Consider the following 72,089-nt stretch of genomic DNA (forward strand, 5'->3'; position numbering starts at 1 on the left):
TGAATTAATACAATTACAAAAAAACCTTGCACAAGCTCACATATTATATTTTTAATAAATGAAAGTTGTGACAGAATTCATAGTAAATTTTATAAACCTAGAAATCAGTCCATTATAATTAATAATAAATAATAATATTTATAGAGCCTATAAAGGATATTATGTTTTCTTTGGAAAACACACAAACTAATCTATAAAATATTTTGGTAAAAAATTAAAAACCAATGATTAATTTGTGTGTCTTTTGCGACATCAATTTTTTTTCTGACATTTTTTATGAAATCGCCAAATCAACAAATTCAACAAACTTATTAGGTTGTTAATTATTTTGTCCGATAAGTATTGAGTAGTTTTCGTTAGTATTTGAGTACGAATTGACCATAAAATATTCAAAAAATATTTAATTATGTAACTCATTAATTATAATATTTTGTATTTAATATTTCTATTTTAACTATGTGTACAATATAACTTAAACAATAAATGATTGGATATTTTAGATTCATATTATCACATTTTTCAATATCTTATAATATTAAATTTTATTATTAATATATAATATATATACATTACAAGCATAATGATGTTATCATATATTTGACGGACTCTAAGATGCTAATATTAGGTTTGATAATATAGGTTCTTATAATTAACATTTTCAAACGCAATACAGACATGATTAATTTATTTTTTTATATGAGTGACCTTTATTTATTAAAATAATTAATTATGGGTAGTCTAAAACATCACAGCTTGGAGTATTTTTGGTTGAAAGTTAAAATTTTACCTTTCATACAAGTTCACATATTCATGTAAAAGTTATTAAAATTAAAATTACTATATTTAGTTTAATGTTACTCAACTGATTAGTGATGCAGAGTTAATACCTAATTCAAAACTATAAATGTAATTTTTAGTATGTTAAAATTATAAAACTGGTAGGTTATTTAAGTTATACAATATTGTATCATCTCAATAACTGTTGAACTATATACTTATCATTCTACCGAACCTCGTAGTATTAGTAATACATTCACGCCGATTTGAATTTTATAGGTAGTAAATACTAAAAAATTATATTATTATTTCCCCCTTGAGAGTTGTATATTTCTAAACATCACGAAATAACAAATGCACTACCTTACTACCTACTCAAAGGTTAGCTGATTGATGAGTAGGCCAAAAGTGAAAATAACTGTCACATGGACATAATTGTGCAACAACCGTTGGGTCTGCTGCAGGAGACAGTGCGTACAAACGGTGTAAGTATGTGTCACGGTTTCGATAAAGCAGTTGAGAATAAATATTTTAATTTATCGAAAAAACCATGAACTTTAAACACAAGCACCAGCCCGTGTTGTCATTTAGTAGCTTAGCTATTCACGAGCAATATTTATTACCGGAAAATCATTTTTATAGCGTGTCAGAATAAAACAAACACGGGGATTATTATCCCGCAAGTATAATATATAATCGGGTGCAATAAATTATTCATTTTGGCAGTTAAAAAATACTCAACTTGCCGTTTAAAGCAAACAATTTACATTAATTGAGTGATCAGATTTTCCTTTTCATACAATAAAGCGTTAAAGTACCTACCTACCTATATTATGTTTTATTGCTGAATATTTAACGGTTTTATACAAATATAATGCAACTTTATCGCTGCTATAAAATTGATATGACACATTTCAACATTTTTGCTCCTTTAGCTTCTGAGGAAAGCAATTATAATGCCATCGATTTTTTACTATTTATTTTTCAAAGAGATAAACGCGTTTATAGAATATAGATTATAACATTGTCTTAAATAAGATTAATTTTTTATTGAAGATAACGAAAATTATTTATACTGTTTGTTCTTGATAAGCATTATCACATAATTGGAGAAGGAACAAGAGTGATACTTTATAGAGTTAGTCTAATCTAAAATGTTCAAGATTTATTATTTATAGATAGAGGCGATTCAAAGTTAGGTTTAGTGTAAAAAAAACATAGAGATGAATTTATTATAATAGGAGTACATTAGGGAGATACACAAATAAAGTGAACACTTTTATTTAACTGAACTTCTCCAGGGAATTTTATAGTTTAACTACCTATCTAAATATAAAATAATTAATATAAAATATAAATTAAATGATATTTTTATCACAATATTTCATTTTTATCTCTAAGAGGGAAAGTCAGGCCCAACAGTTTTAATCAAAAAGTGGTCCCGATGCAGTTTAATTAAGGTGTAAGTTATAGGTCAATTTTATTGAAAACGGTGTTGTAATTTAAAGAAATATTTCTTTTACTCTTTTTGTACATTGGATATTATCAAAAGTGTTTTTAAATATGTAATTATTTTTTTAGTTGTATAAATTAAAAATTAATTGGGAAAAACTAATATCTTTATAACTAAAAAAAATAATTACATATTTAAAAAGCTATTTTGGTAAGATGAATTGTACAAAAAGCGTAAAGGATATATTTCTTTAAATTAAAACACCATTTTCAAAAAAATTGATCCATAACTTACACTGAAATTAGACTGCGGTAGGGACCATTTTTTGATTAAAACTGTTGGGCCTGACCTTCCCCCTAAATATGCCTACGTTATACTTTTACCTTAGTTCTACGTATTTACACTTTAAATGTGTGGGTCTGCATTTTAATTATTCAAACCACACTTGAATTACATGGTAAAAATAACAAAGTTTAAAATGATAAATATGCTATTATAAATTGAAATAGCTACATTAACAGAACTTTTTACTCCTATATGCGTATTATTAAGTTTTATATTATAGAGCGATTCGTGCGTTAGGTACACATAACACGATATGTATCCAGTCTTGAGAATAATCTAGATAAATATTGTACTCGCAAATGTGCATTTACGATTATTTTTCACTACCGTAAAGAATGTCTGGCAATAATCATGTCAGGTCTATCAAACATATTGCCATTTGTAACAAATAAAAGGAATAATATTATAAACTTATACAATTATACGTGATCCTTACATTTTTTTTAAGCAAGAAATAATAGTTTATGTGTCGCGCTTTTAACGACATTATATATTTATTTTAATACATTCAACATATTTCTTAAAATGTACTTATGTAAAAATATAAAAATAATAAATTTTTTATTTTTTTATTTTAGATTATTTTTTACATGATAAGTATATGAGATAACTGTTTATAAGGTAAATACTCATTTCATCAATAAGCATTAAAATTATTGAAAATATTATTTTTACATAATTTTTAGTAATTTTAATACAACATTTTTTATTTTCATAATTTTTTACTTTTAAATATTAACGTATGTTTTTAATTTCATATACCGAAACAGAAAACGTTTTTTGAGAATTTCAATAAAATGAATGGATCGGGGTGGCACAGCAATACCGCGTGAATTATTGATCAACTTTTCCTCTCATCTAAACATTAAACAGCTATCTATTTATGGCTAAATAACTAAGGTACATATCGAGTCACTTGAAATTTGGTTTTTACATATTGAAATTCTTAGAAAATTATTTTGCAACGGAACATGAAATTATTAATTTATGCTTTTGATCAAGAAAGTAAATACTTACAAAATATAAATTTTTTTTAATGTTTTTAAATTACTTCAAAATTCAAATTATGTAAAAAAAAATACGAAAACGTCAATACTTTTCGAGGAAATGAGTGTTTAGTGTTTACCTTATAAGGTGGTATTAATTATATTATTGTATATAACTGTACATTTATTAGATACCTATAAAACTAACATAATACATTTAAAAGTATAAATCACATTAGTAAATATTTATCACTTGCATCTTATTACATACCTAGGCACCTAGCTAGGTTTATTAAATTACAAGAACTTTGTACAATATCATATTTTACCTATATAGTAACTATACCAGCTACCTAGGTATTAGTTGTATTAGATAAAACATATATTATGTAAATAAATTATAAACAGGTTATTATAATCATATTTCTCTTATAAAATAACAAATATAACATTTTTTTTTTAATAACTTTATTTAAAAATTCTTACTATAGTAAATAGGTGTAATTCGAACTATTTTTTGAGATTCATGCTAAATGCACAAACATTTTCTCGCTTTCTCCTCACTTGTTTCTCAATGAAGCCCGTGACAAACAATGCATTTTAAGCACGTCCGGATAGGTGGTAACCTGCAGGGGTATATTCTTGGTAGGTATCATCAATGTGTGGTAAAACTAAAAATCTAAAGGGTAAAAAGGCACTATTAATAACCACCCAAAATTAAACAGCCACTTTTATATTATACGCATATTCACACAGTAAGAACTGTTTGCTTAAACATTTTGATGAAAATTTCAGAGATTGTCCTTAGCCTCCTAGGGGTATAAGGAAAGTTTAAAGAGTAGTTTGAACCACGTTCGAAAATATATGAAGTGATATTGGCAGTCAGCCCGTCTTGGTAAAATTAGTTCACAAAGCAAGATAAACCGATGACGATTTATTCGTGCATTGAGGTACACCAAAATTGAACTACATCAATATAACACCTATTTTATTTTCGTTTATTTTTTCATGTATGATGTCGGGTTATATACAGCTAGTAGTGAATAAACAATACTAACAAAGAAACACTATAATTTCTTTTTTATCACTAGTAATGACACTTTAGATAAATACTGCACTGTGCCACTGTTTGCATTAATTTATGTGATTAAGTCTGAATGATTAGAAAATACAAATTAAGGAAATTAAAAATCTCTGATAAACCTTGGAAAAAACACAATAGCCTTAAATTTTAACCATAAAGAAAAATAATGGTATTAAGTATAATATTATGCTCAGAATAGGTTATAGAAATGTCACGCATTGATAAGAAAGGAGGAACCTCCATCATGCTCAACATGGAATACAAAAATACACATATAAATACATTAAAACATAATTTCCGCTGTTCAAATTTTACTAAGTCCAGAAATTAATTTTACATTCTAGACGATTTTTACGTATCATGAAACCGGACCAATGTTTTGCCTCCAAAGAATAATCGTCTAAATAAGAAAAAAATTAAAATGTATAATCATTGGTTATTGGATGATATGTATATATTTTATAGTTCATGGAGTAACTTAATAGTTAATATAGATACAGGTGAAAAAAAATGACGATCCAGCGTGCACTTCCGAATAAAATTAAACGGCGATACTGGGTCACATAGATAATATATGTATCCTATTATATATTATTAGGTCAATATTTAAGTGACCAGATGAGGGATCAAATTAAAACGTATAGATCGTACCATATAGTACTATACCGTAACGATATTGTCGTCGGAACGTCCCTGGTGTATATTATTATTATTATTATTATTATAAGATGCCATGCTGCTCAGAGTCAACCAGCACGTCCGGTGAGGGGGCACGCGCGCGCCCGCCACAGTTAAATACCTATAGATTATGCAAATTATGGCGAAACGGTAGCCACCGGACTGACGCGGATGACACATTATTATAATATATTATGTTATAAAAATACACACCGGTCGTTTCGAGTTACAAAACCCAGCAACAATAATAATTATAATGTAGTAATATTGTTAAAAAGAGCACGTGGACTGCACCGCCGACTCCACGCCGCTTTTGTGATACCTACTTGATGGCGTATATTTCACACTGGGTGAAAAAAAATGTATACATTAAGTATTTCACTATAATTTATTTACACTCCTCGGTCACGCGTATGCCTATGCATATATATTTAATATTTATAAATGTGTACAATTATAACTGCAGTTGTATTCGCATGTACACGTTTCCAATAGGTTAACCTATGCGTACAATATAATACGTTACCAATTACCATAGCTAGAGCGATCAATACCTATTAAGACATATTATTGTGTTTGTACGTCTTATAGTTGGAAATCGGATATAATTAATTATTGAAGAATCTAACATTTTAAAACTCATAGCTTAAAAATATGTTTTACTCGAAAAATCATCGATATAATTGTATTTGTACTGATCACATATTATATACCTAACCCATTTTGTTGTAGACTTGTAGTTCATTTACATTTTTCACTGTCAAATATTGTTTAACAATTTTCAGCTACAATCATTTTTGATTTGATGTTTTGCTGACAAGTGATTTGAAATAATGTTAGCGCTACCACTCTGGCATAAAGAGAAATTAAACCGCGGATATACTTGCTATATTTTACATAAACACATTTATATTATACCGATTTACCTAAGATGATTTAAAAACTATATAAAAATGCACATAGAAAAATACCACATTCAAATTAGACAACCCAACTCTTAAATCGTACAAAAAAATCAATTTCTCACGAAAAAAAGATGAACCTCCAATTCGCAAAGTATGTGGCATTGCGCTCACAATAAAACGCAATATATTAACAGAATGTCAATGATAATATGAACAGAATCGACGAAATCTTTACACGACAGGAAACCTCGATGTTATACTTAGTCCCAACCCTGATAGAAGAAAATTCTAAACTTTTTAAAAGTAATACCAAGTGAATCAACCAACTATAATCATAGGACAATTTTAGTTTTTTTATACTGCAATTAAGTCTAACTAGATACCTGAAATTAAGTTACTATAACTGAAGTCCTTTGCTGTTAAGTTGTGTTTAGATCAATAATACAAATATAAAATATATAAGCTACAGAGTACAGATGTGACATTTAGGTTAAACTAATATTATCGCCATACATAAATACAACCCAGATAGTTGAAACACAAATAAAAAATAATAACTGTTGTCAATAAATATTGAAGTAATATTAGAATAAATATATAGTTTAATCGGCATATTTATGTTTCATGAGTTTAACTATATTAATTATTAAGACCGTTATGTTATACAGGCTGTAAGGTCTCGGGAGAAAATATTATTTTTCTATTTAATTTCCTGTTAATGAAACCAATATTTTAGATTAATACATATTAAATATTGATTTATTGATTCCGTTAAATAATCTTCAAAACATAACATTGAGTCAATTATAGCTTTGACGAAGCTTTTGTTGTGTAAATATTGAAGCATCAAGGTTTAATGGTAAAGCGTACTTGGTGTGTACCAAATAAATGTAGGATACTGTAGGTAACAAGAATTCTTAAAAAATAATATGATTATAAGCTTTTCAAATGAGATTCAAAGAACCCAATTCAGCCAAGCATATATAAATAAATACTTACAGCATCGTGTCAGTATAATTTATCGTTCGTTTTTTAGAGCATGCATTACAATTATAGTGAGCAGCTTATGGAATATTAGCATTTTTTTCAACAACATTTTTACCAAAATGATTTTCTTAGTACTTTTTGAGAATATATTTGACGAGGAAATGAATAAAATTAATTTTCAAATCGTTTGTAGTGTACTATAGTGTGGCTTGGCCATTGATGCACACGTCGTATCATAGTTAATAACTTTAACATATAATGCCCTCAGACGTCTCTAAAGTGCGTTGAGAGCTGTAGTCGAGAGAATTTTTTGAAAAAAATATATTTGATATCCTCGCTGAAACTCGTTCGATTGCAGTGTCAAGTGACTTTATCGTGTTGGTGGCGGCTTCTGTTTGACAAGATGCAGCAATAAGCGGCTTGACACGAGACGTGAGGCCGCTCGAAAATGGAAAAATGCATATTATTATTATTTCGTAGTCTCGTAGACATACCTACGTATATTATAGTCGATCCGAGTAAAACGACTCGACTGCGTACAAAACAAATCCCGCATCGATATAATATTGTGGTGAAAAAAATCGCGAATAAAAATATCGTTGTGTAATAAAAACTAATAGCGCCGTGACGTAACAGGTGGCGCATACCTGAGACGCCGGCGATAGTATAATAATAAAAATAATAATAACTTGTAACAACGACGCATCGTCGTCGTAATAGCGGTCAACCGGCAAAGGTCATCCGCGTAAATGCGACGGAGACGGTCGCGCGTACATCTTATCATTCGATTCCTGTTCCAATATATTATTATTGAAGTTGTCACTGGTAGCTGGTAACAATTTAAAATATCCAGAAAAAAATAACATATGCATACAAATATTCATCTGGAGGTTAATAAATTATCATAATAGATATTAAACAAATAAATACGTATATGAAAGTAATATTATAATTGCAGGTATGTACCATGAAAGGCGTGCGCAGACCATGTTGGTCAAAGGTGGCGATGCAGCATACAAAATAAAGCAGCCCATTTTTTTAAAAACCAATTAAATACACTATTTTGAACGCTTCTCAATTGTATAATACAAATAGGTAGGCAGTAACTGTTTTATTTTTACTTCGGTGACTACCTATATATCTTTACTATAAAAAATGATGTATATAATTTCAATTGCAATCAAAAAATAAACAAATAATAATTGTTATTAATTAAATATCCTTTTAACTAATTATTCACTAACCATTATTTAAAAAAAGTTTTATTATAGATATTAAATATTTACATTTTATCTTTCAAGGCATCAGTCTCTCTCCACTAAGCTTGCAAAAATAAAATAATCTTACCTCAGGCACCATGCAAAACCTAAGTGTGATTTATTTTAGATATCCTATATCATATAAATACGAGAATGATATGCACTACCTACAGTATTTATATTAGTATTTGTGAACATCACTTAAAAGTGATAAGAAATAGATATCAAAGGTAGATGAAAGCTCTATTAAACATAAATTTTTTTTTTGTAAAATTGTACTTATTTTTATTTGGTGTATTATTGAAAGTTTCTACGAAATTTTTTGTAGTAGTGATCAGTGACCAATTAGTATGTTTGAGGGGGGGGGGGGTAGGAATTTCTTTGTCTGTACGTTTTGAGGAGCTTAGCTCATTCATGACTCTCCCAATTTTTTGGTATACTTCCACGTATTTTATTTCAATATTTTACATTACAAAGTCTTACATATATGTTAGAATCTATTAATGTCTAATATTAAATTTCAAGATGCAAATAATGCCTAAAAGGCTAAAATTATAAATTCCACCAACATACCACCCCTAAATGTCACTATAATGATGGCCACTACAACGTCATAAGAAGTTTTTTTTCTTCATTATTTTCTATGCTGCAGAGCAAAAACATTATTGTACTTAAAATACATTTTTATTTTTATTGGTTTATTAATACTATAATTATATTATTATGTCTTCATGGTTATGAGTGGATTGATTGCAGTAAAACTTTTATACAACAATCGACTTTTAAAATGTATAAACAGTAATAATTATAACTATACTATACCTACTATTATAGTCTGAGCGTGTTTAAATGTTTCAAATTACTTATTGGTAGCAGTGGCGTAGTCAAGTGGGAGGCTGAGGGGGCTGAAGCCCCCCCCCCCGAAATGTTAATAAAATTTAAAAATTATTTTAATTGTCTATGGTATTCGATCAAAAACTAAACCACCGCTGTGTAAAAATTGATCAGCCCCCCCCCTCGAAAAAATTCTGGCTACGCCACTGATTGGTAGTTAATATATTTTATTATATTCATTCAATTTTTATTGTTAAATTCAATGGCTTTGAGTTGTAATTTTTAAATATTTTTCAAGCTTTTTCCTTCGTTAGACAAAATTTGTACCTTCACAAATATCTAATAAAACAACTATTTTCATTTGGTACTACACCACCCACCAGTCTCCCATAAACTATGGTTCTTTTTTTAAAATTTATATACTATACAGTATATATATATATATATATAGTATAATCTGAGATCATATAACAATATAAAGTGAATTAATACTAAGATTTATTGGTGTGTAGTATTAAATGAATCCATGTGTTTTATAAATATATGATTAGTTAAATCATCATAAGTAAAATATACAAAATGATCTTCCAAGGCGCGGATACAAATGATTGCAAATTAAATTGGAAAAAAATAAGAATAATACATGAAGATGTAAGGTCTACATGTAGGACATATTGTAAGGTCTACATATATTCTAATTGAAATTGGCGTGAAAACTAGTTAAACAAAATTTGAATACAATTAAACCTTGTATACTGCTAAAACTTCATGTTTGGTACATCGCATTTAATAATAATTAGAATAATAATAAATATGTTTAAAGGTCTTATAGGTATGATCTAACTAAAAGTAAAAAAAAATTGACCGTGATAAATTCACCAGTTAATTTAAAATTAAATAACATACAATTTCCTACATCGCAAACGACTTTCATGACATTTCGAAAACGCATTTTACCTTAATCCTGAAAATGTTGGGTAATAAATCGATAGTATCAAAAACTGTACAATAATATGTTTTTGACGTGAAACCGGTCCCGAGAGGTCACTTATTATTGTTGTTGATAATTGTAAGTATTCAACATAACAAATCTTAAGTGCATCTAAATAAAATTCATCAACACAAATGAAAAAGGTAAACATTAAATGGAGTATAAACGTACTCTTTATGTCAAAAAGGTGAAATAATACAGAAACGTCGTATTGAAATTCAATGCAGGATAGTGGTGGACTGGTGGGTTATGAACGATTCTCATTCGATTTTTTCCGACTAAATAAATTAAATCGAATTTAATTGATTGAAATTTGAAAATCTTCTGTATATTAATATAGTGATAACACATAAAAAATTTAAAAAAAATTCATTCTTATTTTTCTCAATATTTAAAATATATTAAATCTTTAACAAAAAGTATAAATTTGAGAGCTTGGCAGTGTCTTAATTTGAACAGTACGTATAGGATATAGGTCACAGTGGTTTCAGTTTTGCAATGTTCATTTTATGTGAAAACCCTATGACACATTCTGTTTACATATTTTACAACATAATATAGGAACCGTAAACAAAAAATAAATCCTCCGCCAGCGTTTATTGTTTACAAATCTGAGTATTATTTATATTTTTTTATGATTAATTCTGAACTAAATAACACAAATGTATTACAGTTTATAAACTATAATACATTGTTTATGAAAAATGTAGTTTAATCTTTAATGTGATGCAGATTTTTAAAGTTAATATACTTCTATTCAAATAACCAAATCTAATACAATGTAATAATATTAACATAATAGGTATGAAAAAATTTATTGTTATGAAAATGTAGGTATTCATACAATTATACAAATACAAGGTATAGCTTAAAAGTTGTATACATTTTGGGTTGTGTCAGTCTTAATCATAAGTTTGTTTTTAATTAATTAATTTATTTAATTAATTTAATTTTAAATTTTAATGAAAACAATGGCACAAAACCTATAATTTTAATAGACTTTAATGTTAAAATCACCGTAGTTTTAAACTTTGTTAAATAGTAGACTATTAATATAAAACAAAAGTAACATATTTAAAAATCAGGTGATGGTGTTGACTTTTATTCATTATAATTAATATGTATTACGTATTTTATCTAAATTTTAAATATAAATATATACATAGGTATATAGGATATTTCAAAATGTGGTAGTATCAATCTGGACGAAATGTTTAAATCAATTGATCTATATTTTTCCAATTATTCTGAGTCCTAAATAGAAATCTACACAGGCTTGGATTTTTAACAGATATTTTCGATTTAGCTGCTGTCCGATTGAACATGAAAGCTTTGGATTTACACTGGAATTTTAATAGAACCAAGTGTTTTCATTTTATATTTTTTAAATATTTATTTTAACTAATGGACATTAATTGTACTGGATTCGATTGTTGTTAATGTTTACTCATAGCGATGTTGCTAATATATGGGACTCAAAACATTTTCATTTATACAACATTTTTTTTGTAAATTACATTTGAAAAAATAAATAAAGAAATGGCAATACTTAATAGATTTAAAATTAGATCATTTTATTAAATAGGTCAGAGATATGATTATTTTAGATTTGAGAAATAAAAAAAGGTAAAAATGGAGTATCGGTGATAGACATTTTAAATCGCTCTAAATCTAATTTCTGTACATATAACCTGATTTTATACAGACAAATATAATGCATTTGTTTTACTGGGAGCAGTTTGACGAAAATAAGGCAATTAATTATCAACCTTCTATACTCGTCTTGATTTTTTTTTTAATTATCAGAAACTTGTCGCTTTAATGATGTATTTGTGTAGGAACATATTAACGTCAGATAATCTCACCTGTACTCAATAATTTATAAACCCTTAAATTTCTTAACCACAACTAACACAAAAGTATCTCTATATTATGCTGACGATAATGCAGTTTTTTTAAGCCATAGTGATGTCAATATTGTTACAAAAAGTATAGAAACTCAACTAAACAAAAACGCATTACATTGCTGTGTAAAAAAAAATGGAAAATTAGTCTAAATCCCAAAAAAATTACTACAGTATTAATTCATACTCCTACTACATAAAAACTTAACTATGATAGTTTATCTTGGTTATTAAACATACCAATGGATTTATACGACTTAAAGAGCTTGAACTTAACTTGAAATCTGCACTTTACTTCAAAACAAAGTTATCAGTGACTTAGAATTAATTTTATCCATTCTTTAATGAATCAGAAAATCTTTTTAAGCTGGAAGTACTCTTTAATCTTTTACAAACAAATGTTGTGTGCTTTATTACTGTTATTACTTTAAACTACACGCGTTTGGGGTAATTGTGCTAAATCACATAATATGTTTAATAGATACAAGCGTTTCATTCAAAAATATAAATAATGATTTGAAATGCTTCCTGGTTCGTTCGAAACGATGCACTTCATACCGAATTCAAACTATCCCCAATCAAACTTAGTATTAAAATGCTTCAACTTACTTATTCAACCAACTAAAATATGATAGCAGCTCACAATACTGCCGTCTAAAGGTCAAAACGACAAGCCAATCTTTATTCGTCACAAATGTAAACGTGATGTTTTATTTTATAATAAAAACACACAATTTCAATCACTATTTGTATTACAATTTAAAGCTACTGTTCTCATTATTATTACTATTTTACTACTATAGGTATAAGTGTTATTTTTTATTATTACTGTGTTAAAAAAAATAATAAATAAACCCAGGAGTGTCACCAGTGGGCGGCTTCTCCCATCAAGTCTTTATGTTAAACCTAATTTATTATGCTATAATTTAAGTGTATATTATACAAAAAATGTATAGGTACATCGATTAATCCAACTAAAAACAATGTTAAAAATGTATAATACTAAGTTTAGATGACTTAGTTAGAGAACCTATGTATAGGTAATCAATAAAAATACTGATAGTCTTTACAGTCATCCATATTGAACTCAATTTTTTTCAATTTGGTATCAGATAAAAACATACAAAACAGTTATAGGTTAGTAAAATCAACTTTAAAATGTCTATTGCTAAATAATCATTACAATATAAAATGGTCCATTTTATATAAAAAATTACGTTTGATACCAGTCAAACGATATTTGTCCATATTAAAAAATTAAGCAATTCAAAATTAAAAACAATTTGATCTCGTTATTTTTACGCAGTAGGATAAATATTACAGTTAAAATTAGTTTTCGGGAATTATGATATCGGCACCGGTAACCGGTTAACTCAAATATAAATAATGGTGTATATTAAGTCGAAAACATGTATTTATTAAACAGTATATGAACTTACTACCTAACACGGATGTCACATGTTTTGCCGTTTTGGTATCGTTTATATTTGAAATATCTTTTCTATTCAATTTGTAGTATTGGTCATTGGAAACTGTTTTATTTCTTCCTATTATACAAACCTTGTATTTTAAAGTTCATAAAAATACATTACCATTATTTTACGTAAACAGAAAAATGTCGCATTACTTAAATCAGAATATGGAACTACGTATTTTGGACTAGACTTATAAAAAAAAGTGAATTTATTTTACGGTCAAGGTTAAATATGTGAAGATAAACACTCCACAGTAGCAATTTGAATTACAAACCGCAAATTAAACAAGAAAATCAAGTAAATTAATCAAATACTTCTGTACATTGGACATTGTAAATACATCATTTAAATGAATCAAACTATGTGAAGAATGATGAACCAAACATAATCAATTAGGAACTTATATTTTTTTTCATTATCATCCTTGTCTTAATATTTTACACGTTTTATATTTATAGTGTTAGTGATGGCAGCCATGGTTAACACAAATTCTTCATAATGTTTCAAATGGACTTATCAATAAAGACGTTCAACTGTAGTACATACGCTCTTCGTCGTGAAATATGTCTTTAATTTTTATAAAGTTAATCGAAAATCGTTCTAATCAACTGTTATGATTTTATTATTTTAAAGGATAAATTGTTATCTATTGTCATGCTATAATCTTAAATTAATCTGACTAACATTATTTTTGTTATGTATAAAATTATTGAATTTCAGTGATTTATTTTCATTAATTAGTATTTAATTTTTCATTTCCTATTGGAATGCTATAATCACGATGGGTTTCGACGTCACACAGCTTTTATCAGCTGAATTTCAAACTGTTAATATTTTGTTTTTCATTTTTAATATTTAACCTCTTTTATAGTAGAAATTTACATTCTTGTTATGCGTATTACATAAAATATATCGTTGGGTTCGTGAGGATGATGGTATTGTGACTTTGTTCGATATTTTTAGCACAACATCATCTAAATGCATAAGAATGACTGGACACAATCCAAAACACGTTTATTTTTTGCACTTCTCTTTTCTTTTAAACAAATTACGAAGGAAATTACACGCGCGACCGGTTCCCAAGTATGGGTATTCCCCGCAACGACTGCAAGGCCGAACACTACTTTACACAGTAATATTTTTGCTCGTCTGCCCACCCCCAATTGTTCGACCTACATGATTTAAATTATTAAACGCTTGTGTATTATTATAATATTTTAATATGTTATGATTTGGAAGATGGGTCATAACATTTGGATGACCTACATATTATAGCAGGAATTAATGAGTAATAATCCAAGAAAAATTATTATTGTCATTGTTATATTTACAGATACCAAACCTAATATTTATATTCAACGTGATACCTATATATAATATGCAACATACATAAATCGTATTGACTACAAAAATGTCTGCCTTAAAAATGAGATAAAAACAGAAAACATTCGTGGTACCTATAGGTATTACCTGGCTTAACCTGCAATTATATTTTGTTAATACTTATATGGCTATATTTCATCCGTAGTAAAATAATTCTTATCTTTAAAATTCAATTACACCACAAAATAACTTCAACAATGAGTAAAGTATGATGAGATTATAAGTCATGATAATAAAAGTTCACCATCCGTCCTTCTTTACTGGCTCTAACAATATAGTATAGTATATATTATACTCTTATTGTTTTTGATTCAAAAATAATTAATTCAAAATAAAAATAATGGTTTTAAGTAATTAGACCTCAGACCACAAGCTCAGTATTACTCAAAGCTAGGCTATATAAAAATGTGTACGAAGGTAGCTATAGAAAAAAATTTACCTATTATAAATTTGATTCTAAGCCTAAAGTGATCAATGTATTAGTTAGTTTTATAATGATGTGTGTGTACCTACTTTATTGCGTCGGCATAAAAGTCTCATAATAGCAATAATCATCCCATAGGGTGGCTTCTGGTTGCAAATTGATTCTAGTTAGTATTTTCAGAGGGTAAAAAGTAAACATTTTCAGTACTTCTAAAATGTACGGCAAAAATAAAAAATAATTAGCAAAAAATGAAAATTTCAACACAAAACCAGATTTGATTTTTTGTTGAAATTAAAAAATAAATAACTAGAGAAACATGACATTTTCACAAAATATTCATACTAGCTTATAATCAATAATATCATTTTCAAATGTTGGCTCTATTTTTGTGATATTTATAAATATTTGAAATTTTCAACTTTTTAAATTAATTTTCGATTTATGTAACATTGAATTGTTGTTAATAACTAATAAGTAAAAAACCTTGAAATGTTAATACAAGGTTTCTTGTTATATATTCTTTCAAAAAAAAAAATCGAAAATACATAGACAGATTTTTTTTTTTATAAATGTAATTTTTATTTTGTAAGTCTATATACTTATAAAGTCCACCAAAATACAGACAATTTACAAATTAGTTGGAAGTTTACATTTAATATAATTTTAAACTTTGTCACTTATAATATGACAATTTGATACAAAATTCCTTATAATTTTTTAAAAGGAAATTAAAAAAAAGTTAGTACATTTTATGAGTAATTTGAGTTTAAATTATGACGACATTGGATATTAAAAAGTTTAATATCGATGTTTCTTCAACCAATTTATGTTTTTTATTGTAATTTAAAAACGCAAAAATCTAAAATATACATTTTTGCAATATTTTTTATAGTAATTTCAGATTTAAATTTTGACAAAAATGGATATTATTTAAACAAAGAATAACAATTTCAGTTATTTTTTTCTTTTAATTCAAAAATGTAATTCGTGGGAATTTGAAATTTATAGTATTATAATTATTGCATTTTCAAAATATTTAGATTGATTTTATGCTATTGCGTATAGTTTTACCACAAATTTCTCCACGGCAATTAGGTATTGATTCACAAGTTAATTATAATAATTCGATGTTTTTGACAAAAATTGATTCAACCTGCTGCTGTATTACTACGAGTTAAATAACTAACTAAAATTGTTATATAAATAAAATATTATGCACTTAGTAATATGGGCTATGCTCAGAATCGTTTTTCGTTAGAAATAATTTATCATTGAATTGAAATTCACCTTTTATAATATATATTATAGAGATCTACCTACTTATAAATTGAGCTACACTAGACACCTGTGTAGGATGGTAGCTGCTCATTCCCATATTTTTTCTTTTGATACACAAACAATATTTTTTAAAATAAGAGCTGTATAAATATTTATTAGTATAAGAGCTACCAAGATATATATATGAAAATAAAAATCTATAATTACCTAAATTTATTTGAAAATTATGTCTTGTTATTTGCTAATATATATTTGTTTCTAATCGATCTGTTTCGAGAACTCATTTCAATTGAATCTTTCAGAGTAAAAATTATCCTTGTTAACTAATTACTATTACCTTTGAAATGTGACACAAGCGCGCTGTAATAACAATAAAAAAAAAAACTGTCGTGTAGAAACAGAAATGAATTTATAGCACATTAATTATATCTTAAAAATGTAATAGAAATAACACGCCCACTTAAAAATAGCCTACCCATCTCTTTATGTGAAAGTTCCAAATTTATTGAATCTCCTGAATTCATATGGTAGTAAAAAAACACGAATGCATAAAAAACATAAACTCTTGAAAAATATATTGTAAAGAGTACATTTATATACCTAGACATTCATGTATATGAAAAATAACAAAATGGTACAAAATGCATAGTTAATTTTAATAGAACTTTAATTTTAAAACTATTAACCGATTATAAAAAAACTACAGAAGTGTGGGTCATATTGTTCAAAAGTGATTTTTATTATAAATCTCGTTTTCAATAAGTCATTTGTTTTTAAATTCACAAATGACCATATGTATGAAAAATGTTAATATTGCATAATGTTATTATACGATCAACTTTCCGATTGTCACAATTTATGCACGTAGGTATAAAATGTAAAAACACTGAATATTTAAATTACGATGATCGCCAGAAACTCTTTGTCCTATAAATATTTGAATAAAATATTTTGCAAATCAACTTCATCTTGTACCTTCTTATTATAAAAGTAAAAATACCTTGCAGTTTATATTTATGTATACATATATAAGTATAGATGTTTTTTTAGCACAGAATTAGAATATAAATCAACTTGGACTCACACAAGTTTACACCTAGTTTACTTAACAGTCATTGTTCATTTTTCCTTTTTAAATGCATTGAATAAATTATCAATATTTAGATTGTCTAATATCTTGAAATATTATTACACAATAAAAATGTACTAAAAATTAACCTTTCAATATGTCTAGGCATAAAACATTGATCAAGGATTCAGAAATATTCACCCATAGATTCATTTAAAGTTATAATCTTTTCATTGTGACACATGTGTGTTAAAGAGTTAAACAATTATTTTATTAATCGGCTTTTTACATTTAGAAACAACGTTAGGATTTTATAATAGTAACAAAAGGTATAAAAATGAATGTCATGGGTATTTGACATTTTATTGCTTTGTTAACGCAATAAATAATAATTTCAATAGTTCATTCTTATATTTCGAAAAATGTTAACTAGTAAACATAAATCAAAAGTTTTAAATCTTACATCGTTGTGTTTAACCTGCCACTCGCAATAATTTTCTTTTGAGTGATCTATACCTATTTACGTCAGACAAGTGGCTTACCTAACCAACATCATTTTTTTTTTTTAGAATGTAGATTTGTTCGCTTTCTTATCTGAGATGTGTGGAGCTCAGAACCCAACCTATATAATTATACCCTTTATGAAATTGATGTTATTGTGCAGAGAAGTGATTTACTAAGACTGTTGATATGTGTGGCCTGTGGCACTCAAGATATTACCTTGTTGTGGTCTAGTAAATGAGATCGGGGTTAAGTTTATAAGTCAGAAAGATAATAAGGATATCATACATTTTTAAATGGTATGACCTTCTTAAATAAGAATTTACTATTTTAGGGTCTAGGAAATATTACATACGAATACAAAATTCCATTAGTAACAGGGCATATAAAAAGGGAGATAATAAGAAGACCATGAACATTTCCCTTAAATTATAAACAATTATTTTATCCTAGTTATATTTCTGGATAATAATACATAATACATATTAAGATACAAATGATTTATACTGTTAAGTATATTGAGGTAGTTGAAATAAGCATTTCATTTTACAACATGAATTGATTTAATTTTTTTTTGAATACTTTCACTGTAGAATGGCGGATACATCTAATTTACTATTAGAATAGAACCTTGTTGGTTAACAACAAATGAAAAAATATCAGCCTGAAAAATCAAAACATTTTATGAAAATTATAACATAACATCATGTTTGTTAATATAGTATAATCTATTTAAAATTAAAATTAAATATGATTAACATTGTATTGCTTAAATGTTTAACTGTTTAACTGCCCAGATTTAGTCAGCGGGCAAGAGGGGCCTACAAATAAAAATAGGTTTCTAGTCTTGAATTCTGCGTAATTGGTAAAATAACTTATAAAAATTGAAAGTTATATTATTCATTTTTTTTATCATTTATATAATCCAACTAAATACCAAACTTTGACGATTGATATTTGTGTATGGTTTTATAAAGAGCTGTTATAATTGATAAATTAAACATAGGACATAATAGTGTTTATTTATAAATAATAACATATACATAATGTAATATCGCAATACAACTTAAGCAAATAAATATAATTAATTTTAATTTTAATTGTATTAAGTTTTTGCTTGTATTGTAATAAAAAACATTGTTTCAGAAAAAAAATACAGTTTTATAAAAATACTCTTGTCGGGGCCCATTTAAAACTCTGTTCCTAGGGCCCGAAATAGTTATAATCTGCAGGGCCTGGATGTTACCCAGTTTCTATTATGTGTTAGCAATATGGGGAAATGAATAACAATAAATCATAAAATACTGATACATTTTAATTTTTATAATTTAAACACATAGTTTCTAATGCTCAATAACTGAAGTCTATAATATAGTACAAATAAAATAATAGTTATCCCTTTACAATGAGTTATACATTCGGTTAAATGAGTTTAAACTATTTGTGTGAAATCCATACAAATGTGTGTACATTTCGGACTATATACCTAAGTGTTATATAATCATATTTTCTATATACTGCATGATGGAATGTGGAAACCGATACAAATACATACAAGAATCTGTGTGGTAATTATAAATAGTTTTAAGGTATCCACACAGGCTATTTGAACAGTCGACCCGTCGTGGCGCCAATGCGATGGCCGAGAGTTTTGTGTCCCCGACCTTTCGAAAACTATGTAAAATCATTCCCGAGTGTTCCCGAGAAATGAATCACACACATACATACAGACACAGACACACAGACACAGACACACACACACACACGACGATGACTAGGTCATGTTATCATAATGTAACCAAGGCCGATGGATCTCAAAAAAATAAAATAAAAATAATAAAAACTATTGGTAAAAAATTGTTTAAAAAACGCGCAGGAATTTATATAATATATTGTAGTATATACCTACATATTGCGATCGAGCCGTGGTAGGAAATTTATAACCGATCATCACATCGCAGCTCCCTCCAAACGTGTCATTGACCACTTTTACACCTACGTAGCCTACTCCTCTTAATGCCTGTATAAATACCTGGGTCTGCGGCCACCGACCGATTCAACACATGCGTTTTTGTCACAAGACCTGAGTGAAAATACATCTACATACGCTCTTCATTCGAAAGGAATTGAACACCGTGTCAGACTTTGGCATCGTCATTTACGGGCACTTTATTGGACGTCGGTATTACCGAAAACCATTTTCGTCACAGGACAGCGTGTCCATAAATTTTGTTATACACCAGAATAACCACAAGTAAGTACCATCATACAGTTATTTTACATACCTAACTTAAGTAACATTTGTGTATGGTAAACATAATGCAATGAGACGTTTCCAAAAGTTTTAAGTTACACTTAATATTATCATGATAATAAACATTTTTAAAACTATATCAATAAAATATCACTGTTTTGTACATTGTATTCATTAATTATTTTAATAATTTGGGTAAATATATTTTCTAAAAGTCCGTTTTATAAATTTGTCTATCGCAATAATAGTTGTAATTAATTTTAAAAAAAAATAGTTCATTGAAATCGTCAATGTTTGCTAATTAACTTTTATTTAAAATAGGTTAAGTTAGTTTATAAAGTACAGTAATGCATTTATTTACAATATTTTAAAATGCATTTTTATAATATACTCTAATAGAAATTTGAATTAATTAAAAATTATTTAGTTTCTAAGCTGATGAAGTGATGAAGTCATACTGTATAATTAAACATTAAATGATGTGTTCTATTATCGAATTATCACTTTTAAGTTTGGCTATATAGAAAATAAATTAGAAAAATATTCTTAAGTTTAATATCCTAAGTATCTTATTATAAGTCATATAAATAGCATCATACACATTAGTGAACATTATCATCTTAGTAATTATATTGAAAATACATGTTACTGTTTATCTTACTTATAATCACAAGGCATTAGAAATTTAAACACAAATCAATGCTAGTTCTAAATAATTGTATTCTACTATGGAAAATTTAAAATCCATTGTAGGTAAAATATTAAGGTTCAAAAATAATTTTGATCTTTATACTTCAATAAATTGTTTAAGAAGTTTTCAGTTTAGAAAACAAATCTCTTTTTCACAATTCATGCTTTTGTTTACCCACTTTTTATTTTGTCGACATTTGTTAGACATTTCTCATTTTTGGTTGAATTTCTTACGATTTATATGCATACGAAATGGAAAAATCGGTTGAGACACTGAGCTATGAAAAAATCGGTTTAAAAAACTTCTAATCTCGCGGGACTGCATGGTAGCAAACATAACAACACTTCCGTTGGCTTGAGCTGTGTGACAATTCTCTAGAAACTTTCGTATAAAAAACTAAAATCTGATTTTCTATTTATTTATACGTCAATAAGTGTACATATTCAATTACCTAAGGTACAACGAATGGTTTTATGCTATTTTCGGACAATTTTTTTTTTTATTATTATTAATGTGTACATTTATTATTCCAATAACAACTTACTTACTTGTGTCGTCGAATACATTAAAGGGTCGCAACATGCCCAACGTTTTTATTTTTATTGCCATTCGTGTTACTGACCAAAAAATACATTTAATGCAGTTGCATAGAGCGATGTATATTAAACCATTTTTAACATTTAATATCGTCGTTACAGCCCACGACGTTGTTTTACTGTCTTACTCCACACAGTGTTTGAAAAAAAAATGTACAATATTTGCTCATTATAATAACATCCTATGTTTACAGTTTACAGATACATATTTTCATAGACGTTATTTTGTAAACACATTTTTCAATTTTCTTATAAATATTGTTTTTAAAATTACTGGTTTCACGGAAAAAATAATTCCTGATAGGTACGTTATTATTCCTTAGCTATAGGCTGGAAACCTATCCTTCGAAAAAGGAGTTTATTCATTATTCTTTCTAAAATATGTATGTAAATATTGTTTGGACAGAAAATAAACTAAAAAATGGATTCAGTAAGGTACCCGATGAAAAGTTTATTTTAGATATTTAGGGTTAATAAAATTATATTTAATATGAAGCACAATAGTATACATCTTCTTTTGCGATTCTAGTATAAGTTATTGAATAATGACCATGTCCCTACCCTACTTTAGTGCCTTGTCAGATGTTATGATTATCAGGATTTGATTGATTATACCTACTGAATTGTTCAATCTTAAAATAACACAAGTCAAATAGTTTCTATTACATCATATTATCTTCATTTCAGCTTAACTTAAAGTGACTATCAGAAAACTCTATTTGTATTATTTTTTTGCAAGTCAATAATAATGTATAAAGGTTGATATAGATTGTCTAGACTTAGATTATACTGTCTGGATCTTGGATTGTCTAGAGATTCGTAGCACTGATTAATTTAAGGAAATACTACTCCGATTTATATATTTACTAAATTCCTATGTGTATAACTGTGTGTAAAAATCATATTATGATGGAAAAATATTATCCTAAGTCAACTTAGTTATGGTTTTATTATTTTATTCATAAAAGACATATTTAACTGGACGTTGAAGAGCTGTTTCCAGATCTCCTAGTTCTCTGGTATTAAATAAAAGAGTTTAAGCTTTAGACTTTTTTTCAATTTTCTATTGGAAAATAATTTCCTAACTGTTTGTATGTATATGAATTAAATAACAAACCGAACTTAAATCTGTTACATTACAGCTTGTATGTATTTAGATTGAAGTAGTAGAGAAGTGTAAGGCATTTGGGTTATAGGTACTCAGTTACTGTATTAATAGAAAAAAGTAAAAATATAGTAAAGTTAAGCTATCAATAAGCTATATATCTGAAACACCGGAAACAATGTTAAAAACCACAATACTCACAGTTCACTAGCTTTGAAATTTTAGCTCGTAAAGTATAATTTATTAAATTTGAGTAGGTATAATCATAAAAGTCAGTATGACTCGAAAGTGCGCAGTGAGAAAGATCTGTGAAAATATATATCATCATCATTTTTTTTTTTACTGTCGGTCGTTAAATTATTCAAAAATATTTCACAGTAGTTTACGTAATATTGTAACATTTTTATGTATTTTTTTTTTATAAAAATCGGTTATAATTCAATAAATCGAACCTTTCTATCGTTTATGAATCGCATACACATCAACGTTGTCAATGTTGACGAATATTTTTTTTCCTTTCTGTGTCATTATCGTTAAAGCGGGCTTTCACAACGGCAAAAAAAATCATCATTTATGCCCAGGATTATGAAACAGAGGGTTAAATATTATGTTAACTAACGATAGGGTGTTTAGGGTTTTTTTGTTTTGGTACATTTTCAAAAGTTATCATCATGAAGTATCACATGTGTTGTGTCTTAATATTTGAAGGGGTTATGCGAAAATTTAAAAGAACATTCTTTCACATGAATAAAAACTGAATATGACAAAAATTTAGCAGAGGTATGTGACAAGTGTGTATACAATTATTATAGGAACATTTTTTTTCTTTTAGTATAAAATAATAAACTAATTAGGTTTATATTTTATTAAACACTTACTCCTCCCTCTCCTACTGGCCTTACACAAAATATTGTTACTGCGTGTTCGGGATCATTCTTCTTTTCATTGTACCTATTATTTAAAAACTCATCAGAATTTAAACTAAATCTATTTTCTTATTTTAGGTCCAATACTTCATTGATAATCAATAATATTTATTAACATATCATTACAATCCAAAATATCATAATTTACACAGTATGAAATATGTAAAATAGCAACCATGAAAATGAATTTTATTATTTTTATTAATTGTAAACTTAATATACCTACCTAGTATTTAAATTCGTTTGTTTAGCTTACGTATAATGTGTTAATTGAATTTACTAATAATTTAAAAAAAAATTAGATTCTTTAACTATGGAGAATAATGTTTTATATTTAATTTAATTTATTACATTTTACATTGAGAAAACAATCAATAAATTATTTCAATTTATCAAGCTCTTAGTTTTCATTTTAATGTGCAGAATAATATATTTACATAAACGTAAGACATAGTATGTAGTCAATATATAAATAAATAATTCATATTCTCTCTAAATCATAAGTCATAACAAATAACCCGAAGTAATAATTTATTCCTCTATAAACAAATTTCAATATACCTATCTGATGTTTACATTGAATGGATTCTCAATTTTTAATAATGTTTTATTTTTATATTTATACTCAGTCTCACATCATATCATATAACACTTTAGTTACTAGTGAATAATAAGATAATACTGTTCAATTGAGTTTTAAAAACAAATATTTCATACCGACGAATACCATGGAAATAAATGTTGAAACTACCGTAAATGGGTTCAATAAATTTAAGTATTCAGTGAAATAATACTTATTTATTCAAATCAACTAGAAAATATTTTATATAAGTACCTACCTATACCTAACGACCTTTATAACAGTGATTAATTTTGAAGAATTTTTTTTTTAATTTCTTCATTTGACGAAGAGAACATTATACATTTCTCCTGCCAAAATATTACAGAAGAAAAAAATATTCATTAAAATCTTTTCTCTGCGTCACCACTATTATGGTGTTTAATATTTTCTTTTGATCAAGGCTCACTTATCGTTTGATTGATTATACCGGTAATGGTTATTTTTAAACTAAACCACACATTTTTTAAATCCTTTTTAATTAGATTTTCTCTTACTGAAACCTTTAAATATGCTTGAATAAGATTTTTGTTTTAAATTTTGTACTTATTTTATTATATTAAAAAGATTTTAAAATGTGGGTTTTTATAGGACACTGTATTTATTTAGATCACTGAATTTGAATAATATTTTAAAAGACAATGTATGAAAAGCTTACGTCCATTCATGATAAGTTATAACTTATAATAATTGAAATTCCTTTGAATCATAAATTATTAAGAATAGTAGTTGAATACTAGTTTTTAAATATCAATCAGTGCGTATCAAGTAAACCGTTTTTTTTTTGTGATTTACTACTATAAGAATTTGTTTTATTATTATTATGTATTCACCCATGTATATTATATGGACTATCAATATATTTAATTAAATAATATATATTTTAGGCAGTACATCAATATCAGGGAGGTTGGAGTTTTAGAACTACGTCGATTAATTCCATTTTCAGTATGAACTATTTCGTGCAAATTAATTCTGTGAGCCAATAATATTTAACTAAATAGGAACTAGATATTGAAGTTAATACATGATAGGTAACATCTAGAAAACTTAATAAAAGTCATAATTTGCTATAGTTTTGAAATCAACTAACCCACCTAGTAGAAATATAAAGAAGGGTAAATATTTTTTTCTTTAGTTAAGTTAATAACATGTTATTAAGCTACGTCATTGAAATACCAAAACTGTAATAATATAATGATTGATATAGTTTTGTGTGCATGTACCTTTATATTCATTGTATTTATAAACAACATCTTTAAGTGTTAACATGCATAAAATCAAATAAGGTGATTTGAATAAATTGAAATGAACAATAAATAAAATTACGAACCCACTTCGCAGTAAGATAATTGGGCCTTCACCAATTTGGGAACGGTATAAAGTGTACACAATAATTCTTACGCTACTGCTTTATTGGTAGACCGCTATCGTGAAGAGTTGAATTTTTTTTATTGGTGATCGTAAATAAAAAAAAAACTTGTCCGATGGCAAACGATTGAACAGATGGACATGATCAGCGCCAGTATAGATTTGCCTATAACATCTTAGCGCAACAATAAGGTAATATATGTTTCTCAACTAACATATTTATGACTTTGACATCATTCAAAAATAAACTTCGACTTTCATAATAATTTATCTATCTGGCTTATAGACTTTAATTTTTATAGAAATAAAAATAACTGAAAACAAATTTGGTAAACATTGAAGAAGTAGGTAACGCTATAGTTCCCAAATGCATTACATTTCAGTCACTGCTAGTGTCGACATAAAAACTTTCGTAGTTATTTGATATTTAGAAGTATAAAATTATAAAGGATTATTTTTGAATACTTAAGAGTTTTCTTAAAATAGTGGCTTTTTTAATAAGAGGGTAAACTAAATGTTCTAAAAGTTAACGAGTTAATAATATATTATCGATGACCTGCATGTCCTACTGCAAAAAGGGTATTCGTACGTTTTACAATACGTCATAATATAATAACTAATGAGTATAGATATTTAGTAAATTTAAGAACTGTTAAAGTTCAAAAATCATAAAAATGATTACAAGATTTGTATAATTTATAGATATATATCAAGATTTCAAATGATAACTCGTTTTTTGGATGGACAATAAATAATATATTATACATGTATATTAGTGGTGACTGATGGGTCTAACTGTCTTATTAAGTTCAAAAAATCAAACATAACTTAACTTGGTTTGAATATAAAAGTCGAACCTAGTTTTAAAAAATCCAAACCAAACAGAACTCCAACAACAAGGTTGAAATTCAATAATTAATTCGAAAAAGTGTACAAATTTAAAAAATAATCGGAATACATCACACGTTTCGAACAAAAATTGTTTTATATTTTATATTTTCGTTTATCGTGAAACTAAAAAGTTTGAGTCGTAGTTTTTATTCAAAAGCTTGGCTTAGATTCAGTTTGGTGGTAAACAAAATGTTTGGTACGGGTGCGGATCGATTTTGAACATATCGAGTTCAGCATCACACCGAATTGTTCGGTTCGACATACTATTAAAGTATTAAGAAGTTCGGTGTGAGTTCGGTTCTACTAACTATTAAAAGGTTCGGTTCGAGACCATATTAGTTCTGAGTTTGGCCCACCTCTATACATTTGATAAAGTATATCGTATTTCTCTACTCAATACCAATAAATTTCAATTTAAAACGAAGCAAAACAGAACTTGTATTGGGTACTCGTTTTTATAGCGTGTGTGCTTTTTGTTCTCGATTATTATTATTTTTTATTTTAAATAAGTCAGTCTATCACCGCCATTTTAAAATCTATTGTTTAACAATGTAGCGAGTGTAGAGTTTTGTACGCCAAAACACTGTCGACAAAAGTCGAGATTATAAGCCATAACCAATGTTCTATACGCAACGCATTCGATTAAGAAAGTTCACAAGTTGCAAAAAACGCGTATAGTGTGCAGCGTGCGAGTGAACCGTAAATTATGCGTGGCATCCGATCTAGCAGAGAGGACACGATTCGGGAACGGCTATCGTCCAAACCACACTTTTCGCCAAATGACTTACCGAAAAACGTCGGATCAATCTAGTTGACGTGCCCCTCGATGCGGATAAACACTCGAATCGTAACACATATTATATTATTCGTAAATATAAATGTACGATCCGAGGATAGACGTTACGGCGATGACTGCACGTGCGTTGGTCCGGTAACGTTGGTATATGGTAATATTTTATACACGCGAACGGGTGTCGTAACAAGCGCGTATAATGGGTGTATACCTATTAACAGTAAAGCGCATAACATTATTAACTTCGCCGTCGTCATTATTGCAATGCAGCCGCGTGTAATAGTGTTTTGGCCACCGAGGCAGAAGGTTACGTCACGGGAGCGTCTGGTGGAAAGGTGATTCTTCGACGCACGGGACGCGTAGGTATGTCGAAAAACGAAAACATTTGGCACGCAATTATTATTATTATCATTATAATCGTTATTAATATTAATCGACTCGACGACTTCCGCGTGACTTCTATATTATGCGCGTCCGTGTGGAACACTCGTCGTCGTCGATTACCTATGTGCGAGTCGCGCCTGGCCAACGGATGATTGATTGCCCCCCCCCCGCCCCTCCCCCCGGATAGCCGTCGGCAACGTGGACGCGTGATTAAATTTGTTTTTTCTTTCGGGTTTAGCCGAAACGCCAACTGCACAGTGATGCCGTGCGAACGGCGGCGCTCATCGCTCGTGTTTATCTCCAAATCGAGACGGATAAACCAAGTATCCGGTCACAGCGGACACGGGCGCGTGGTCCATACCTAACCGTTCGGTATTTCACGCTGGAATAATATGACGTGTATTTTTTGTTGGTTGATACTATATTTTATATGTTCATTTTTTCCCCGTGCAGCGTTATGTCCAAAACGTCCCCGACTTCCGTTTTGAAAACGATCGTTGACCGTTCCGACCGGATGTGTTGCGAAACGGTCAAAAACGAGAATATATTATACTTTGACGTCGTTACGTTTTTATCCTCTGTAAAAACACGACTGTGTGACACAATAGTTTTTAATAATATTCATGAATCGATAGGGCCAGCGATTTTCCAAAATGTAGCTGATCAAACATACCCCTCTGTGTGAATGTGACCTCATTCAACTACCCTTCAATTTTCAGATTGAGCCGGAAAAAGTATCTGTTTGCACACACTTAACCACCCAATAGATGAAACCCAATAAGTATTGAGATAGATTTTATTAAAAATATTATGTACAATGCAAACTACGCTCATAATTGGAAATCGTCTTTTACGTATATAGGTACCTAACTACATTTTGTGACTGCCAATAGTAACACATTTTCCGTTATTTCCTATGACATTCGTTTGAAATCATTTTTCAGTTGGCCCATTTTTTATAATTTTCAGCGCTATATAGGACATAATGAGAAATCGTGTTATGGTTATTTGTTTCGATATTTTTAAAAGCTATATTTTATCATTTTAAAATAATTTCTCATTTTCATTTACTTACTCATAAACCATATAGAATCTCCTTTAAAATTCGATAGTATTATTTCAGGATACTCTAATATTTAAACCAACAAAACGAAATTCTAACTACTGAGCTCAATAGCACTATGTTGTTTGTTTTCAAGAGTAAGACAATGACAACGAAAGAAAAAAATTAGGTATTGTATTTAAATACGTAAGACCTCTATTATAAATTTGATATTTTCAACAAAATATTATATAATGTTTAATATATTATATTATATTGACGGGTTTGGGTCAACTTCTAATTTTTAGTTTAAAACAGTATTGAAATATAAATTAGCATATTTCGATGTTCGTCTTAAAATTATTATAATTGGGAAGATCGTTCAAAACTAGTTTAAACTATAAAACGTAGTGACATAAATTCAGAGAAATCATCACTGGGCCAAGGTCCAACGAAGTTAATACTTCTGGTACTCATCAACTCGAAGTGCAGACAAATGCTGTTCTTGAACTGCATGTTGTGGATAATATCACCATATCGCGAAGGAAGGATGTGACAAATTCCAAGGGAGTTACACAATATTGTTGCGTAAATCCAAAAAATAGGCAGGTGGTTGGAATGTCAAAAAGAAAAAATCAATAGTTTAGTAAAAAAATGTATAATCTTCCCTCGAGTTTGTTGCAACTGGTTTCCACATTTTTCAATTAAACGATCGTATGCAATATTATTATCCCCGATATTATGCCAAAAATAAAAACCCGAATAACCCGTTTCAAAATCCGGGACGATAAAAAAGTCACCGCCATCCAAGATGACCGTGTTTACTTTTTACCTGTCGGGTAATAATAATATTATCTAAGACTATACCGAAAATCGTTACATAGTTCTACGGTCAATCATATTCTTCGCAGTTCTATATATCTAATAGGCAGTAGGTAATATGATATTTTAATACACGCATGCGCAATATGACACGCTCGCTAAGTGTTTAAATTCTCGAAAGCAGTACCAGATACAATCAATAGTGGTTTCGATAACTGCACGCCGTTGAAAATAAAAAACGTTCGTCCGTTGCATAACCGCATGTCTCGAGTTAAATGTAATATATGTTCAATCAAAGTAGGTAGCTAGCTAGCGCAAGCATAATATGCCACAATGAGTTATCGGTTTTGATTACGAATTTACATACGGGATTTATCATCGGTGGACATACTTGTAGAAACCCAACGAAACATAATATAATAATAATAATAATAAGAAGAAGAACCGTGTTAGCCGTTCGGCATAATATTATATACGATATATCCGAACTGGACGTGGTCCAAAAGTCCAGCTGTTCTCACATCACTGACCACGGTATAGCTATATAGGCAATAATAATGATGAAAAAAAAAATTCCATCTATTAAACACGGTATTGGCGTACACAGCTTGTCGTCCAGTATATTACGATGCACTTGCAATTGTCAGAGCTCATCGTGTCGGCGGTACATCCGTGATGAATTATAGGTGTAAGTCATATATATATATATATATAATATAATATTGTATATGCCTGCTCACCCAGGGGAGTTGGCACGCAGAGTGTAAAATGGTTTCGTTGTTACTCGTTTTGTGTTTTTGTTTTTAATAGCTAATATTTAGTAATTCAGTATGTATGCCTATATTAAAATTAAAATAGATTCTTACATTGTAGTACGATCATATTTTAAATAAATAAATATAACATTAGCAGGACCTTATATGTTACAATAAGCACATTGTAAATACATAATATTTGCTGTATTAATTAATCCAACATAAATAATTCCAACTGTCAACCAAAATATTGTTATTTATGATTTTGCATAGTATGTTATGGCGTCTTACACCTTATTATACGACCATTTAAATTATTGAGTGTTATGTTTTGATTCAAGCTAGAGGTACCTTTATTTTATCTAAGATGACCATTAGATAAGTATCCTCCCTACAATACTTATCTAAAGAATTAAAATGTGAATAGTTATTTGTAATTACTAATTAATATACACAAATAATTAATCACAGGTAATAAAATTATATTATGTGTTTATTTGTATATCCATGTGGTAATAGTTAGAAACCAAAACAGTAAGTAACTATATTAAACCCTTAAATCATTTCTCTCATATTCGATCACATCTCTAATTAAATACTTATTATTATGTAATGTGTTGTTGAAATAATATTCAAACAATTTAATTACAGCAACTCACTAACACAAAGTTTTTCGCTATTTTCCAGGTGAAGCATCATGAACGGATTCACCCAATTGTCGTTGGTACTGTTGGTAGTGGCAGCATGCCATGTTTACGGTCAAGAGACCAGCACTCCTTGTTCGCTGTCGTTCTACCGGTACCTGTTCAACTTGCCCGGTGAGAAGATACGACCCAACGTACCAGAAGGCACGTACATGTTTGGTAAGCGAGTTGGCCCTGCCACACCGGAAGGTCAAGCCTCAGACGTCAAGCCAACCATCATCAAACCTGAACCGTCTTACGAAGCTCCTGTTTACCTTCCTCCACCAACCACGACAACCACGACCACCACCACACTGAAACCATCCACTGCGGCACCAGTGTACATACCACCACCACAGAACCCTTACTACCCGGCTGAATCTATCAACACGATTTCAGTGGCCAAGCCGGCTTGCGACCACCCAGAACACTTGCACGTCGTGGACACCGGGCTCCTGCCACCATACCAGACACCAAAATTCCAACCACAGCCCACATTCCAGCCTCTGCCCACATTTCAGCCACAGCCCACATTCCAACCACAACCCACTTTCTTCGTGCCACGTTTCGTAGCCCCACCTAAGCCCCAGGTACAAGTGGTCATCAGCGAAAACGAGATATTCCCCGAACAAAGGAAACCCGTGGCCGTGCAAAGATTTGCCGTTCCCACTCCGCCACCGCAGTTCCTCCGGCCATACATCGCACCATCACCAGCCCCTACTGAGAACTGTGATAAACACGTTCACGTGACTAGCACTACCACAACCACTACAACCACCACCACGACACCAGAGCCGGAACCAATTACCGAAGGTTTGGTGGAGACTCGTCAGAACGAGATATCCATCGTACCGGATACCAAGCACCCAGCTGACTGTGGCCACAAGCACCACAATGTTGTTGTCGAGTCCATTGGAGTGCCGTCCACCGACTACGGCGTGGTCTCAGCCCCCGCCCCTGTCCCGTCCGCGTCCGCCGGCTATTCATACGACCGACCCAGCGAGCCGCTAGCGTATCCATCTGCTGCAACCGGTTACACTTACCCCAAGGCCAGCCCATCTTTCGAGTATCCAGGCGCGTTTTCAGCACAGGGCACAGCTCTTTTTGAATCCGAATCACCGAAGTCGTCTTCCAGTGGCACCGAAGACGGTGACCTGGTCATCCTCAAGGTCTAGAACATCCTAACCTCCGTGTGTGGAACATAAATCATAAAAAAAATCATAAAAAAAATCATAAATATAATATATTATAACACACTTCTCAAACACATAACACGTACGTGTGTGTGTGTGAGTGTGTGTTTGTGTGCCTACATGACGCCTCATTAGTGTGTTAGCCAACCGAAAAAATTGGCAATTTAACGCCGTTACCATATTAGAATATTACATCATAATTATATTATTATTACAATTAGAATCATTAGTATATAATTTTTTAGGATAATTATGCGCCAAACCGCAATTTAGAAAATCGAGAAATATTTAAATTATATTGTTACCATTAGATTTATAATAAAAATAATGTAGAACAATACTATTTGATATTATTCATTTATATTATTTTATATTGTTTGATGTTTTAAAAAAAAATCGTTTACATTTATTTTCATTTTAATGTATATTGATCACGTAAACTGAATGTATCATTTTTTTTTTTGTTCATTAATTTAATATCATTTTATAAAATATACTTATGTCAAGTGTTAAAGTATGAATTGAATTATTTTTTTAGATGCTTACAAATCATATATAAATATAATGTTTTTATGTTAAGTTTTGGTACCAGGTAATTATAGGTACACAAGTACCTAAGCTAAGCAATTTTAAAACCCATAGTTCAATGATTTTTTTTCAACTGTAAGCAAGATATATTTTTTTTGTAAATGAGTATATATATATTTGTTTATATAGAAGATTACAACATACATAAAAAAAAGTATTATGTAAGAACTAGACAGCGCGTATGAGAACATTTATGGAACAAAATGTCAATAGGATAGTTAATTCTATACCCAAGCGAAGGGAAGTGGGTAGTATAATAGGGTTATTATTTATTAGTCATTAGTATTAAAAAATTATTTTAATGCAACGATAATTTTATTATTAGGTACATGAAAAAAATGTTTATTTGCAGAGCTACACAGACATACAGTACCTACGTAATGATTATGAAGGAATAATATAAAAATATTGTAATTTATTCATGAATAGGTCTTATACAAAATAATATTAGAATTGTTGGATTATGAACATATTTTGTTAAGTTGATAGTAGCGATGAAGGTATAATGTGTTTAAAGAATTTCGTTAATGGTCCTAACTGCTATATGTCAGTTTAAAAAAAAAATTATTGTATCATTAATCATTGGTTGATTGTTTTATTTTATGGAAAGCACGTGTTTAAAATAATTGAAAATATAATAGGTACACATTATACGATGTTAATTTTTTTGAGAGATTTATGTAAAAGAAAATTGATTTGCATTTATTTTAGCATTGGGTACAAATGCAGACATAACTAGTAAATGTTAGTATAAATTATAGAAAGATTTATGTGGAAGAGTTGGGGAAATTTAACTACCTATTGCAGGAGATGTCCTTAGGCAACGCGCCTTATTTTAACTTTAAATGTGCAGTCATATTGATTTGTATACGGAATCAGCGTCCAACTGTGTGTGACGTAAAAATGTTTGATGTTTAGGTTTATGATATAATAGATTTTGTATGTCTGTATTATTAAATCTATAAATCAACTTAGGTAGGTAGGTACTTACTATCATTATATAAAGTCATAAATTAGTATTTTCTTAGACAAGCAGTCATTGGTATTATTATAATATTTGCACTACCTATATCATCAAACAATATATTCTTATACTGTTATATCAACAAATAATAAATCATTATAAAATTGAAATTTTTAATTTTGTTACATTCGAATATACAGGTAGTCCAAGTGCTGAGTAGTGTAATCACTTTTTGAATTTACAGAAATATTGTATGTTTTATTGAAAAAAAAAATTCAAGACAATAAAATGTCACTAAAAATAAAAATCAAGTAATACACTAGTATAGTTATTACATAGTGTAATAGAATATATCAGATGAAAGTTTTGTGCAGATTTTCTTAAAATCTCCACATTTCTAAATTAGTAAGGTATTATTTTAAAACTTACTATGTTAGTAAACCTTTTTTTTAAAGTGATTATTTGTACTTTTGATAAGTTTTTACTATATAACTGTGGTTATTTGTCCTAAGTGTTCTGCTCAATTACTATAGGCGAATAATAATTGTACATATTTTTTTATTTTTACTATTTATATTTATATCGCTTTCCGCACCAAGCTAACTGTATAGTTAATACAGCTTATCGGTTAAAAAAATATTTAACAAAACAAATCAAATATAAATTTAAATTTAAATAGTAAAGATAATATTTAATTATTGCACTGACAATTATATTTTTGATCATAGTTTATGTATAAGTTATCGTCAAATAATCAGAATTATTTTAATGACAATATTCACATTTCCCCAACGAAAACGTTGTTGGAATAATTATAAACTAAATAAACAATAAGGAATAAATTAATGCTATTTTATTGTCCTTAACGAGTACGATACAATATTATTAAGTTTAAATCAATTATTATCCACCAAAATTATTGTACATTATTTAATGTATTTGTAACTTTGTTCTTAATCAATGCAACGCATTTGAGTATTTTAAATGTAATGAAACATGTTCAGTTTCTTCATAATATAGTGGGTACTAGGAATAGTGTTCTTATCATCGGCGAATGCCTTAGACACAAGGAAACCGAGAAAAAACATATTATAATCTTTTAACAAATGGACTGGTGGTACTGGGATGTGAGTCGGTCTCCGTACAACCTTAGTGTTTCGAAGTTCTTTAAAAGTTCAACATTTATAATTTTGTTTAAAGCACATTCATGTAAAAAATAACAATTTTTTAAGAAATCATAGCAAATGTGTTTTGTAAAATAACTGTTTGTTCTGTTCGCCGGGCGTATGCGGTATACAACCTATGCATTTTCAAACCATGTGGTCGTCGGTAGCCCGCGGTCGTGCAGGCTTTGAGACCATACAGTCATATTATATTAAATTGTAGTATTTCGTTGTGTTCTTATAATTTACACTTGAAAGGAACCTAAGGTGATCAGGTTCAATCAGGTTCTTATTTGCCACGAATGGAGGCGCCCTTAAATACGAAAACATATTTACTCGCAAGGCCGTTTTTACTGCGACAAATGTGCGTTAGGCTTATGCTCTAGAGATGGCATAATGATAATAATAATATAAAAACCTGTGATATTTCAGTATTCATTTGGTGATGCATCACAAGACGTTCGCATGACGCATGACTGCATGACCGCTTGACATCGGCCGTCGCGACATAAGTGTTATATGACCGTTAGATATGGACGTGACGAACATTTTATTCATTCTTAAGCCAGATTCAAGCTACGTCGTGTTGATCAAATAACGTTGTGATTGGACATTCATTTTTTGGTATCATGTAATAACCAAGTTGCAACCAAGTATACCAAGAATTGGCTACAGTTCAACTTTAAAACCATATTATTTATAATCAGTTATTACCATAATATATAGTTACCAAGCCCTCGCACGACACGACCCACGACGTAGGTTAAAAATGTTAGTTTTAACTGGTAAAGTGATGAAAAATAGTTTTTAAACCGACTTTTATGTTTCATACATCATAAAATAGAAGCAGCATATTGACTCTCCAAACTAAGCTTACAATTTCACTTGAATGGTGATCTATGAGTTGATACAAAAACCTTTTAGAATTGTTTTTTCAAAGCTACTTAACAATTTTCAAATTTGTTCTATTTTGATGACTTTTTTCAAAATTCTAACTTAAACTGCTTATAAAAAAATGTTTTAATATGTGTGTTCGATAAACTATATTAATAATTGGTAGGTTGAAAACATTATAAGAAGGACCTTGTATTACATTTTCAAGGATTTTGACCTTGCATAATATTTTTTGTAGACATTTATAGAAAAAAAATGGGTACAATTATTTAGAAATTGTTATCATTTATAGAAAATTCAAATTTAATCAAATTGAAACAAAATCGAATTCATCGAATGCTGATTTTGCAGCGTAAAAAAATAATGTTTTTCTTTAATGTTTTTTTCCTGATTTTTTATGTTGACCTCTTAAAAGTTTCAACTAAATACAATGTTCTATCAGAAACTACCATCAAAGTTAGGATTAAAGTATTTTTTATTTCTTGTATACGGTTCATGCCCACTTTGCTGAATCACAACTCGTCGACATCTTAGTTTGTCGATAATTATACTGATCTTATGAACTTTTAATAGTATTCCCAATACGATGACATATTCCGATATTCTATTCGCCCGTTTCCTTTATGCGATGATATGAAATATGTGTTAAAAGAAATATTGAGCATTAAACGTGATTATATAATTAATTATTATACTTCCTATTTGTAGGAAACTGGTATGAGGATAATGTTAACACCAATAACAGTTCAATGTTTAAAACGTTTTTCCACACTAACGCCAATACTCGGCGATATGGTGATTTTAGTTTATTAGTTCATTCCTGCCAATTCGATAATTATTTAAAATTGTTTGTTATAGAATGATTTAAAATTAAATCTGAAAAAAACTCGATTTGTTAGTGGTGAATAACTTTATTTATCAAATTGATTAAGTACGGGAAAAAACCGAATACTATAAATTAATTAAAAATTGTGGTTAAACGCCTGACTTCGCAGGCTACGAACTCTACTCACAAATTTATAAACACTTCAGTTTAAAAATTAAAGTTCTTATGTATAGAACATTACTCAAACCTCTACGGACAAATGGTCTCCAACTATGGGGTACAGCAAAAGTGTCCAAAACCAACAAAATTCAACAATTTCAGAATATTGCTCTTTGGATAATGCTCCACCCTTTGTTTCGAATTACACTATACATAATGATCTGTCAATCAAAACCGTGACAGAAGAAGCTACACGCTTCTACAAAATATTTCATGCTCGCCTACAAACACACCAAAACCCACTCATTAAAAACCTATCTATTCAAACATTACCTGGCAACCCCAGGCGTCGTTTAAAAAGGAGCTGATGAAACCTATGAAAGAAGAAAAAAAAATCAGTATATATAATACAGTGGTCGCCACATATTATAATCACGGTTAATGTTATCAAACGTTTATTGTTATCGAAAAGTATAAGTACGGGCCGGATGTATACTTAAATGTGTAAATTATGTCGACTATTGTAATCAATACGCCCCATAATTATTATCAGTATGAGGTCATAAAATCATCATTTTGTAACATACAATCAAATTGTTCGTCAAATGTCTCATAATAGAGATATAAATGTCTATACAGTATACACATTGATATCACATTTATGTCTACCTTTCGTTCGTACAGCATTAAGACAATACCGTCGCTTCCCGTCGACCAGTGTCGCGTTTGTATGTATCCGTACATATCATACATATTTATTTACATTTTATTTTTATTTTTTTATATTTTAAATTTCCAATTTATACCTACATAATATATACCTACATAATAGGTTTTATTATTTTTTATAGCTTTTTCAACTTTCGTTTAGAGTTATCAATCGGATATTATCAGTTATGTCCCGTACCAAAGTGATCACATTAAGCGGCGACCACTGTAAATAGTTAGATTTATACAAAATCCAGTCAAGTGGCACTAGTGGGTGGCTTCTTATCACGTATTTCATGTATTATTGTAACCTTTATCAAATATGCTAATTGTGCATAAATGTACAGATTGTATATATTATTGTGTAAAATAAAAAATAAAAAAAATGTGGTGGCCGTACTATATTAATGATGTAATGTAATGTACATTGACACCTAACACTTGAGTTGTGTTAGCTAATAAAATTTTTCTAATGTCTATAAAAAAAAAACACTATTCGGCTACGAAAAAATAACAGAATTCCTACATGTTTTCAGTATTCTATAATTCCACTTCATTACTCGAATCTTGTGTAGCAGAGTGATTTCTTTAGGGTTTTTATTATTAAAATCTTTTATTTTTCATCAAATTTCAGTTCCATATGGTTCTTTTTTTACCTTACATGTTGGAAATATACGCAATGTATTCACATTAGTCATGATTATGTTTGCTGAATTGTTTTGTTTTGTCATGACTTATGACAAAACAAAATAATAAAATAAAATAATAATATAATAAACAATGTGTACTGTGTAATTCCATATAGGTACCTATATTTTGTACTATTAAAACAATACACTGATATTTGTATTCAAACACGGTGTAATTCAGTAATTGTTTAGTCAGTTAAGTGCTTGCAGAAATACCGAATACGCTATATATACTATGTGCGTTATACCCGCCTTATAGATCTGTTGATATAGTGTTTCAGGTTGTTATTATTTTCATTTTTGGTGTATATTTATAAAAAAAAAAGTGCTCACTGTGTTATGCTGTCTTCGCTAGTTGAAAAAGCTCAAACACTATTTAAGAGTGTGACATCTGTGAACATATTGCACATATTACTGTTTAATTAAAAAAAAAGGACCATTATTATTTTGTCAGCATATAATATGATACAAACAAACACTAGCTATCTAAATGATAGGTAGATACAGCGTTTTGATCTAAGTCAAGAAAATTAAATTTTGAAGTTGAAAAATAAATGAAGTACGAAGGGTATCAGTCTAGTGTCAGTCTACTGTTCCGAGTGTCCATTTTGCTGAAACTATTTAATTCTATCTATGAAGTATACTTACTGTATACGTAATAACGGCCTTAAGTTTAATAAACGGGGCATTATTATTAGTATTGTTACAATTTAATGTATCATTTGGAATACTCTTATATGTACAAATTGTGTAGTTGCCACTTAATTATAAAATCCTCCCCGTAATTGAGCTGTGCATTTTAGTTCAAGAAAACCATAAGATAAAACGTCATCTTCTCAGAACAATATGTTAAAAAATTACTCTGAAAATATTTTTTGCAAGCCAAAGCTACAGAAACAGTTATGTTTTCAAATATATAATAATTAATTGCTGTGCTGTCACTCACTTGTCTGAATTACTGACAATTTATCTACTAACGTTTTAAAAATAGAACAAGAACGTTAATATATTATTTTCTCGCCATTCACATTATTTACATTTTAACAGTATAATATAGATTGCTTAGTAGCTTATATAACACTGTATGCAGACTAATGACTTATTATAGTTATGAGTAATACACTTATGCTTATTTGTAACTGGGTTGGTTGTAAATAATCATGATTATCTCAAACAAGGAGTTAGTTACTTTATAGTTTATAGAGCAGCAGTAAAACGTTGTAGAGCATAAGTGTGTAATAAAAAATATGTATTAGGTACCTATTAAAAACTATATTATAATACAAATCGTATACATTTAATTATAATATATAAAGTTCTATTCCTATAACAGTATTTTAAACGTTAAGGAAAGTAATACTATTAAGTTATTAGATTCTCATTTTGTGATAATTATAACGTAACCAATTAAATAAATTATAATTGGTTTAAAGCTTGCAACTTTAATTATAGTATTTTAGATTTTTACTTTTTGTGTAACTCGTATATTTATTGACTGAAATGAAAAACAGTTTTTCTATGTAATCGTAAATTGTATTTCAATACATTAATTTAATTCTCTCTATAGTTAATAGAACTTAGTGTATTTGTTCATCCTTTGATACGGACATTTTTTAGTATCCAGTTATAAAATAAAATAAAAGTTCAGATAGCATATTGAAATGAACTCGTCTTTGATGAAACTATAATCAAAATCCAATTTATATACGGAATATGGCCAGTCATTCAAAACAAAATTTCAACAAATCCTATTCATTCAAAGTATTTATGTAAAAAATAATATCGGCTATAAATGTTGAAAGTTGTGAAACTATTTAATCAAGGCACTTAATTTTAAAAACTTTTACGTGATTCTAAAAGTATCGTACATTATGTCCAATGCAAATATTAATCTATCAAAGTATTGACCTAAGATATAATATATGTATAATATACAATATACATACAATATATATACATTATACCTAACTTGAAAAGCGGGTAAGTGGGTACATTAGGTGTCTATTGAGTCACTGTAATGGATATGTTAAATTTGAATTCAGTGATATAAAATCATTGTATACGAAAAACGATTTAGGAAAACTCTCAGACTCCCGCCCAACATATAGATAAAACGCTTTCACGTAAAATCGTTTTCTATGATTTTGAGTAATCTTACAGTAAAATCACTTATTACCAAAAAATATAGAGGATAATATTTTTGAGGGTAAACAAATCGGTTTTATATTTTATTATTATCTGACTTTGTAGTGAGCTTTCAAAAAAAAAAAAAAAATTGTATGTATTAAAATAATGTTACAATTGCTTCCAAACAATATTCACACAAATTAATATGGCATACACTCAACAATGTTATTCTCTATCGTTCTTGTAATGGGCGATTTTGCTCTAAAGTTACTCATAAACATAAAGAAAAAAGCTTCTGAACAAATGTGTTCTATTTATACTGTACCTACGGGAAAGAGAAAAATCACAAACAATGCGCTGACTTCCTTTTAAAGTCGTACAAAAAAAAATATATTATAGATGTTTTATATATTGTGTTGTAATAGTTTAAAAATTATCATAAGACCACCATAATATTATTGTATTAATTTTTGTTTTTATATCTTAACATTCTAAACAATAAAAATATATATTTACAATTTACAATTTTCAAAACAGTAATAATTTGTAGATATTTATTTATCGTTATTTTAGTTAAGTACTTAAATACCATTATAACTCCAATTATTCGTTGTATTTGCATTATATTGCTAATATCTAACCTTGCTATAAAATATTATGTACCTAGTTGATCTTCAACAAAATAAACTCATTTTTTTATACAGATACTGTATCAAAATCGATTATATTATGTATGCGAATATAATGTATTTATATATACATATTATGCGGTGTTAACATATTTTTATCTCTTTAAGAGCAAAATCGATTAGTTTTAGTGTTGTCATTCAAACACAAATAATCATTCGGTGTAATCATTACTCCATATTATTGTTTATTGAAATGTAACGAAAAGAAATTAATATTTTGAGTTGAACTATTCATATAATTACAGATAAAAATGATTTGATTAATTTCGCGTTACAAGGTAAGCAGCAGATATTTTTCCTTAACCAAGGATACAAACTGGGTAATCAATAATTTTTTTTATACAGTGTTAATCTTATGGTAAGTATATTTTTGAATACTTTTGAAATATTCAAACAATTTACTACATGTCACCTGAGTTAAAAATGACATAAGGTATATTATAGATACCTACTGTAGGTTTAAAATTTCTTACAAATTACGGATTCGACATTTATGTATGGTTGGTTGGGGAGTAAGTAATCAATAACATAATTGTATAGTTATTATTATGTGTTGGCTGTATAAACTGTATTATTTGTAAACTATGTACATTCGTAAATTTTTTTTACCTAACTTGTTTGTATGTCATTTTACATGATAATTTAAATAGAAATAGTCAAACGTGTAATGTTTCTAATATTATTTTCGTGGTAAATTTTCATATAATTACTACATAAACAGAAGCGTTCTAGTAATGTAACTATTTGATTTATTTATAAATTCAAAATTGCTCTTGTATCAATAATTTCAAAATGCCATTAATATAACGGTAAAACTAATATGTGTAGCGTGTTCGTTGAATTAAGAGTAGAACATTTGTAATTATATTACAACATTTATATAAATGTATTATAATGTCAGTAAATGTCGTGTTTTGATAACTAACGTTTTAGTAAAAATAATTCCCAAAATTAATTATATTTACATAAAAAGAATCTTCGACTATTAATAATTATTGTTATCGACAATAGTTGAACCACCTATTGGAGAAACGAAGTAAGTCCGTAAAAGGTAATTCTGAGAAACCAAGAAAAAACTCTACCAGAAATAAAACGATTTTTACGCTACCAGTGATACATGGTCATTTCTGTTTCACACTGATTATTTACAGTGGTAAAATTAAATTTTTTTTTTTGCAAAAGTTCACACATGATCCGTTTATCATTTGATAAAACAATCCACTCAACATCTCAATTTTTGATACTTTGTGACGTAATTTCTCAAATAGGGGGAGTTCACTTTGATCATTAGAAACTTAATGATATTTAGATTCTATACTGTATTAAAGATTAAAAATCAGTACGTATCAGTGGATTGCGAGGATTGTAATTCCGTATTCTAATACAAGTGTACGATGTGTAATGTGTGATTAGGAAGTACCTGTACTCAGCTACTTATCTGTATAAATTACTTTTTTTTGCTACATCTAAGTACTTATTTTTCCTTCTTTTTTAAATGAGTATTTTATTTTCTTATATTTATTACGACTTTATTATTTATACGTATGACAGTTATAATGTTTCTTTAAATAAATATTAAACACTACTTAAATGTATATAATATGTAAAAATCTTGTTCAGTTCTAAACTACCAAATATTACATTAATAAATACCTAGATAATAAGATTATTTGTGTGTAATAAAATTTTCATTTTACAAAGTGAACAACCATATTTTTTTTAAAAAATTAGACTATGTCAAATCGAAGAGACCGCTTCAGGAAGTGTGAAAATGAAGTTTCACTTAATGAAATGGGTAACTTTTCATACAATTATAGATTTCACGAAATGGTTACGACATACACACTAAATGTAATTGGTGTCAGGCTACAATATGTCAAAGTAAAAAGGAATAACATATTTAGTTGACAGAATACAATCTATTAACTTTAGGTATATTTTATTGTAATCTAATAAACATAATCAAAATAATTTGAAATAAGCATTATGATTAAAGCATTGATTATATATTGTTTTCAAATTAACAGTGGTTATAATTACGATTGAATCTTTAAAATAACAGTTTCATTAAAAAAAATACGTCACCAAAATAATACATTACATTATAACGATTATAGAGTTAAGCTCATAATATGAATATTATTGTTTATACCTAACTTATAAAAACTATCATTTAATTTTGATTTTCATATAATAATATGATAGTTATTTACCTAGTTATTACGATTTAATACATATTATATTATAATATTTAGCCGTATAAAATGACATTGAAGAGGTAGAATCCTTAGCAATTTATTATACACAATCGTAATAATTTTCAAAACTTATAGTCGAAAACACATTTCAGGGTACAATTTATTATTCAACCACTGATCGTAATTTTGTATTATTTAGTTGAAATAGATAAGTACCCTGAAAAGTGCACGAATTATGATTTCCATCCCTCGCTAAGTGTTCTTAATAATTCTAATTGCACATTTTTCGAAATTGTATGTTCTATATCAAATAAATAAAAATGAAGTATAAATGAAAAGCTCAAGCAACTGTGATCTGTTTATAAAATAATACACCAAATAAATAAAAACGAAGTACAGAACAAAACGCAACAATATCCAGCTACTGAATTATATTTACAATTAAATTACAAAAAATTAATTTGAAATCAATGGATTCAGAAAATTATTCATGCCATTTTTTTTTTAGCACAATAACTAATAGAAAATTATTATAAAAAGTTATCATCAAATGTCAATAAAATTTATCAGTGAGTGATATTAGACTTAAAAGTACTCAATGACCTGGCCAGTGGGGTGTTTTAGGGTGCCCATAGTACGACAAAGTTGTGTCGGCAAAGTTGTTGTCGGATATAAAGGGATGTTAGTTGGATGTTGTTGTATGGCCAGAGTCATAAATTTGGGCTAACTGTGGATACATCTATTAAGGGTTTTCGTTGAAAAATGTTTACATTATGTTTTACCATACAATTCCAATCACCTGCAGTAGCCGGGCGGTTCTCTTGTAAAATTACATCTCCCTTCTAATTTCGTGGTTATAACTGCTTTATGGCGACCGAGTGTATCTTTTTAAATCCGTATTAGTTTATCCTTCCCCATATTTGTGAATTCGGAATTCACTATTGCAAAACTATGTGGATCAGCAGTTTGCCCTGTATACTCCGCATTGGCTTGACAATGTGTACGTCTTGGCTTGGCTTTGGCTCTGCTCAGTTTCCGATATTGAACGTTGTTGAACTCGACTTTGGGTTGGTTCCCAAAATACTTCTTTCCGGTTACCACATACCTGACACCAAAACAACGTTCAGAAAAATGAGTTCTTGACGTCGGTGATCAGGACTTATGGATAAGTGGTTGGTGTAGTTAAAAAAGACACAAGTGTTTGTAGATACAGGGGCCGACTAGGCAGGCAAAAGGCTAGTCAGCGATTTTAAAACTTTGGGCCGTCTTTTACTGAAAATTAATAAATATGACAGTCATTATTTTTATCAAAACACTCTTATGTTTTCTTACCAGTTAATACACTAATTGTGGACTACTATCACAGAAAAGTATATAGAATAAGCCGATAACGAAAATAAAATGTGAATTTTCATTAATTTTCGGCATAAACATTGTGTATTATCCAGTGTTTGGAATTCGTCATATTATAAGATGCATTTTCGTATGTTTTCATATTTTATTCTTAAAAATAATGTAAGGGCAAATGCCTTAATTATATAATACAGCCGACAGGCCAGGCCAAGATTGTTGACCAGCGGACCAGGCCAGTCCAAGATTGTTGATCAGCGGACCGGGCCAGTCCACCCCTGTGTAGATATATAAGATAATATTTATTAATTCTGATTAAATGTGTGGACAAAGCAACAAATCTCTACCCAAGAAATTAGTTGCGTTTACACAAGATTGGAACTAGACTTGTAGTAGGTACAAACGGCGATGTTGGGGAGCGGGCCAACGACTGAACTAAGTTCTACAAGTGTCGGATGGTGGACTAATTATAATGCTATTGTTTAAAATGTCGAGTATTTAAACAGGATCTCTCCTAGTTTATAGACTATAGATATATGTTAGAGACTTAGAGGTGGATCAAAAGATGCCGACTCAGGTGTTGTTGTTGTAATATCGTCCTTGCTCATATCCATAGGTTAGGTTAACCTAACCTTACGAGTTAATTCTACGAATTGCCGAACGTGAAAGATATTAAGTGTTGTTTTCTGTATTGGTGATATGATATATTGTTTTTAATTAAAATTTGTCCATCTCGCTTCTCAGAATGGGCGAAAGATTATTGTAAGAATATTTGGTACACCACTTAACATCATAGGTGTAGTACTATCATATTTATTACAATATAATACAAATGTCAATCTCGAATCTTGGGAATCGGTGCCGATCAAGCGTTGTTATTTGATATATTACACAGGTAAAATAGGTATTTTGTTATTTATTATAATATTATAGGAAATAGTGACTTCGTCGGCTTACTAGAGTGATTATATTCATAATATTTTATTAAAGTGATTTTTTATTTAAAACATTATGTAACTGAACGATAGCATAGTTAAAGAATATATTCTCTTAAAAGTTAAAATAAATGATATTATATGTACCTAAACAAAATAAATAAAATAATTTTAACCCACTACAATTAGTAGAATTCAACCATCAATGTCATTATTTAGTGGTGTTATTTTGTTGATGTACTTTTGTGTTTAAAGCTAACCACAGAACTAAAAGCAAACATATTATAATTGTTTTTGTCGATTCGTAACAGTAAAAATTATGCTTAAATAATGGGTCAATCAATTAAATAGGTAATATTAATTTTCAAATTTTTACAAAAAATGCATGATTGGATTATTTTAAGCTATTAATTATAAATTAATATAATATAGGTATAACAGACATTATAAAATAAAACACTATAGTTTGTAATTTTTCGCTTATTTTATAGTAATGGTTTTACAACTGTCATAAATTATATTGAACACAGTACAAAATATAATTTATTCTTATCCTTTTCATTCTGGTGACGGTCCATTTACACATTAAATTATATACCTACTCAGAATTTATGTGTCATAAAAAATAATAAATGGCCTCTCAAACACGGGCTACTAGCATTTACCAGTTGAGTAAAAACCAAATATTAAATCTAAAATGTATTTGATTATGAAAGATAATGACTTTTCACAAAACAGTTTTTGAAACCATTATTTAATTGTTCAATTAGATATTTAATATTTATATTAAAAATAATGTTGCTGCACCTTATGTATAAATTTATTTAATTACTTATACGTATAATTTACATTTTGTCAAAATATGGTTTATTTCATTGTTTAATGACTGTTGTATGTTGTGCGATTGATATGTATATTATACATACTTACCATTTGGCACTACTAAAAATTAAAAATTAAATTTTTCAAAATATGTGTACCTAAATGTGTTAATATTTCGTAAAGACATTGTTAATTTAATTCACACAAAAAAAATTTTTGCTTTGGGTAACGCCAGTATTTGGTATTTCTGCCAAAATAATAAAAACGTTTTTATCGATAGCCCTTTTTCACCACGTTCACCTGCGTATACACTTCACAGTAATGATGGTTTGATACTTAATAATTGTGTTTAATATATTCACATGTACAGTTGTAGTATTGATGATATATTTGAAGTATTAATGATAAACTCTAAGAAATATAATTTTATAAGCCCAAGTTAAGCGGGATAGATTTGTTGAAATAATAATTATGTACTCAGAGGGCTTAGATTCCAAATTATAAAAATTCATATTAATCGATCGGAGGTTTTTTTTAAGTAAGGAGAATTTTGAACAGAAATGGTAGAAGATGATTATTTAGATCTGACTTAGAAAAGGGGACTATGAAGAGGCGTAGGATTAAAAAGGATTGTTTTTATGCTCTACTAACAATTAAGGTCAATCTATTTCATTGCAGATTAACAATATACATACCTAACATAATGTTGGTCTTCATTTCTCTTGAGACTGAGTACGAAAACAATTTCTGTGCAGCTCTACGTGATATTATAACGCAGGACGTAATAATTTCAATTAATATTGTAATTCAATACGCGATCTATGTGTGCTTCAGGTAAAATATATTGTATTGGTATGGCGACCCGAATGATTTACCCGCTATATTAATTATTATTAGTGTTGCTTTCACGATGACCACGTACATGATTATATTTGAATCCGCACTGCTTGTCTTTACAAATAAGGGTCAGACATATTTTGGTATTCGCAGCACGTCAGCGGAATAAAAGTAAAATGCATATCCAAATTTGAAATATTGTTATAATAATAATATGTACCATGTATACATAGAATTATTTACAACATACATTAAATTGGAGGGAAACTGCTTACTTCAGCACTCTATGTTTTTGCCTAACAATTAATCACGATGAATATACATTTACTACGTTGTGTTTACTTTATCAGAACCGAGTTTCAATTAAAAAACAAAAAACAAAAAAAAAAAACCAATAAGTAATGTTTATCACTCGAGTGCGGGCGTGGTAGTTGAAATTGTATACTGCTTTGAAGGATGGGTACGTCGTACCTGGGTAAATAATATTCATTGTTGCAGACAATTTAGCTAATTTACGCCGTATCCATTACACCTTGTTTGTATAATTATTAGGTATTTTTCTGAGAAAAAAAGTTTTGGTAAAGGAAGTTCTTGTTTCTTACAATTTTTTAATTTGATGTCCCATTATGAGTGAAAATATTTCACTTTTATCATATTGTATAATTGTATCGTAACTAAATCATATTGTTTGTGTTTAATAAGTTTCATAAGTCCACTTAATGTGGGGTCATTAATGTTTTATAATATTTTACATTATATCATCATTATTTTTTTTATTATTATTAAATAATTTTTCTAGATATTATATTGTATTTACCTATATATTAATTATATTACAACTTGAATTTGTGTTAATGCAAATAAAAAAATTCTACTTTTAATATATTACTAACAATAATTAAGATATTTAAAGTGTTATATCAATAATATTTTACCTACAATTTTAAAATTATTTCATGACGTAAATACTAATGAGCCTTATTAAAAATATTTACGACATTTAAAATTAAAGTTTTTATATTATTGACATTTCCGATAATTTAGCCTTAATAGTCATGTCTAAATTGATTATATGTTATAATTTATATAATATGTGAATATGTGTGCATGTTTATAAGTTGCTGTTTAACTATAATTATTAATTAATAATAAAATCAAAACTTAATAGATACTGTCTAAAGTGAATTATTAATAAACTTAAATATTATTTGTCTAAGAAGACAATATAACAAGAAACTTGAAAGAAATATTATTGTCCATTTAATGGCATTTTTTTCAGTCCCTTCGCATTTTTGTTTTTGAGTCATTTAGTTGCGTTATTATGCTTATTTTTATTTTGTGACTTAAAGCTACTCTCACTAAGTTTAGATTGTATCTGGTGAAAATAGTGTACACTGCATTACTGAAAATTTTTAGATTACACCCACTTCGGATTTTGCGACGTTTGTGTGATATAAGTTTTTGTTCACTAGTTCTTTCTTAATTAAATTGCCTTGTTATAAAGGTAATAAATGTTAATTTTTATAACAACAATTTATTGTATGACACGTTTGTTTTCACAAATAGAAAGTGTTTATAAAATGAACTACATTATTATATCTTTATTTATATCCGTATGATATTCAACTGTTCAACATTTTGTAAGCTTCAATTAAACTTACTTATATGCATGTAAAGTTGTCTAAGCAATTTCCCGAAACTGAATAAATATTATATTTTTTTACAACCATGTAGAAAAGAATAGTACAAAGAATAAGAAATGGATTAGAAAATAGAAAAAAAAATAGAATAGTAAATTATAAAAATATTACATAAAAAGTACATTTTAAACTCTGAAGTGAAAGATAAATGTATCAATTTACAAAAATGAGTGTTTTTTTATAATTTTTTTATATTTGTGTCGGAAGGCACTTTTTCTAGTAGAAAATAATAAACTTTGAAGAAGGTTTTCGGTAGGGAATTTTATCTATCTGTTTGCTTCTTTTATGAGTTCAAAATTGAAACTTCGTAGTATTTTTTTAAAAATAATTTAGAAAAAAAGGGGAGAAGTATGTAATCATTTTAATGTACAAAGATACAGTAGGTGTTAAGTGTACGTCGTCATTGAGTAAGTCACTGAATATATCACATAAGGAAAGAGAGACTACATTACTAAGTATATTTTATAATATTATATATTTTTTATTTCTATAAAGTAGTTTATTTTACTATTAGTCACACAGTAATTTCAATTAATTTTGGTCGAAAACATTGCATTTGAAAATGTCATTGTGTATTTAAAGTATAATAATATACTTTAAAAGTTATTGAAGCTTCCACAATATTTTTGAATTAAAACAAAAAAACTAAAATTGTTATTCATCATTTAATTATCTAATTTCTTCAAAATTTTAATTTTAATTTTTTAATTGCTTATTCAATAAAATAGTGACAATGTATCTTTGATTGTTTAACACTTTTAAATGGTGATTTAACAATCTATGAAGGACTTTGTACTACGTTTTAAGGAGTTTCCCAAGTGCAATCTAAAATCACTCTTATTTAATTTCCTTATTACATTCAGAATAAGGTACCATCCCAAAAGGGTCATATTTTTTAAGTAGTCCGAGTGGGAGATCGTATTTTGCCCCAATTTTATTACCTATAATTTGCGCCATCAAAAGGTACATTTAAGGACGTATGTAATTTGCGCCAAAATATAAAAATATAATATGTATTTTGCAACACATATACAAATTAATTTTGGTAATTTGCGCCACGACAGAAAACGAAATGGAATATGTAATTTGCGCCACACTTTCAACTTCAATATTATTGTCACTAGCTCTCACTAGTCACTACTAATGCTTGCGAACCATATCCTTCACGTTTCAATTCCGAGTTCTATCACCCACATCCTACTATTTACCACTTTTTGGACGTAAAGAAAGGATTTCAAAACAAAACTTTGATTACAATTAAAAGTATACATCTTAAAAAACGAAATTCTACTAAAAATAAAATTCGTTTGGAAACTTTTCAACAAATATATGAAGACTTAAGACAAAATATAATTGACAGAAAATGCTTAGTTTCTTCATTAAGCTATAAATATAAAAAAAACGTGATTAAGCTAGGTTTTATAAGTAGCTAGGTATTTTAATTCAAAAAATTAAATGTTATATTACGAAAATTGTACATACTAAACGAAAATTTATATTTATATATTACAATATTTTTACATTTATTTATAATTATAATATGACTGATTTTTATATGTCTTAAATAGAAAATGTACTTATTTAATATACACGGAGTTCGTTTTACTTGTGTGGCGCTAATTACAATTTCAATAAGGTGAACTATGGCGCAAATTACAATTTTTGTAGGTAAACGATGACGCAGATTACATATTGCCTTTTTATTTAGTTTTATTTGGCGCAAATTACCAAAATACAATTTTGGATGTAGCGCAAATTACATATATTTTTTTTTTTTGGGGGTTGTTTTTGGCGCAAATTACATACGCCCGTCCGAGTGCGTCCAAGGTTATTTATAGTTAGATGGGGTGAACCACGACGAGGGTGAACTGGCTTACACACCAAAAATATTTGGTTATTATAATATTTATTTTATTATTTATTGTCTAAAACTACTTACAACGAACCCATTTTTACAAGTTTGAACGAGTGTATTAATTTTATTTAATGTTTCTTTTTCATGCATAAAAGATAATTTTACTAATGTTTTTTATGATACCTATGCTTCTATATTTACTTTTCTATATAGGCCGGTGTTTATATTTAAATGGCACAACAAAATGTGGAAATCCATTTTGTTAAACACTGGGTTGTATAAAAATTTTCTTTTTTTAAATAAAAAGAAAAATAGATACTCTTTACTTTGATCGAAGAGATCCTCACCAGAGTCCTGACTTGATAAATTTTCCTTTCAGAAAAAATGCTCAAGTTTAAAATAAAAGAATTTTTAATAGATAGTAGAAAAAATGTGGTAGACATAAAAAAAAATATACATTATTATGAAATCAATAAATTTTTCGATCCACTCAGAATCTTATAGTTGGTATATTATGTACATTTGATAAAATTGTATTTAAATAATTGTTTGATAACCTTGAATACAAAAAAGTAAAACTAATTTTCATCGTATACAATGATTTATCATTGACTTCAAATTTAACAGATCAATTATTGCAGTGGATACTCAATGAGGATGTATATTTGACACCTGCTGTACACCAAAGCGGTTACGTACTTGACGGCTTTTTGTTTTCAGTTTATGTTGATCAAAAGATTAGGATTGTAAATTTAATACAAAGTTTCACATAAATATTTGTTTTTAGAAGCTATTAAACAACGGAAATAGAGACTTTTTATTTAAATAGTTTTTATAAAAATCACAACAATTTAGGTACAAAATATCGTTGTGTAGAAATATCATAACATTTTCAATTTAAAAGTCAATGTTCGAATATTGAATACTAAGGTTTTTATAAATTATTATTCTTACAAGTTACAACATTCTAAAAATATTAAGAATACATAGATAATCATAGTTTAATATAAAATATGACTGGAACTTTTTCAATATTACGACATTTATTATTATATTCTACACACCATGAGATTTTCAAAATATTTATTATTATTTTAAACTATTTTCACCTCGAACCTTCTTCAGTATTATAACGGTTTTATCTCTTATGGTACACGGTAGTGACTTTTATATAAGTTAATAACAATTTATAATATATTATGACATATCTAATATCACATTTCGTGTATCTATATCTTTATTATTTTATTATTTACACTAAAAACTAAAATCGATTTTGTCAAAAATTGATTTTATATAAAAGTTTCCGTTTTTCAATAATTTTTTTTGTTCTCGTCCATGTTTTTTAAAATCACTGGGAATTTTCAATTTTGCCATTTTAAATGCACCAAATAGACTTTTCCATCAGAAAAGTTACTGAAGTTGAAAATTTAAGCAGATTTAGATTATTTAACACTCTCACACACACAAACACACATACACCATTGTTAAATCAATACAGTCATCCTTCTACTCAAAATCCAAAATACTAATACTGTCCTGAAAACACTTATATAATATTTTTATACAATTATATTATACCCAACCTATATTAAGGTTTGTTAAATATATAAAGCTCAATAGGTACTTATTATTCGGTTAGGGCTGTACAGTTTCTATTAGTTTCTGCATCGTCATAAAATACTGCGGTCGTTTAGGAAATTGTCTAGCATAGCTATTAGCCATTGATAATTTATACAATCTAAAAGATACAGTTGGTTGAAGACACTGTGGCGTGTGTGAATTATTTTATGTGCCCGACACACGATGGCGGGCGTGACCGTAACTAGTCGCTATACCCTGCTCAGTTCCGTTTCATTATGCTTATCAACTGTAGCAGACAAACTGCCAACTGGTACAGTATATATTAAGTTATTTAGGGGTAAAGTCGTGAGTGGTTGAAGACAAGCGAATGTTGATGTACACAACCGCTACGGGATGCGACCATATCAGTTAGTTCTGTATTCTAAATTCTTAATTTACCGCATTCATCTGACCCTAAAGGCTACAAGCACCGTGACGTTATACTACATGATCAGCTTTAAGTACCTATAATTAGAAAGTTGAAATAGGTACTCAGTAAATTATTATAATCGCCATAAGATAACAATGTATCAAATTAATTGTATAAATATTATACGTAATACGTTAATAGTTTAGTAAACTGTTAGATACAAACAAAAATAAACCGTAGTTCATATTGGTACTCAGCTCTTATATATTTTATAAGATTATACAACATAGATACGTACCACAATTTATAATATCATATCAATACAATATACAGTATCGTATGAATATAATGTTTCAAATTAAAATGGTTTAAAATTAAACAAATTATTAAGACGGTGATATTTAGTAGGATTTACTTAGAAATAAACGACGGTAATGTGTTTTCAGCTGCCTGGTTAAATTGCGAATAAATTGTGTTATTTTTTAATGAAGAGTAATTGTTAATAATATGCTTTTTTATTGAGGGTAATATGATATTATAATACGGTTCTTTTTATACTATGGGCAGCCCATTGGGCACCCATATTATTGCGTCAACGTGGTTGAATCAAAATTCAGCCTATGCTCTTTGCTTAGATGTAGGTATTCTAATTTTTGGGCAATTATACCATTTAAAAAATGTGTGGTTATCTTTTTTTCAGCAAATAGTTGTTATTGCCAAGACTGTTATAATTATTATAGTGAGCGAACCATGCATTGTTATTTGTTCCCATCACTATACAGTAGGTATATGTAATATATTATACACCCTAGCTGTACGGATTTTTTAGTATTTTACAATATTCTATGTAATATCACAACACTACGCGTAAGCATAAATTGTTTTTTTTGTAATATTTCGCATGTAGTGGTTGTATTAAATTAAAGTTAATAAAGAAAATACCAGCAGGTCAACAGCTTCAAATAACATCCAAATCATTTAAAGTTATATTAGAAATATCAGACGGAAGGTAACAGTTAGGTTGATATACAATGATAATGTAACTAAATAACTTTATAACTTATTTTGTATGACAAGTACCTATATAAAAGCCAAAAGTTCAAAATGAACTTCCAATGCATCCATAAAATAAATACCATGACATCGTACCTATATGACTTTATTAATAAGACTCTGTATCTAGGTATATAATAAATGTGAAATTCGATGTCGTGAATCATTTGTATTGTAAATTAAATATAAAATACCCAGGACATTCATCATTCCATAAAGATTCTTGGCAAGTTATTTCTTAACCTTAATAATTATCGGCCTGCCCCTTAAAAATCTGTTTTGCTTATCACATGGTATTAGAGTATACACTTAAATGGAATACTAAACGTTCAATGTGATTTTATATATAAATGTATTAATTAATACAATATTTCATTATTAATCAAATTTATTTTGTTTGTAATAAAAATAGGTTGATGTATTTAGTTATTGAAAAACAATGAAGGTTTATAATGGTAGTTTTAAGATCAAAGCTGTTATGCATTACCTAACTACTATTGGCTGCAGTACCTTTGACATTGGAACGTGTATAGTAGTTGGTTATGAATTCAATAAAGAGAAGAAGAATAAGATTAAAATTAAAACATAATACCATAATTTTAAGTGCACTTGTAAATTTAAAATAATTATTGATTAAAATACAAGACATTTAAATTTTTTATTTCATAATATTATTACTTAAGTTTTATTATAAAATAACGTTTTTATGTTTCGAACACGAATTTTTTTAATCCACCAATTTTCCATAATTGAGTTGCTATATTATGCTGTATTATCATTACTAGAACATATTGGTAGTATATTACCTATATATTTTCCAAATCTATAAAAATGGTACTAAAACATTTTATTTGTTATAATTTATTTTAATTTCATAGACATATTTGAGTGACTTGTTTTCGTAAATATCGTATACTAAATATGATAATATATCATGATAATCAACTGTAAATAATTGTTTTCTTACTAATACTAAAATAATTTAATTCACCACCAAAAATGTTATTCATCCATCGTTTACCAATTTGTTAAAATCATCAAAATGTTCTCAACTAACTGCGATAAACAAACAGACAGAAACGATTGCAGGGGCCCAATGCACGTGGCTCATGCAAAAGAAATTCGGAGTATTTTACAGATGTCTAGCCGTAAATATTTAAATCAGTCCAATCTTTATTGGACATAGACAGTTATCTGGAATTTTCTGTACATTTTTGTATAGTCCATTCCACCGCCATGATATAATTCACATTCAAGCGAAAGAAAGATGAAAATCTACGGGAAAAAAAAATTATTTATGATTTTGTTTTTCTAACTCCACGAGTAAATTGCGTGTGTATAAATCGAATAACACAACGTATACAAATATTATTAATTTTAATAATATTTATGAAATAACTCACATGATGACCAGAACAAGCTCATTTGAATAAATGGCGTTCAAGATATAATTTATTATCGTGTTCGTATAATAATTGCTTATATGCAGATGATATCTTATAGAAAGGATTAACCTAACCGAAATATTCGTAGAAGTGATTATAATAACATATCGTGTAGTTATCGGACGCACAAATGATGACTAGCAGTTGTGATTTAATATATTAATGTATATTCTACATTTTGAGATAATTTATGCAAAAAATAGTTGTACGAAACGTCTAAAAATCAATTTAACCACCGACTAATAGCGGACTTCCTTGAGTGCACGGTTCATGACGTGATATGTTTCAAAATGTCATGTCAATCAATGTGAACATTTGCGGCGGAATTGTGTAAATCATTATTCCAGCACAGTAACTCACGTTCCTCCCTCGTCTCTTATATAGGTACTACAGTTAGCGTTAATTACACGGTTGCGGTGGTACATCGGCGTGCATCATTTTAACCGTATACAAATAACCGGGTAACTGACCCTGAAGTGACATGTTAGATATATTAAATATTTCCATTCGATCCATTCGTCTTATATAACAATATTTTCTGTTCATTTCCATCGGTTATTGTTGAAAACTCTCATAATTCAATACTGTTTATAGAACATCAAATTACTGGCTAATAGCGTACCAAATTCAATTAATTATTTAATTAAGTTGTTATTATATTTCCACGAACGTATTCTAAATAACTGCAACAGTCAATAAAATAGAACAATAATAATTAATATTATACAATATACCCACCACAAACCTAACAGTTTTAGTTTTATTATATAATTCGATTATTACATGTTGCTTTAGTATTTCATTATTTATATTATATATTTTTCATTTTGAAATATTATATGAAATATTACGATGTAATTATACAAATACGCTTATAATATATTATACAAAATACGAAAATATGTATTTTTAAATTGTAAATTGTATAGTAATAAGTAAATTTAGTTTATAATTATTAAACTTAATAATTTTATTGTATTTTCATTTTTCATTCATAAAATGAATTCTTATATTGTATTTTGATTAAAATTCATAATCATATACTTAATGATTTTTATTATATTGTGATATATTATATAATATTTATATAGACATATGTATATAATATATATGTATATGGTAAATATCACTTTAAAAACTCAAATGTTCAAAGAGTTGAATGTAGGTACTAATCTCATGGCGCCGTGGAAGTAATGTGCAAGCGGTTCCCACGGCGTCGTCGATTTAAAAACGGAAAAAAAAGGTACTAATCCCATACTGTAGTAGTAATAATACAATTTTTAGTCCAACGGAAGACGCGCACGAGACAACGAAAGTATATAGGATACTTGGAATATAGTCTTTTAACTTCGTAGTAAAAACGATAATAAATATTAAATAGAAAAGCATTTTCAGCGCAGCTCACTCAGAAAAGGCATTTTCCTGTACTAAAGCGCGGCTTGGCCGACCCCGAGAGAAATCAATGAGATGTAAATGTTATCATTATTGAAATGTGGGGTCGGGCGGAAGCAATGCAAAAACAATGCCCACCCAGTCTTACGGTTAAAATTAAAAAAAAAAAAATTAAAAAAGAATTAGCTACAGCAAGTAAAAGCTGTCATACAAGTAAAACTCTAATCCTTATTCTAATATTTGCAACGTCCATCATACTAATAATACCTAATATAATGTGCATGGGTTTAAAATTTAAATTGTTCAATAAAATATAATAGCTGATTGCTTAAGTTTGGAAAGGCACGCGTGGGTTGGCGGGCGTACTTAATGTTTAGTGTTTTTAGAGACCTTCGAGTTTCTGACGAATACTATAGTAGGTTATACGATTATGTTCTCTTTGCCAACCAATATACTAACATGAGTACCTGTTTCGGGTACTATTTCGAATACTCTTTAAAAGTATTTTATACCTATAAAAAAAACCCTCTGTATTGTTGTGATAATTTTTTCCCCAGTACAATAAATATTTTTCAGGAAATTATTTCAATAGTATACAATATTATGTACATGTTTAATCAACAACTTAATTTTATTTCTATACCTTGAAGTACCTGTATTAACTATTAAAAATTTGTTTCGTTTTATGTAAAATGTTCTTACTCTTTTATTCCCATTTTGTGTCTGTAGGTGCCTATTATTGTAAATTTATAATTGTTTAGTAAAGAAAAAATTGAACCTCCAAATAATTGTATTTTTTAGTAATAGGTACCTATGTGTTTGGTATTTTGGTATACTCATATTTTGTTCTGTGAATATTTTTCAATCTAAAATAATAGATTTTAAAAAATGTCAGCGCACTATTTTTTTTCTCTCTGAGAGCCTCCTCCAAGTTGCAACATTGCAAATTTGAGTTCAGCAGAACCAACCTTGAGTTATTAACTTAATTTTGAATTGTCTTAGAATCAAACTTAAAGTTATAAATATTATCTATGTCCTGATATTAACTTTTTTTATGATACCAACGTATGTACCTAAATATTTTTTGTATTCATTCAAACTTCATGAATATTTTTCCATTTCTATTTGAGTCATCGAATATTTGTTTTGATGAATGATTGATACCTAAGAAGACTATAGGTATTATTAAATTTCTCGAACGATAATTTGGACATTTCGGTGATCATCACTCTTCTCACTCTACATTCCAGTACTGTTCCACGTATTATAATTAAAACTAAAACCATGTTTTCGTGAGATAATTGTATTAAATATATCATGCTAAATGCACAATAAACATACCAACGGTACATTTCGAATAAAACTAATGGCAATAATACATAAATCATAATCAAAATATTATTGAAATAACTATAGTATAATTGTACGACGCATCTTTTTAAAGTTAATATTTATTTTCATTTTTCACTTTGTTTATTCCCACGCTATCCGGCGGGGCTGGTATATTAGTTATTCCTATATTTTTTGCATTGTATATTTGTATATAAAGCGTATACAGAGTCGTATCCAAATGGCGAATGGCGCTTGTATACAAATATACAACTTATAAGGAACAATATAAAGTAAACAATTGAATAGCACCAATAATAATGAAATAAATGAACTGATGTACAACCTGTTTAATTCAACAGTGTAATATTTGAGCTTAATACTGATAATTTCGGCCATGATTGCATAATTTACATTATAATAATTATGCATCAATTTTTGGCTTAAGCCATCAACCTATTTTGTTCAATTGAAAATCATTTATATATAATAGTTACATATATTATACTTTATTATTATATTTATGTGGAAGTTTGTATCAAAACAGGGCACTCCTTAAGAAGTACAAAAACATTTAAAAATTTAAAAATATAGTCTATGAGTTTATTTAAAAATGCCAAAAATCAGGATTTGAATAAACTCATTATAAAAGGAAAAAATGGGGGTGAGCAAGCATGGTGAACCACCCTGTTTATATCATATAGTCTATTTCTACTATATTACGTTAACCAATAATTTTGGTTATTTAATTTTAAAATAATCAGCATTTTAGCTGTACAGCATTTATTATATGGTCGTTAATCATAATGGTACATAATGTATGAAACTTCCGAATTACCTATATTTAATTACTTATAAGTGGGTGTGTGCGTGTTGTATAGGTTCGATAGTCGAGAAAATATTATCTATTTTCATCAAGTTGTAAGTTGTATAACTTATAAGATATGATGTAATATAATATAATCATACAATATATTATATTAATGAATTATGTTTTAAGATCATGTCAGCAGGGAAAGAGTTTACCGAACATTACACGATAGAGACACAGGTTGAGAAACGTCAAAGAGATTTGGCAAATATTGGTCCGTCGTTAAGTTCATGTTTATTTATTTTAAGAGAAAAATACTGTAACTTCCAAGGTTTGTTAACTCAGATAAAATATATTTACAAATATTATTACATTATTTAAATAGTATGCACACGTTTTATTATGTATAAAGGTGCCATACAGAGAACACAAAATGGTTATATAAAAATAATAAAATAAGAATAAATATTTTAACGAAGTATTATATAGTAATAATATTATAATATAAGAAATAAGTCTAATTTATAAATGTTAATAAAATATTTCGTAAACAGCTGAATAGCATGAATGCATCGTCCTAACAAAGTGGAAATCAGAATTTCGATTGCAGCCCGATTCTAAATGGTAGTAGCTTCGTAGATAACTAATATGTGACCACTGTTATTTATTTTAGAATTTGTAACTTTTATCGTTTAACGTTTATCCTGAAAACACAATTTTAAATGAGGTTGTTACAGCAGCGTCGATATCTGGCACCCACTAACTTGGAAAATCATGTCATCCTACCACTTACATTTCAAATTTGAGTTATCAGAAAAAAGGCTAAGTTACAAATTCTAAAATTGTGGTTAAAATGGTCATAACTCAGTTTAAAAAAAATATGATTGGTTCACAATAAAAAATTTGATTTATGATTCCAAGATAATTAGTGTTAACTCACATTATAATAAGTATCCATTTTTTTCAAAACCTTACACATATTAGAACAGAAGTTTGATATATTAAAACTGAATAAAAAAATTGAATAATCATTGATTTTCAAAAAATAAACATGTTAGTTAAGTGTTATAAATTATAAGTTATAACAGTTTGAATGGGATTTTCTTTCGAAGTGTTCAGAATTTGGAGTTAGGTTCGTCAATTGTATCTAGTAAACATTTAAATTAAGGTACTATAATCAGATGATGATGAAACCAAAATCTAACATAACAATTTATAGTTAAAATGAAACATTTTTAAATTTTTCACAAATATATTTAAAAAAATATTGTGAATCAATTATAAAGCCTTAAAAATATAAAAATAATGTTGTAAAAGTTAAATAAAAATAGTTAAGTAAAATTAATTTTGGTTGAATAAACACTATCAGATCTAGAATAAAATATAAATGCTTTTTTAATTGAATTAGAAAATTATATGCAGTCATAAATCAATGTATACAGCAGTGAAGATTTAATAGGTATATTGTTTGTGATATTTAATATTTACATATATTAACTTTAAACTTGGACAAAGGAAAAATAGTGGAATTAAATTAGCATTTATGTCTACATTAATTGTTGATTGTGTAGATAAATGTATCCCATTATCATATAATTAGATAGATGGATCAATATTTTCTGTGTTAAATACATTTATTGAAGACAAATTTCCCAATACATTTGAAGTGGTGTTCTGTTGTATAAGTTAGTTAATTAAGTGAAATATTAATATGCTCTACTAAAAATATTATAAAAACATATAAATATAATTTAAAATGTACTGGACAGACTGTATAGCCACACAAATATTATATGGACATTCGTGTGAGTATAGACAAATAAATTGAATTAATAGTAATATTATTACCACTGATGAATACCTGCAACAAACTCAAATATGTAATTGCGATCAAACAGTCAACAAATTAAAAATAAATAATGATTTGCAAAATAAATCATTTACTGATTTATATGCTGCAGTATTTTATAGGTGCACAATCTAAAGCGAGTAAACATGTTTACAAATGCATGTTGGTGTAAATATATTTTAAAAAAATGTCCAAGTAATTAAACTGTTGAATTAACAAAATAAACAAATGACATTTAAAGGTTTGATTTTATTCAATGAAACACCAGAGTTGTTTAAATAAATTTAAATATTTTAAAATATTAATCAAAACCATATTTGTTATAAAATTAATTTTCTACACAAACATTGGATTTAATAAATGAATTAAAAACTTTTTATAAAACTTTATAAAAGTAGAACAATAAGATACTCTTGTAGTTATATAGTATTTAATTTTGTTATAAGTATGCATTTTAAATGATTTGAGGTGTGTTTAAAGAAGTATAAGCTATTAAAAAATGTGTTTTACGATAACTGTTGATCAATAACATAATAAATTATCAACATATTATCAACCAAATAAATAACTTAAATTGCATCAACAAATATTCGTCCAAAAATATCATTAATATGAATAGATACATAAAGCTTTAAAACTATCCAAATTTTAAAATATATTTTATACATTTATATTAAAGAACAAAATGTATAGTCTACTTCTCTACTATACTAATATTAAACCTAATTTAAATAATTCATTTAAGAGGGTACCTATACGTATTAGTTATTAATTAACTGCTACATTTACTGCATCAGGTCATACAACTGAAATTATTCTAAATTATATTATTTTATGATATTTATTTCAAATCACCGACTTTATGTAGGTATTTAAAGAATAATAAATCTTAATTGTTATATTTTATAATTATAAATAATGTTTAGTATAATAGTGAAATATATTCAATTAAACCACTGTGAAAATATCCAAGATATGATAACAAATTAAACGATATACCTACATATATTATTATTATATTAGTACATTTTAAATATTTTAGTTCAAATTCTGAAATCGTGGTCCTCCGAACAAACTTATTCAGTAAGGAACATCATCTTCTTGAAAAATAAATAAACTAATGAATAAAAAAATGAAAATTAACTTACAAATCTTACAATAGTTATTGGGAGATCTAATTGATACTTTGAATATGAGATACGACGAAGGAAAATTATAAGTTATAACCAGATTAATATTTTTAATACTTCAAGAATATATTGTAAAATTATCATATATATATATATGTATAGGTAGGTATATAAATGTAACTTTGTTATTATAATTGTACTTATCTAAAATAAAAGTTCTTTGAATGTAACTGAATAAAATACAAAAGTAATTTTATTTTCCATGATTCAGTTAGTCATTTCAACAATAATTATACTATTAGGTAGGTACTAACCTTTTGTATCGTAATTTATTAAATCTTTATACTTTGTGCATAAAGTAATAACTATATAGAACATGTTAAAAGCAGTCGATTGGTTAAAATTATTACTTTAAAAGCGATGCAGGTACAAGGGAAGTAATGGTTGAATAGCTTTCATTAGAGTTCTAAAAAAAATGTAATTTAGCGTAAAACACTCAATGATGTCACTATTAATTTAATGGTATTAAATATTAACTTATAATTTATTTATGTTTGGCAGATATTATATCATGTATATACTACCTGTGTAATTTATTTTTATATAAAGTACGAATAATTATTAAAACTTATACTGCACACTTTACTCTGAATGACGAGTAATCTTTTGATTAGGCTAGCACATATTATTAGAAACGTTTATTGTACCTTTAATGTTTGAAATAGTAAATACCCTTCCAACGATAATCAAAAAACTGTTATTGCGTCACTGATTATTAGTGATTATTTTTAAGTATTGATCATTATTAACATAAGGCTCTTGTTGTATTTTACTTTTTAATAGGTTTGTAGAAAGTAACTATTTATCTTACTCAATTCCTAAGACGATAATTATGATTAGATATATTTTTCGAAGAATAATACACTATAATATTATGTCTTTATCTACGGTTTATTCTCAAATTATTATATAAATGCAGATGCCCTTTATAGTTTATAGGTACCATAAGAGACCATGAAATATATGTCTTTGAATTATATATTTATTAAAGTAGCATGTAAAACAGTTTGTAATATTTTAACTTACACAATTAATGACAATTCCCTTTTTTACTCGAGAAATAAAAATAAAATGAATTTCAAATTTTGAATTTTGAATTTTGAACCTAAATAGATGGTATTATAATACATTACAATAGTACTTCGAAATTACAATAAACTTAAAATGTACATAATTAAGTTCAATTACCTAATTAGTTACCGTAAATTACTTTTAAATAATATAATTAAAATAGGAGATGCATAAAATGAATTGTATACACACACTTTGTTAGATATGTAAAGGAATGTCAAACAACAATTTAATTGGGATTTTACGTAAAATACAACACTGTACCTACGTTTGTGACATTAACAACGTTTTCTTAATGAATACTTAACAAATGTATCTACCAATTAATTTAACTTCAGAAATATAATTAAAAAGCATACACATAATTAAAGCACGTACACTATAATAATAGGTTCTTGGATATTATATAATTCCAATTTATTTAATTTTTAATTCAATTTGAGCAAAACTGCACGTTTTATATTTCATTCGTAAGTATAATTAGTTATTACTTATTGCTCTCTGTGTACTTGCTATATTTACGAGTTTTAACTGACTGCTATCAATTTTTGCTGAATGTATGGAGAAGATCTTACGGATAGCCCCGAGGGCCAAAAAACCTTGAAAATATCCGGGACTGGTAATATCACTTAGACTTGGATATAAATTATCCATAATAATCATTATTATACATGAACGGTTCCCTACCTCGTTTGAAATCGCCTATATGACTATAATCACTTTATTATATATAAAAGACCGAAAGTCACACTAAAGTTAGTAGTTACAGTTTACGATCAGTCTGGACATCAGCATAACTGCGCGAAAAAATTATCATCATGAACTCTTCATTTTACGTAAGCGTTGTTTTTTTTATGAACGATTTCTTAAAATCAACTATAAGTCCTTTCAACTGTGAAAATACTGAACCTATTTCGTTTTTTTTTCATCGTAGGTAGTTTTGGCGGTTGTATTGGTAGCTGTGGCGATAGCCGACGACGCCAGAAGTAAAAAAGAAGCCATTTACAATCCTTATGGTCAAATCACAGGTAAACAATGTGTCACTATTACATTATAATATAAATAAATTGAAGAGAAAAAAAATCTAAATGTATTCACATCTTTCAACCTGAATGGCTAAACTTTGTTCGTAATATAATTCAATACAATATACAATGTCACTTATTACATTATATTATAATACGTAGGGTTGTAATATTAGGTACGTACGCATAGGATTAACCCATCTGAATGTATATTAAAAACCAAACTCGGGAAAACGGAAAAAGAAATGCTAAAGTGTACTTATACAATTTTAGTTTTTCAAATATATATCTTATTTATTTAATTTAATAATTTCAATAAATTATAGTTTTAATGCTATGGTTTTTTCTAAACGCATCGTGACCGATGCTACAAGAGTCTAACCATAATATAACATTATACACTCTGTCCCAAAATGTTTATATTCCTTTCCATGACTTTTTTTTGTTTATATTTTTAAAATACGATGAATATTTGCTGGCTTATTTTCTAAAATACAATTTAGAAAAAATAATTTGAGTTTCTTAAAAATTGTAATTAGATAGCTTAGAACTAGTTATCTACTCATATGTTTGAAAAAAATAGGTACATAGCAAATAATATATAATTCTTGGGAACTTGAATAGGTGTGTATTTAGAATTAATGATGAGATGAAACAAGGAAATCACAATGAAGTTAAAAATTAAAACTAAAGACATTTTTATTTTATTTTATTTATTAAAAAAAACAATAACATCGATTTTAATATATATATTTATTATATCTACTACATAAATTATCTAAAAATATTATTATTTATATTTTAACCTATTTATTGTGATTATGATGACAAAATAGTTTTGTAGATATTTAACAAGTCAAAATGATTATTGTTAGTAACATAGTTTGAAGAATATTTAGTAAAAACATGTAACTTCAATAATTGATAAATTCAATACACTTTAATGCTTAGTTAATATTTTATTTTATTCAATACCATTGTATCATATACAGATGGATATATAAGTACATTTTTATACATATGTGTGTTATAATTTAGGACAGTGGTGGTGTTTAGAATGACAATCACCCCTCACCTTTTAGGTTGGACTTGGTTAATTCCTGTTAGTATGTAAATTGAAAAAAATATTAAAAATGATAATTTAGAGAACTTATTAACAGTTATAATTAAAAAAGTTTTGAAATACAATTGTAAGTAAATATATATAAATATATATATCAAACGTAAGTATGTTTGGACAATATATTTTGGCAGTAGGATTGTATGATAATTTTAGTGCTAGTGTACTGGATTCCCCCACTCCCAGGCCATTGCTTTGTGTCAAAACCACTTCACAAGTTTGATGACGTTCGACTAAATAGGCACATACTCATAAATTATTACCACTCTTTGGTTTTTTTTTTTTTTTTGGTCGATTCGGAAGTCAGCTAGCGGTGATTTTATTTCTTTTAATAGAACCGTTACTCTTTTCTGACAATATAAAATTGCACGTGTGGTGAAACTATATTGGATCCTGCAATATAGGTACCTACTTCTCGCTCAATTTTTATAATACAATAAAATAACATTGCGGAAATTCGTTTTATCGTCTACGTTAACGATCGCACCGATATAGAACGGTACGTAGTTTAATATAATAATGTCGTTTGTCGTTCGAGCCCGTAATAGCGTAACGCGCGGTGAGATGTGTTACACTTACACGTTTCAAAAAATAGATCGGACCATGACAGTTCAATGATCATTAATACTACAAGCTAGTAGAAATCGACTATGACGGCATCTGAGGGATCAGACCGTGTGGTTAAATAATAAATTGTAAACTGTCTTATGCTCAAACAAAAAATAAACCGTCTTACCTGAAATTAGTTTTATGCGCCAAACAAAATCGAAAACATCATCAAATTGCAAATTAGAATTTACTCTGAAAAGCAAAAATAATCTTCACCTACTTGTGGATTTTTAACCAAACTCGTTTATGAAAAACGAATTTAAAAAAACTAAATATCATATTTTTATACTATATTTATTACCTATTTAGGGTAAAATATTTAAATTGGTGTTATCAAAAAGTGGTTTACAGTTTTAAATTATAAATATATTGTACGTGCACTGTTCGGAATTTAGAATGCTTATACATTCTAAACGAATTATGTGCCAGATGCTCTCAAAAAGCCATAGAGATCAATACGATTTAACGATTCTCGACGTCATATGAACGACTTGAAATCTTGAACTCGATATTTTTGTGTTACAGATGCCAACAAGTATTTAGCTACCGCCGGATACAATAATTACAACAACTATCAACAAGTGCCTTACAACAATTATCAACCGGCGGCGTATTCGGCGTACAACCAACAGTACTACCAACAACAACAGCCGCACCAGCGTGTCGGTGGTTATCCGTACAACGGCGACATTGCAACAGGCTACAACCACCAACAGCACTACAACCAGTACAACAACTACCCGTACAGCGGTTACCAGCAGTACAGCGGCTACCAACAGTACCCGTACAACGGTAACCAACAGTACCAGTACACCAGTAACCAGCAGTACGGCGCTTACCAGCAACAGTACCCGTACAACGGTTACCAAAACGCGTACGGCTACCAACAGAATCCGTTCGGCTACAACAGCGCGTACAACTTCAATCATGTTCTCCGACAGGCGCCCGCTTACCCGAGTTCCGGTGCTCAGGCCATCAGCCCACCGGTGCCACATCCGTTCTATCACGTACAAGGGACGTATTACCCGACCACGACCGAAGTTAACAAACCACCTGCGGCCGTTGTCACAGAAGGACCGAAAAAAACATACAAATGAAAAGATCGAAAAACTTCCGGATAGTATGATGTCACATGTTATTATAATGGTATCATTATAAGAAAATGCTAAGAAATGGAAAAAAAACATTACACAAATTATGTAAAACCACGCCACGATATTATTATAATTATTATTATTATTAATATGCACTTACAAAATAAATAAATCACTTACAGAACAAAACCTAATGCAGCGTGATCATTTCAAATTAATTTGTTTACAAAAAAAAAAAAACCTAAGACATAGTTACATAACATTTTTATTTATTTATAACGATTGTTTTTAACATCAGACCCATTAATCACTCCTGGCCATAATTGCCAATAAAAAAAGATTTGAGCCATTTTAAATAATATTTAAAGTAATCCAATAAGAGTTTTAACTAGATCCACAAAATAAATTGTTTAAAATCATCATGCTCAGGTGATAAAATATATGTATAGTGTAGGGAAATACGTTAAATATCTTGTTGAGAGTTATAGGTAAACGAGTTTTATATTTTGTATACCTACTATGTACTAATACAGTTAAAATATTTAAATCTATTCCAGCCAAATTCATCATTAAACATAACAAAATAAACTGAATCTTATTTTATAAACTATAATTGAAAAATGTTCCAACCGTTTTGATCGTTTCGATGAAATCATCTGTCATTGAATATAAAAATGTTGTTCTTTAAATGTTATGTGTTCTATGGACGTTTAAAGTTCAAGTTTTGTTGAATAGTCAAATAAGATTTGCGTCTACCAAAAGATCATAGATACAAATATAATTATACACATAATTCAATAATTCTGATTAAAACTTTGATTGCTAATTTGATTAATTTTTTCTTTTATAAAAAGTTGCATTTCACACTTTAAAGTTTTTCAATTGATTTTATTTTACTTTCATCGGGGACCTCTTCATCAAAAGGTTCACTCATTTCGGCTAACCTGTGCTCTTCTACATCATCTTCAACTTCTTGGTGAAACGGTCTTTCGGTCTCAATTTCTACATCTTCGTGATCTAGATTTTCTGCGACATCATAATTATTACTTGGCTTAATCAATTTCACCGGAATCTGTGACCCATAATAGTAGTTCATGGCTGTAGGTATAGGGGCATAATATAATAATCGTTTATGATGTGGTTTCTTCGGGTGGTGACAGTGCTCTTTTTTTGGTTTTTTTTTTGGTTTTTTTGGTTTATGTTTTTTATGAACTTTAGGACCACATGGCTTACATGGTTTGTGTTTTGGCATTGAAGGGTGATGAGGTTTATGTGGATGCAGTGGCTTATGTGGATGTGGAGGCTTATGTGGATGCAGTGGCTTATGTGGAAGAAGTGGCTTATGCGGATGATGTGGTTTGTGTGGATGGTGATGGTTGCGAGTTATCCAATGGAAAGGTACTTGACGGGCTATTAATAAAGGATGGTGCCGATTTCTGACAACTATACTCAAATCTCTCATAGGTCGTATGATTCTCATAGGAGGACGGCCTTGTTGATCACTTATTGGATCTAATGCTTTGTTACGTTCTTTTGGTTTCAACGTCATTATTGACACCTCTTTTACTTTTTTAACTTGCTCAAAATCTTCATTTCCATCTTCGGGATCTTCATTTTTTTCGGGTTCATTAAGCCTTTCTAATGAATCCATTTCTTCATGTTCGTTTAGCTGTTCTGGTTTTTCTGGTTCTCCGTAATCATCAATTTCAGGTTCATGGATCTGTTTTGCCATTGATTTCGATGAACTTGTAGGCATCCATACGTCAGATACCTCAGATTTAAATTCATCTGGTGAATCTACTTCTGGTCCTTGAAGTCCATAACTTCGAGAGCTGAGATCGTCTTGAGTGTCAATTGAACTTGTAGGTAAATTCCTGTTTGTACTATTTTGTTTAGTGTGCTCATCGTTTAATCTTCGACCGCACGCTAGTGCCGATAACCAGAATAAAGCCAACTGAAAAACATGTCAACGTGATATTTATGATAGATAGGTATATCTAATAAGTAAGTAAACACTAAAGAGTATTACAAATAATCTCACAAAGATTACAACAGAATAAATGTTGTTCCGTGTTGTTGAAAAACAAATTATAATTTCTAGACAAATACTGAGTAAGATGTTAATTTAAAAAGTGCTCCATTTTTTCAATTTTAAAATTAATTGTAAAATATTTAAAATATTAGGTATAGATCACTTTTGGAGAGTAAAAATGCTCAATCATATAAAACCATATAAAAATAAAAAATGACTATGAAAACTAGCTAGGTATTGTGTAATACGTTAAATGGATCGCTTTTTATATTATAATGATAATAATTGTTAGCATTCAATAGGTACAGTGATATTAATTCCATTGTTCGATTATAGCAATAATTGAAAACATTTCCATATCGATTTTATAAAGTTATTCAAATAAAATGTTCAGCAAGAAAATGAATCCTCGCTTAAGTAGTATTTGCATTTAACGTACCTATAAGTATTTCTATTAAAACCAGTTACGTAATTATTTTAAATCTACCGTATACGTATGATAAATCTATAAATCTATTATCCCATAATATTTTACCATTCAATAAAAAAAATCGGATTTTATTATTCAAATAAAGCCGCGGAAAAATGTATACATTAGAATTAACGATTAACAATAATAACATCAATAATACATTATGATAAGTAGTACGTTTTTTTAGGAAAATATATACATTATATTTATTTTCTATTAGAACATAGTTTTATAAAATTATTATAAGTACTTATTCGTAAGGGTATTTTGAAAACAATGAATTGATCATTATCATAATAACATGATTCATACAGTTACATACAAAATCTAAATATTTTTATTTATACTTACCAATCTTTTTGTATCCATCGTCATGTGCGGTATTCATGACGACAATTCGATTTCGACTCGGATGCACATGATGCTTTTGACACAAACACCGTTTGTAAACTGTCATTTTGATCAACGAATAAATCCTCAACATATGCGGGTTATATTCCACCTCCACCGCACGAAATGAACCGTGTCACACTAATTGTACAAAGTTTTGGTTTTCGGTTTTGGTTTGTTTTTACACACGCATTTCCCAATATTATGTCACGTTATCGGTCGCTCGATATCGTGACTACGACGTTTTGGTTGTTTTTATTCTTGTGTAGGAAAAAAAAACCAATAACAGGTGATGTAACTCAGTAGCGCTGGTAATCGGAACGAAATGGCGATCGTTTTAATTACAGGAAGTTGTGAAATCGTTCACTGGACGATGGTGTGAAAATAAGGGCACGTTTACGGTGGAGAATCATTTACCAGAATATAGTAGGTACCTGGTTTCAGGTCACGGTCAACAGTGGATATTCACTTGGGTAACGTGGCCGGTTAACTGTGAAAACGAGAGACTTAAAAGAAAACTGAAATCAATACAGGACGGTCATTAGTAGTTACAGAATACCAATTAATATTTAATGGTGTGCACTAGTAGATGTTTGAATGGAAACGAAGATTTTGAGTTTCCACAATATTATTTTTATACTGACGCCATAAATGACATGAACATTGAACAAACACACTTTATGCATTTGTACATATGGCTTTTTTTCTTATCGAATCCATTTACGCAATGAACACTACCGCCCCTTCTTAAAAAATACTTATGAATATAGAGTACTCAGTTCAACTGTAAAATATATACTTAAAAGTGAATAAAAGCACGACAACTTTAAACTTATAAAACGTTTTTTACCATAAATGCATACGAATTGAAGCAAACAAAAAATAAACATTTTTATAGGATCGAAACTTTTGTAATTTAACTTATTTTTAATGTATAATATTCATTCATACACTAACACCAAAAAATCCTAAAAAAAAAATGAAAACACCATGATTATTATATAAGATATATTTTTTATATAGACTTAAATATTATGGATGCATACGTATGAGTGTCATAATATTATGTGTATGTATATTGTATGTATACGGTGTACATGTATGATGCATTTATGGATATATTTTATGTATGTTTTTTTTTTTATTTCAAAGCAAATCAAAAATCAACATACTATCGACGAGTGTTGACTTTCTTTTAATTTTAAATAGTACCTAATTCCTATTATTTCAACCTAGGTTTAGGTAGCTTAATATTTTTAATAATATTTTAATGTTTGCCATTTTTAATGATGTCAATATTGTATGATTTAAAATTGTATTGATTATATCTAATGAACTGTCACGTTTAAACATCCACTTTAGAAGCTTTTTAAGTTTCAGTGTTTATTCTGTGTATGTATATTTAGTAGATATACAAATATATATATTCATTATGCCATTTTTTGAATTTAGATAAGTGATCTCGGGTTCCAGTTCATACTTAGACAATAATTCATAATTAAATATCAAATCGATAAGTGTTCAATTGAGGTTGAAAATGTACGTCATTCGTCATTGATTCTTTCTATTTTATAAACTAAAGCTTAGTTACTTCAGTATATTTATAATTGAAGTATCATTATATCATATTATGCATCTATTTGATGTGTATAATACATAATATGCATAATATTGCGTTTGTATTCACAAAACATTCATAATATTTGCATCATAATATAATATATTGTATTTGTGATCTATGGTTAAAATTATTTTGAAACGAAATAATTCAAAATGGTCATATCATCGTAGAGACCATTTGTCTCATTAGTCATTACTACTTAAAAAAGTACACGAATATAATCTATTTATATAAATATATCAAGTTAACACTTCATTGAAAATAAAAAATAATTATTCATGAAATTAATACCCCTTCAAAATTGATTTTATTTCATAAGAATTAAAGAACTGGGTGAAAGACGTTTTCAAATCTTTACAACACCAATCTCATTAACATTTGTGGTGATTTATTATTATTAGCTAACCCACAGAAATTTGCGGTTTAACTGAATTGTGTGTTGGTTTAGGCTAGGGATACTGCGGTATGTTCATGTGATCGGAATGTTTTACACTCGTCATTTATTTGTTTTCCGGTATGAAAAAAAATTCAACTCACAATAGGTATTCTAACGATATTAAATCAATATTATCGTACTTTTCTTGATACATTAATAATTACGAAGACATTTAAAAAAATAAAAATAATATAT

General features: G+C 28.3%; 3 protein-coding genes across 3 annotated transcripts; 2 read left to right on the forward strand and 1 right to left on the reverse strand.

The window, feature by feature from the left end:
• The first annotated feature begins 20,364 nt into the window (after positions 1 to 20,364).
• LOC111036303 (extensin-like) lies at positions 20,365 to 32,672 on the forward strand. The gene is made up of 2 exons (XM_022318296.1): positions 20,365 to 20,587; positions 31,270 to 32,672. Exon 2 carries the CDS (start codon positions 31,280 to 31,282, stop codon positions 32,438 to 32,440), a length of 1,161 nt encoding a protein of 386 aa, XP_022173988.1. The 5' UTR covers positions 20,365 to 20,587; positions 31,270 to 31,279; the 3' UTR covers positions 32,441 to 32,672.
• A 31,128-nt stretch (positions 32,673 to 63,800) lies between these two features.
• Positions 63,801 to 67,007, forward strand: LOC111036308 (vacuolar protein-sorting-associated protein 36-like). The gene is made up of 3 exons (XM_022318302.1): positions 63,801 to 63,931; positions 64,030 to 64,123; positions 66,375 to 67,007. The coding sequence occupies exons 1-3, from the start codon at positions 63,914 to 63,916 to the stop codon at positions 66,944 to 66,946; spliced, it is 684 nt and encodes a 227-aa protein (XP_022173994.1). The 5' UTR covers positions 63,801 to 63,913; the 3' UTR covers positions 66,947 to 67,007.
• On the reverse strand, positions 66,970 to 70,793 carry LOC111036306 (sporozoite surface protein 2-like). Its single transcript, XM_022318301.1, has 2 exons — positions 69,799 to 70,793; positions 66,970 to 68,897 (listed from the first exon to the last, which is right to left on the reverse strand). Exons 1-2 carry the CDS (start codon positions 69,820 to 69,822, stop codon positions 67,812 to 67,814), a joined length of 1,110 nt encoding a protein of 369 aa, XP_022173993.1. The 5' UTR covers positions 69,823 to 70,793; the 3' UTR covers positions 66,970 to 67,811.
• Positions 70,794 to 72,089: the final 1,296 nt, after the last annotated feature.

This window comes from Myzus persicae, unplaced genomic scaffold (genome assembly GCF_001856785.1).
Source record: "Myzus persicae strain clone G006 unplaced genomic scaffold, MPER_G0061.0, whole genome shotgun sequence".
Classification (NCBI taxonomy): Eukaryota; Metazoa; Arthropoda; class Insecta; order Hemiptera; family Aphididae; genus Myzus; species Myzus persicae.

Excerpts from the sequence above, each read along its gene's own strand:
- LOC111036303 (XM_022318296.1), top strand. The coding sequence starts at position 31,280 with ATGAACGGATTCACCCAATTGTCGTTGGTACTGTTGGTAGTGGCAGCA.
- LOC111036308 (XM_022318302.1), top strand. Across the intron at positions 64,124-66,374 it reads TCCTTATGGTCAAATCACAG|ATGCCAACAAGTATTTAGCT; the intron begins GTAAACAATGTG and ends TTTGTGTTACAG.
- LOC111036306 (XM_022318301.1), bottom strand. The coding sequence starts at position 69,822 with ATGACGATGGATACAAAAAGATTG. Across the intron at positions 68,898-69,798 it reads CGATGGATACAAAAAGATTG|TTGGCTTTATTCTGGTTATC; the intron begins GTAAGTATAAAT and ends CATGTTTTTCAG.